Source organism: Dermacentor variabilis, chromosome 10 (assembly GCF_050947875.1).
Source record: "Dermacentor variabilis isolate Ectoservices chromosome 10, ASM5094787v1, whole genome shotgun sequence".
NCBI classification, from domain to species: domain Eukaryota; kingdom Metazoa; phylum Arthropoda; class Arachnida; order Ixodida; family Ixodidae; genus Dermacentor; species Dermacentor variabilis.
Window position 1 is genome coordinate 113,374,582 of NC_134577.1, and position 72,089 is coordinate 113,446,670.

A 72,089-nucleotide genomic window follows, 5' to 3' on the forward strand; every position below is an offset into this window, starting at 1 on the left:
CTCATTGGGCTTTTGAACGCGGATTTCAAGGAGACGCTGTGCGTTTTCCCTCCTGTCGATGCTTGAAAAGGTATCCAGCAGCTGTGCGCGGAAGTCGTCCCACGTGGCAAAGCTCCTCTCCCGGTTTACGTACCACGTACGAGCATTGTCTTTCAAATAGAAATAGACACTCGAGAGTTCGTCCGCCAAGCTGGTCTTATGGTTATACTGGGTGACGCGCTCGAACTGGTCTAACCAATCTTGGACGTCTTCAAAGGCATCTCCATGAAAGCTCTCCGGGACCATAGGATTCTGTAGTGTTACTTGCGATGGAGCTGCGGTGCTCATGTTATTTGTAGGAGGCAAACGATTTCTCGAAGTTTCTTGCAGGGGACTGGACTCGGGCACTAAGCCTAGCAGGCGACGACTGAACCGGTGGACCGGTGTTTCGATGCGCGATGGTGATTCCGGGCTCGATCATCGGCTCCGCGAAGGCGTGCCAAGCATGAAGAATACCCCGCACCTCCACCAGTGTAACGACGTGGGATCGACGAGTATGCGTAGCAGCACCGCCAGAAATGCACTTTATCAGTCGTCCAAGGGAAAAACAACAACGTCTTCTTCGTTTTCCCCGCTTCACCTAAAAACCTGCGCTACTTCAGCGTCGTCCCCACAGGCGCATACCCGCTGCATTATGGTTCTGCCAAATATAGTTGTGTCAATATATATATATATATATATATATAATTGATAATCGTCCCCAGAGCACAACTGGTAGTGCAACACTTGCATAACGCGGCGGTTGTAGGTTCGGATCCCATCAGCAGCATGTTACCTGTTCACCTACATTCATTTCCCTTCCTCTGTTCCTTTCTAGATTTCAATTTCAACCACAGCAGCTGATTTAATCTATGCTTTTCTTGGCTTCATTGTCTGCTGGACTTTTTTTGCGTGGTTAACAAGATTCAAGCCCCTCAGTTTCTCTTCTTCTCGTGCATATATATATATATATATATATATATATATATATATATATATATATATATATATATATATATATATATATATATATATATATATACACACACACATACACGCACCACATCATGAGAAGCCAACAAACAAAGACACCAGGGCCAACACAGGAGAAATTACTTGTACTTAATAACTGAATTAAAGAAATGATAAATTAATGGCAATGAGAGTGGATGAAAAAACAACTTGGTGCAGGTGGGGAACAATCCCACGTCTTCGCATTACGCTTGCAGTGCTCTAACTGAGCTACTGCGGCACCGTTTTCCCATCTGCTTTCTTGGGTATTTATGTTTTACTACTGGAACTAACATTAAAAGTGTTAGCCAGTGCCACCACTCTGACGTTTCGGCCGGAACGCCGGTAAAAGCATATGTCGTAACCTTCATCTTTTTTTCTTTTTTGAATGTTATATCTTCAGGTCTGGTGCGAAACCCTTCGTCTTGTATGTATGTATGTATGTATGTATGTATGTATGTATGTATGTATGTATGTATGTATGTATGTATGTACGTACGTATGTATGTATTTATGTATGTATGTATGTACGTATGTATGTATGTATTTATGTATGTATGTATGTACGTATGTATGTATGTAAGTCAAAGAATAGAAGTACATAGCAAAAATACCAAGATGTTACTGACATGTCTGCCGGCAGCTGGTTTTCGTTGGAGTGAAGGCTGGTCCCCGGCCAAAATGTCAGTAAAATCATGGTATTTTTCCTGCATGCTTATATTCTTTGACTTGTTTCACTGCCAGATCTTGGGATTCAACACTTCACCGACATACACATATATGAGCGTCTGTGACTGCACATGTGTGGGCCCCCCTTCCACTGAAGGGAGACTTTAAGCCCTGCTGTTAGGTGATATTTTCGTTGAGAACCCAATTTGCTTGTTTTTTAAAAAGTGCTGAACATTTCAGTTTCAAAGAAAGAGAAGACAAAGTTTACAAATATATAAGTCTGCACAAACACCAGACACTATCATCGTTCCGTAAATTGCATCTGTTAGCAGAGCATCTGAAGTGAACAAAGTTCAACAGCTTACACAAAAATTATTTTTTTGGTTGGAGCCACTTCAGTCATCACTAATACAATGTTTACGAGAATATTTATTGCCGAGTTAGAGCTGTAAACTTCATGTTTTCTTCTAAAGGTTCACTATAGTGCTCAATTTTGCGAAAAACTTATGGCTAAAATGAAATATCTGCTCCTGCAGTCTAGATATTGACCTTTTTTTTTTTTTGAAACGCAACAACCCTCTCTGACTTTGGTGCAGCCTATACTGAGCAATACAATTTACCTGTTCCTATGCATTCACATGGGAACTCCCAGAGTAAAGCACCATCTTACTGCAATTCGAGAGCTACTGTTCAGTATGCACATACACCTAGGTAAACATTTTACAGGGTTGCCTACTTGTAGAATTTTGTTGTGTACTAAACAGGTACGAGATTTCAATAGCCATGCATTCGTTATATACTGATGTAATTCAAAGAAACAAACAACATCACTGTCTCTGAGTGCCCCAAATTTTGCACTGATACCAGATGTACACAGTTTTCTTCCTTTCTTTTTTTCATATCATGCAAAGCAATTCAGCGAAATACAACCACTAGAACCTAAAAAAGGTTAAATCCATTTGTGGACTTATTATTAGCTCAATATCACAACTCATTGCCCTCATCACCGATATGATGGTGAAAATAAATATATATAAATAAGAGCAGCCATTACACCTGTGCGTTTACAAAAGACAACAGCTCTGCAACAATGCGGAAAAATTTAAGTGGCAGGCAAGTATTGGTACATGTGCCTGTCCACAAAACCACTTGGTGTTGGCCATGCCACAATGACGACCACATCAATATCCTGAAGATGACAATAAAATCATCACAAAGGCAACTTGACCTACAGAAGCATTAGCCTGAAGGTAATCGCTCATGCATGACTTGCTGGTGATGTGAATGCAGCGCAAAGGACAAAGATGCGCGAGAAAGTGCAATCGGTTGTTGGAAAGTGGCACAGAAAGCGAGAGTCGGGCCTTGGACCAAACATTTGGAAAAGCCTTCCATATTCAAGGAATGGTGCTGAATACCTGTACTACATACATGCAGTATGTATTACGTATGTATTACGTATGCAACACACACACATATATATATATTAGATTGTGAAGTTCAAAATCGAGAAAGTGTTCTTATAAAGCTTATCTTCAAACTCTCGCAACTCTTGTTTTAGGGTAGGCAGAGCAATAAAGTTGCTCTTAACGGCATTCCTTGAATCATTCAGAAGATGCCCTGTTTAGTGAAATCTGAGAAACTGATAATTTGCAAATATTTGCAGAAAAATTAAATAAACTTGCATAAAATTATATAACCACAAAAAGATAAAGAAAAATGACCCCATATTCAAATTAAGTACATGGCATTAAGAATATGTAGCCTAAGTTTTCAGCAGCATATCTCAAAGAGTAAAGATGTTAAAAAAATGTTTGGTCCAAGGCCTCACTTTTCCTGTAAGCACCTGTTTTACCACATATTCCTTCTCTCTTTTGACTTTTATGCCACAGCAATGTTTCCAGCGAGATAAACCAACTCACTCAGATCCCCCCCCCCCCTTTTTTTCGTGTCGCATATCCAAATTTTGCAAAATGCAATCGATTTCCTTGTTCTTTTCCAACGTGCAGCTTTCATTGTGGTGGCTTTTTTTTTTAAGCAGTTTTCCTGAGGAATGCGGGCGAGAATTTTCCCCTGCTAACAGCGGCGTCAGTCATCAACAGCACCCGTTGAGCTGCCCACAAGAGCTTGCCTCTTGCCTCCACTTCTCAATGAGCTGCCACCTCTGGCCAGGTAGCGTGTTGAAGTATTCCTGCTGCTTTGCAGAGTAGCGCTCCTCGACATTGATGATGTCACGATAGCGTCCATCACGCCACGAGAAGTTGAAGAGGCGCACAAGGTTTGTCCGCTGGTCGTCGGAACAAACAACGTCCACCGGCTGCCTCCGTTGGAGCTCGGGTGCGGTGACATTGCGGAAAATGAACACGGCCCGGAATGCAAACCACCCGCCGTACCGTGGGTGAATGCTGACCCCAAGGAGCCTCTGAAACAGGAATATCAAGCACAGGCACATTAGTGCTTTGCAACAAGGAGCAATCAATTTCACATGCATCAATTTTTCAATGCATCCTAGTTCCCCCACTTTGGTGTCGATATCTTTTTATATAAACTCACTGCGAGTGCCTTCCACAAGCGCATGTCTGAGAGATAAAAGTGAGAATGCGCACTCTTGTAGCCAACAATAAAACAAACTTTTACACCTAAAACAGATGTCTATGCAATCGGGCCATAGCTTATTCGAAATCAGATATGCTCAACCCCAACTACCAGCAGGACAAAAGAGGCTTCATTCAGTTAAGCCTTTCTTTTTCTTGTAGCGACCACAGTGTGGTCCGAGGCAGAACTGTGGCACATGAGCCCTTTAATGTGATTAGGTTGTTCTTTGTTAGTGCACTATATATAGCGCGAACTAATGGGTACAACTTGATCTCCTTTGTGACAGTCTGTTTTGCTTCCCCATCAGTGTTCCTCTTGTACCTGTTAGTTTGTGCCGTACATATCACAAGAGCAATTATTGCACACCGACCAGCCCGGATTCTTAGCCTACTTTCTTCAATACAGACTGTAAATAAAGGTGTCTTAAGCAGCACAGTATGTTGCTCGAATTGCTCGAATAACAATCACATTAATGCTGACAGTCATCACAAGATGGGTTCTGCTGGAATTTCTTTTTGCACCTGGACCCAAAGCAAACACGCTAATACCACAAGAACTTCTTTCTTTTGGGACAGCTCATCGCCAAGGATTCTTTGCATACATTCCATTATAACGAGAAGTGGATCCACAGGGCCTAATTTTTTGTTGATTACAACCAGATGAAAAAAAAAGAGACAATGAAGCCAAACAAAGCACAAGGGAAGTGAATTATGTTTATTTAAAACAAATAAAAAGTGCTGCTCAAATCTACATCCTAGCGATGGCTCTCTCCGAGTAACACAAACCAATCTTGACGGCTGTGCTTTTAATCATGGCATGCGCTGAAAGCTATTGCAGGAGCCGGAAACATGTGGCTGCCATTTCTTAGAGGGTCCCTTACCAGGCCCCATAGCAAATTTGGTTATATGCCGGAAGTTGGTACATGTCCCCTAGGGAGCATTTTGCCACAAAAATTTTTCAGATCGGCTCATTAATAGTCGAGATAGAAATATTTCAGTACCACGAACCCATGATTTCAGGAGGAAAGCTCCACTGCCCAGCAAGGCACTCTCTCCACTCGCATTGTCTAGCCTTCGCAAGCGAAATACTTTCCGTACGTTTTCCCATACCGGACCTCGAGGATCGCGTGACACATACATCCCAGCTTCTGCCTTCATTTTTTTTCTCCTCACTTTTTTTTTGGTGGCCCTGCGCATTTCCGCTGATGGCGTCGCGCACGAGCTGTTCCGATTGTCTGGTTTCGCACAGCGCATGATTTTGCGTACTGTGCACAAGGACGCATGACTAGCGGTATAATTGAGTGCTACACAAATACTGAGGCAGAACAAGCGGATCGCAGAGCATGGTCACGCGCTGGAACATAGCAGAAAATGGCACAGTTTTGGTACCTGTGTACGTGACTGCACGACCGCGGGAACAAGCAGACGAAGCGGAAGTACATTTCTCTTGCTTCGGTGCGAAGTAAAAGAAAAAACACGCAGACATTCCCTTTGTGCGTTTTATTATTTCTCTAAACTTCAATTCGTCAATTCAAGCAACAGATCACACAAATAACAGATGCTGCCTTGAATAATTCTCTAAGTCACATGTCACCACGAGCGATGTCACACTGCGGACACAAGTACGTAGGCACAGGGACACGAGTATGTCACCGTCTGGCTTGGAGTGCGGTCGCCATGAGGGAAAGGGAAAACGGTGTTCAGATTGAAATTTCAGACTTTTCCGCGGTGCGTAGCGATGTAATTCTTTGCAAACACGATTGTTAGCGCGCATTGTATGCTTTGCACTTTTCGGCTCAAAATGGCCAGACCTGATGAGGCCCTCTAGAGGGGTCCTGAACCAGCTCTCATGCTTGGTGAAAAAGAACTGCCCAAAGATAACATAAACTGCAGTCACCATTTCAGCCAAATTTTGCACTTGTGTGAAAAATACTTTTAACAATAATTAATGAAAGCTTAAATGAAGGGGATCTACCCTAATGACTGGAAAGTGGCCAAAGAAATCCCAGTCAACAAAAAGGAGACAAGCTTAACGTGTAATACTACAGACCTATATCTCTGTTCCATACCTTTTGTAAGGTAATGGAACACTTCGTTTTAAGCACATAAGTACCTTTTTAGAAAACAATTACTTCTCTAGTTAGAGCCAGCTTAGATTCAGGCGGGGCTTTTCGACCAAAATGCAGTTAATTCACATGACTAAAGAAATACTGGCAATTCTGGACCGAGGTGAGCAGGAATACATGCGTTTTTCAGATTTTGGTAAAGCCTTCGATAAGGTTTCATAAAAAAAAAAATATGATAGTTAAAAGGTATCCTATGCAACAAACAAATTTTGCATTGGCTTGATTTGTACTTAACACATCGAAGACAGTTGGTCAACATAGACCAACATCGCGTTCCACTCTTGAAGGCGAAGCTTAAGCGTCCTCCAATTTATTTGATCTGGGCTTCTCAACAGCTCCTCCCATGTCTGTTGTGAGGGAGCTGGCAGGAGTGCCCTGGGAGGGGGTAAACCCTCGCACCCCAAGAATGTGATTTTGGATAGCTAATGTTTTATTTGTACAGTTTTGACACATTGGGTTCCATTGCCCGTTGACAATTACGGCCTGCCAATGTGGGCTGGGGAAAGAATTAGTTTGGATTGGACACAGGATCGAGGCTTGTGTTCGCTAAAGGCTTGCGTTTGGAGGCGGACAGATTCGCCTTTTGTGCTTGCAGTAGTTTGTTATTTCGCTGGTGCCTCATCCATGGGATCTGAATCTGAGGGGCACACCTCCCGGTTGATTAGACCTCGGGCTACCCAGTGCACCTCCTCATTCCCTTGATTCCCCAAATGGGCAGGGACCCATACAAGTTCAATAGTATTTTCATTTCTGGAGTCCTGTAAGACTCGCAGCACGCAGATGCCTATGCTGCCTCTCGAAAAGTTGACGACTGCCCCTTTGGAGTCGCTTATGACAGTCTGCACAGAGGGATTTGTGATCGCCAAAGCAATGGAAGTCTCTTCCGCTTCTACGGTGGACAGTGTATTTCCGGTCGCGGTGTTGAGGATACTTGCCTCTCTGGCCACGATGCTCACCATGTAACTTTGGTGATTTTGCTTTGCTGCATCAACATACGCGGTGTGCTGGTTGCTTTGGTACCTTTCTTGAAAGGCCTTGGCTCTGGCAGACCGCCTCTTGTTGTGTCTCCCAGGAAGCATGTTCTTGGGCAACGGTTTTATAACCAAACGGCAACCAAACAGTGTTTGACCGCACCGAGTAGTGCGGTTCGTCCTGCTGAATTCATAACAGGATTCAGCCCGAGTTTACTCAGAATGACCTTGCCAGTTGCAGTGCTGGAGAGTCACTCATGTTGTACTGTTTCATGGGCCTGCATGAGTTTGTCTATGGTATTGTATATACCTAGCTCAAGTAATCGTTCAGTGCTCGCATATCTCGGGAAACCAAGGGGTGCTTATGAGCTGTGCGAATGACACTGTTAACCTCTTCCTTGTCAGAAAGCCGCAGTATGGGAAGGAGTACACGATGCGACTGACCAAGAAAGCCTGCGTCAGACGACAGAGATCAGCCTCCTTCATAGCACGGTGTCGTGTGGCTACTCGTCTGAGCAGGCCACACATTTGGCGAGCTGTCATCTGTAATCGGACAATTGGCTCACAATTATGGGTGTTATGCTGAATTAGCATGCCCAGGACTCTTATGGTCAGTACGGGCGGAACTGGGCCGTCTTCCATACTGACTCGTGTAGGCGAGGTGGTGTCCCTTTCGGTGGCAGGTTTGGTCGATTTATCTCAGATGACGAGAAGCTCGGATTTTGTCGGGGAGCACACGAGACCATTTTGTCGCATAAAATTTTGTACTGTGTCCACAGCCACTTGTAATGCTTCCGTGATTTCTCCATCGGAACATCTATTGGTCCAGATGGTGATATTGACATGTGGACTTTTTTTTACAAGTGAGCGCTTTTCCCTGTCTAACAAATGTTATCACTCAGCACGGGACACACCCGCATGTATCGGAAGTTTCTGGAATGTTATCGATGGTTCCATCCACTGTCTGGGACCGAACCTTGTGTAATCCTATTGCATGTATGCGCGATGCGAATTGTGTAGAACTTTCTGGAAGACACGCGGGCACCAGCGATTATTCTGGAACGGTCGATGGCTCGTGTATAAAAGCAGACACACTTGACTGGTTGACTGTGTTCGCCGCTATCGTTGTGCTTTAAGTGTAGCCTGTTTTTGTGGGCACAAGTTCGCCCAATAAAAGTTAGTTTCGTCTTTCACAGTATTGCTACTGTGTTCTTTATCGTCACTACCACGTGACAATATCATCAGCATAGATGGAGTGCTTGACATGTGGGATCCTTTCCAGTAATGGGGGCAGGTTTTGCATGGTCACATTGAAAAGGAAGAGGGAAGGACCGCACCATGAGGGGTACCCCTTGTACCTAATTGAATTTATCTGCTCTTAATGTCCCCAAAATGTTTTTTCACGCTGCGATCCTAGAGCAAGTTTGTAATACAGATATAAGTGCGGTTCCCGACATTCATTTGGGCTAGATGTGCAAGTAATAATGTGTGTGACACATGTTAAACGCTTTACTCATGTCTCGCCCTAGAATTGTAAGGGTGGCTCTTAGAGTGCCCGGGTGTAGGATATCTTGTTGAATTTGCCACATAAGGTCTTCAGTGGACAGATTTGGTCTGAAGCCAATCACCATATGGGGCAGTAGCCCATTGCTTTCAGTGTACTCGTTTAGCCTGTTAAGAATGAAATGTTCCATAACGTTTCCCAGACAAGAGGTTAAGGAGATGGGGCGAAAATTCTCCAGCTCCCGCCTCTTGCCTGGTTTGGGTATGGAAATCACACTTACATGTTTGCAGCTGGTGGGTATAGTTCCCTCTTTCCAGTGGATGTTGAAAAAGTTGGTGATTTCGGTAACCGATTGATCGTCTAGGTTTCATAGCATTTTATTGGTTATGCGGTCTTTGCGAACTGCCGCTTTAATTTTGATTTGTTTAGGACAGCACATACTTCAGATTTCATAATTTCGCTATCTAGTTCCCCATTTTCCTTTCCGGTATAAGCCACGGCAGCCTGTCGGCTTAAGAAATCCAGAATAAATGCTGAGGCAAGATCGCCACAAGCATCTTGCCGGGTACTTCCCACTGGCTTGCATGGAAAACCTTGTTCGTGTGCCTTGCATGCTTTGCGCGAAGCTTGTCGACATCCTTCTCCAAGGCATCCAGGTGCTCCAAGTAGTGCAGCTGAAGGTTCCTCACGAAAACGAAGCCCCAGAGGGACAGAATCATTTGCTGGGCCTCCTGTGTGGACAATGTTGAGGCAGCCTGCCCTACCGCATCATCGCTGCCGTCATCGCCATATCGCTTAGAAGCACTTTGTTTTCAAACCTATAGCCTTGCGCTTTCTATTCATTGGCAACGTTGTGCATTGCAGATGATCAGCGGGCGGATCAGCTATCTTCCGTTTCAGCGGCTAGTCAAAAGAGGCTGAGAAACCGCGTAGCCAGGAGCAATTTTGACGGAACCAACAAAGACGAACGCGAGTGATTAAGCTGTTTGCAGAACTACGCTGAATGAGGAGGCCGCGAGCAACATGCAAGCAATCTGCAAGCAGTGCAGTTTGCACGGTCTATTTGTGTTTCATTGGGTGGGACAGCATAGAGATATGGGCGCAGCCCGTTCGCGTTCGGAGGGATGGAAGGGCACCGGGAGAGAGGTGCGCGGAGAAGGCTGGAAATTTAGTGCGCGACAGCTGTTGGAGCAGCGGCCCATCGTGCAGCGGCTCGAATTTTTCTTTTCTTTTTTTTTTTCAAGGATTTCGCTTTTTAATACCTTTTGGCTCGGATGCTCAGCAGCCAGACTTCATCGTTATAACCAATAATGCGGCATTGGGGCATTATAGTAAGTGGGTTATTTCACCATGGAAAAGATACAAAAGTTGACAGTGCAGCAGCTTCTCACTGCTATAATGGATATATTGTTAAAACCAGTATCGTTATAAGTGGGTTCGACTGTAGTATTCTGCACAGGATTACTTCTCCTGAAGTTCAAGAAAATAGGAGTGTAGATGTGTCTCCGGCACGCGCTTTGATAATTCTACAAAAGACATGTCGCATTCAGTGGTCTGCTATTCCCAAGGTGGGGGCAGGCGAGTGGAAGCCATTAGGGCATTCTCTGGAAGTAGGACGCTTGTATCTTCTGCCAATGCTTCCAAACCAAGGCTCAGTGGAGCCCTAATAGCTGGGCGGTTATGAAACAGCCTGACAATGGACATGCCATGAAACGTTGAGTGACATCGAAGCTCCCCATCTCCACATCCACTTCAGAACATAGAAAAAAACTTCAATATGTCCTTTGGAGATGTAGACACCATTCATAAGGGTTGACATACAGGCTCTCTATGAGACTACTCATGAAAGAGCCTGTAGCAAGGTGTATACCCAAGTGGTGAACAGGATCTAGCATCTTCAAAGCATTAGGCGCAGCAGCGTTATAGACTATGGCTCCGTAGTCGAGGCGGGACCATATAAGGCTTTTGTAGAACCTCAAAAAGGCATCTCCAGTCACTTCTCCAATATGTCCGGTACATGAGCATCAGTAAATTCATTGTCTTTAGGCACTTACGTCTCAGATGCCTGACGTGAGGAACAAAAGTTAGTTTGGAGTCTAAGAATATAGCTAACCTAAAGATTTATGTTTGTGGCTGACAGATAGCCTGCTGTCCATTAAGGTCAATAGCGGGGTCAGGCATTATACTTCTCTTGTTCGAGAAGAGAATGTACATGCTTTTTTGAGGGTTTAATTTAAATCCATTCTGGTCAGCCCACTTAGTTTGTTTAAGCCAAGTTGTACATGTTGCTGAGAGATAGAAATATTACATGATTTAAAACCTATTTGTACGTCCCCCCCGTACACAGAATAAGACATTGTGCATGGTATGACACTACATGGCGCATTCATTTTTACAATGAATACAATACAGCTGAGCACATCACCTTGTGGTACGCCTATTTCCTCTGTAAATAGATAAGACGCTTCCAACCCTAACAAGAAACCTGCGATCAGAGAGATAGTTTTGAATCACACTCAAAACGTTGCCCAGGACTACCATTAAAGCCAGATCACGGAGAATTCCAAAAGGCCAAGTTGTGTCATATGCCGTCTCCATATCTAAAAATACTGATAATAAAAACTGTTTGTGTACAAAGGCATCGTGGATTCGCCTTGATGCAGACAAGGTGGTTTGTTGTGGACCTACCCTTCCTTAAACTGCACTGCAAGGGGTCTAGTAATTTGTCGATTTCAGGATAACAGATCAGGAGCCGGTTTACCATTTTCTCAAACAGTTGCCATAGGCAGCTTGTCAGGGCTATAGGCCTATAACTGCTGGTCAAATACGGGTCCTTGCCCTCTTTGAGAATAGGTATTACAAGTGCTTCCTTCCAGTCGGATGATACATAGATGGCAGAGAATATGGCATTAAAAAATTATAGGAGTATTTTATGTGCTTTGGGGTATAAGTGTTCGATCATATTGTAAACTATATTATCTTTTATAGGGGCTGATTTATTACTACAATTTAGTGCAGCCTGAAATTCCACTGTGTTAAATGGACAGTTGTAAGTACCTTTCTACTTCCTTTCTGATGCAGAGGCAGTCACTCCGCTTGTCACTGATATCTTAGGAATGTATCTGAGTAATGAGATGAACTAGAAATGCACTCAAGAGTGTCTCCTTCTATAGTTAATGATGGTAGAGGACGAGTTTCCCTGCTTTTTTATTTTGTTTACCGTGTTCCAGGCTTATCTTTCATCTGTATCATCTGTATAAGAATTTATGCTAGAGATGTATTTTTGCTACCTTTCCCTTTTGGCACGGCTTTTTGGCTACCTTCCGGCTTTATTTCCTTGAAGCTGATCAAGTTCTTGGAAGTTGGGGAATCGCGAAGGTGACTCCAGGCCTCATTTTGATTTCTGCGAGCTTCCTCACACTCCTCATTCTACCAAGGAACACATCATTTGGAGGGCGATTCATTTGTTTCTGGGATAGATATTGACACCGTATCAACAGTAAAGCCTGTAAAATATGACACTGCATCATCGATGGGAAGAGTGGAGACGTCTTCCCAGGTCAGGTGTGTGAGTTCTTTATACCACTTCCAGTCGGCTGACTCGAATTTTCAATGAGGGAGAGTACTCATCACCTTTTGTTAATTTAATGACAAATGGGAAATGGCCACTCCCATAGGGATTCTTGATAGTTCCATTCTACATACTGTACTAGATGCAATGCTTAAATCTATAGATGAGACTGTTCTTTTGCCATGCTGTAAAAAACTACATTTTGATCTTGCCATCCCTCGAGTAGCTCACTTTCAATAAGATCAAGTAGGTCATCTTGAGAGATGACACTGTGAACAGTGTTTAAGGATCTGTGTGGGCCCACTGAAACAGGAATGTCTCCAACAGCAATGACTTTGGACAATCTGTTGCACTGAATGTTGTCACAAACTTCACGAAGGTCGCCACTTCCCATCTTAGATACTTTGTAGCCTGGGCCGATTGATTCTGTCAAAGATTTTGCCACAACAAAAGGAGATATTGTACAAACTCTCTTGTTTTTCTGCTGATTGTGAATAACATGGTACTTTGGAAAAGTTTCTTTCGGCTGCATGAAGAAATTAAAGGTTTCATCGGTGCACCCCCTCTTGAGGGAGCGGTCAGGAAGTGGAGGGAAATTGTATGTCACAAATAATATTACTATATTTGGCAGGGATGGCTGTCACATACCTGGAGCCCAACCAGGGAATGACACTGGACGGAAACTATTCAGTTATGTGATCGCCAATGGTACATCCCCACTACAACCAAATACATATACCCAAGGCTGGATATAATGCACAAGTTTCAGACCTTGGGGTGCAGAACAACAAAAACACTGATTTCTTCCCAGTTTTCCTGTTTAAAAGTAACATCAGATTTTTACTCCCTGAATTTAAAAACGACAACAAAACCCAGAAATGAAGGATGGCGTCGTCACGAAATGTCACCTTTTTTGGTGGTAGTTCCTCGTCAAACTGCATGCCCCTACAGCCGTAGTAGTGGACAGCACCAGCAACATGACCGGCAGTCTGCATGATGACCTTTGGTCGCCGGTTGAGGTGCAGTTCAAAGTCTTGAATCACCTCCACCACATCACCAGGAAAAGCCTGCGGTTAGAGCCAAATGAATACTTACAACAACAACAATAAAAAAAACAACAAATTCATTCATCACACGTTAAAGTTAGGGTTGTGCAAATATTCAAAATTTTAAATACGAATAAATAGTTCACGCTATTCGATTCATATTCAATTCGAGAGTTCACTATTCAAAGTTACCGAATATGCGTTTTGTTCAAACATTCAGATACAGGAAGAGTTTTTGAATGTGCAGGAGATAAGACTGATTGATGCAAGTGGAGAGCCTTCTGAATGATTCTGCTGCAGGAGAATCGGGGTTGTCGTGCAGATACACAACTTTGTGAGCGAATGCATGAAAGAAATAATTTACGCACAATAGTTTTCAGTTGTTAAACATTCATCCTATGAATTTTCTCTCCAGATTTAGGCAAATCTATTTGGGCAATGTCACTATGCTTGCATGTCTTTAAAATGATGTGTGGTTACTGTATGGTAACGTGCTTTGCTTCTTCAACGTGCAGTACAGTTCTAGGTGCGTATACTGACATACTTTTTGTTTGTTGAATTACTGTGACTGTCATAGTGCCCCAGATAGCGTCACACTTAGTTGTTCTCATTAACAAGTTTTTCAAATGAGCTAAGTTGCAGTTGATAACGTTGAATATATTAAATTTATCATAAATGTATAAAAAATGTCAAGCACGCTACACAGGAGCTTTCATGTTTTAGTTTGTTTAGAAGTGATCAAATATTCTACATTCCATTCAATATTTGAAGCATGTTTTTCTAGAATATTCGTATTTAACTGAATTAGAAAATTTTGCTACTCCCACAGCCCTAGTTAAAATACATGATGCTGTAGGACAGCAAAGAAAGCAGTCAGATGAACAGCTTGACAAAGGTACTGGACTGTGCACTGGCAACATCCCAGTGCTCAAAGATGGCAAAGATTTACACACTCACATGCACACGCACACGCACACACACACACGTGCGCGCGTGATCAAGTTGCTTCCACAAACAGTGGTTCAATTCACATGTGCAACAATCTACGTAAACATTTAAAAGGAAAAAAGATAACATCCTTACAAATCACTCAATGACAAGACAACAATGAAACCCCAAGCTTCAGTTAGGATGTGCACACATAAATGTGCAGCTCACTGAAAATGCATCTGGGCTCAGTGTCATTAACACTTGGCATGTGACATGATCGACCCATTCACCCTACAACGAGGTTCCAGGAAAGCATCAAAAGGCCTGTCTATCCCTGGTTCACACTATTGCCAACTCGTCCCCAGCACTTTTAAGAAAGAAATAGGTAGGAGAATCATTCTACTCAATTTACTTGGACAGATTACCAATTTTACCTGGACAAATTACCATACGAGTGGTGACCAGAAAAAATTCAGTGGCGATGTAGAGGTAAAGCAAGAGAAATGCATTAGCATTATGCGGCAGCTTTACGAGGTCCCATATCCATGACTTAAACCGCATTCATCACATTGCAAAATGTCGTTCAGAAGCTCACCTGACACTTGTCCTGTCTCTTCGAGGAGTGAAGTGCAACTAACGGTCGCTAGGGGAGCATATGGGTCGCGTAAAAAAGGAACCACTTCCATCGACGGCGTCTAAGAAGATGTCGAGCTCGGCTCAATAAAGTTGTTTCTCTCTCTCTCTCTCTATATATATATATATATATATAGTCACATCGTAGTGACCGTCAAGAACACAGCAGCAAAACTGTGAATGACGTAACTAACTTTTATTGGGCGAACTTGTGCCCACAAAACAGGTGACACTCGAAGCATAACAATAGCGGTGAACACAGCCAGCGATCATCAAAATCTGATCACCAGGTCAAGCACTGATCAGATCACTTTCATACAGCTCACATCGAAGGTTCCAGTGTTATCACTGGTGCCCACCTGGTTTCGAGAAACTACTACACAATTTGTGTCGCATGTGCAATCTGATTACACAAGGTTCAGCGACAACATACACAATAGACAGAATCAACGATAACATTCCTGTAAGTTCTAAATCATGCAGACACAACTTGCGCTGAGCGATAACATTAGTTGTTAGGTGAAATGCAGTCCCTGCGAAAAGGATAAGTAAGTGCCTATGTCAATACATACACACATACATTTAGTTGTGCCTCTCATCTTTCTAAATACACTTGGCCCATTGAAAAATCCAGTCACCACAAACAAGCACACACACAAACATGCACACACACTCACTCCCTTCTAAGCTCTCCCATCTCCTCTCTATGTCTACCACGTGACCGGCTCCCCCCCCACACACACACACTTTTTTCCAGTTTTCCACTCCTAATGCTAATGCATAAGTACCATCAGAGCACATGTCTATCACCATTTGCCATGTGTGTTTAGCATTGTAGTCGCTCACAGAGATAATGAATTATCTTTGAGAGCATGACAAGCACAGCCAACCAGCTTCTTGTCCCGGTCCTCACATTTTGTCCCATCTACATTAGCCCAACTTCTTGCTTAGCCCAACTTCTTGCATTAGCCCAACAAGAAGCTTCACTGCAGAAACGGACAAAATTGTTTTTTTTTGTATCCGCTGCAGACAATTCGATGAGATTTGCTGCATTGAAAGGAGAAAAAGACAAAATCTACCAACTGCACATCAATTCTTTTTTCTTTCTTTACAGATTCTTCAAAATTCAATTAAAAGAAAGAATAATTTCAAGAATTGAACTTTACAACTCGATAATAAAATTTATATCCCAATTCTCAAAGTTGTCTTCTGCCTTGCAATAGCTATTAAATAAGCCTTTGCAAATCTCTCTCATACATTGCAACTATTTCCCTTAAGCTGTCAACTCAAGTCAAAATTCTCCACTTCAGATGCTCTAACAGATGCAGCTAACAAAGCACCTTTATCTTTTTGGCATAGAGTTAGGGATTTGTAAGTGTGATAGCGTGAGTGCAACACATGCCTGACTTTCACTTTCATCATCTGTACATATCATCATCCATTGTACATCTTCCTCAACTATGTCAACTGCTGCATCATCTTCGTGGTGAGAGCTTGATCTTTGTGGTGGCAGCACATGCTGGGCTGGAATAAAATGGTTTCTTACAAGTGGTGGAAGGTGCTTTTCATTCCCCAAGAACTCTCGCACATACTCACTGGAGCTCCGCTCAGGTCGCCTTGGTCACCGAGTGCTTCGCCTACAGGACTACGATTTCAATGTCACCTACAGGACCGCTACTCTATCTCGCTACCCTCTGGTGAACCATGATGACTCACCACCGTGTCTTCATACTAGCATACATCCCAAGTCCTCTTCATCGGCTTTACCCATTGCAATGCTCGATTGGCTAAGACCCGACATCCCATCTGTCCTTGTGTTCCATCAACATGTCGACCCATACTGCCGAACTATTCTCAAATGCATGGAAGATTTTTTTTCATCTCCGAACACCCAACTTCATTGACAACTTAATCAATTCAAGCTGCCCCCCCCCCCCCCACAGTGGGGCTTTACATTGCTCTATATTTATCACATTGATGGCAACAAATGAAATTATGAAACATTTTTAATATTCACTTTGGGGCCAAGCGTGTGTCGTTACGTTGTAGAGGGGATTCAGAAACAACCAATCCAATTTTTAGTCGTAATGTACATGCTGAGTGTTGATTTTTTTCGGTGCTTAAAAAAAGCTCACAAAATATGAAATAAAACCATGTGACTGCACTCATGCGCTATCGTATTGCAGCACTCTCAACCGTGCTTCGAGCCCATCAATTATCAGGGACGACGGCACTTCCTTTCTGTGTGCTACCGTAAAAGATGACAACGCACCGTGAAGCCGATGCCTAGAGCCATGGTCGCTCACTTCACCATGGTTCGTGCACACGGTTCTGTCACTCGGTTGTTTCTGAACCCCTATACAACGTAACAAAATGCACTTGGCCATAAAGTGAATATTAAAAATTGTTCAGAATTGATTTTAGATAATCAACTAATTAAGTTGAATATAGAATATACTCTAAGGAGTGACACATGATGGCAAACCATGTGTCATTATTTATTTATTTATTCACATTACTTTAAAAGCGTAAGTTGAGTAAGGGGGGCAACCGTAATTACATGACAAAAATAGCAAAGTGCAACATTGTTATACAATATTAATACGCAACAAATTAAGGTTATCATGGAATGTTTCACGATTGGAGATGAATGCAATGTGATCCGGGAGACTGTTCCAATGAGATGAATGCAATGTGATCCGGGAGACTGTTCCAATGTGCAATAGCTCTTGGTACTGGTGATAAGTTAAATGCCTGCGTTTGACCAAGAACAGACATGAAACTAAGTGTGTTGTGAATGCAACGAGATGTGCGCACAGGAGCATGAAGTGGTAAACAGCAAAAGTTATTACTATAGAGGTACCTGAGAAACAGACATAAAAAAAGCAATTATGCGGCGATCTTCTAATGACTGAAATGCAAGGTCTTCTTTTATTCGGGTAATGCTCGAATGATAGTCGTAGTTGCCAGAGATGAATCTGGCTGCCCTATTCAGAACGGCTTCCAACATACGGATTAGATAATCTTGATATGGTGACCATGTGGATGAAGCGTATTCTAGTTGTGGGTGAACGTAAGTAAGATATGCTAGCTTTGAACATTAGAAGGTGCATTACGCCAGTTTCTACGCAGGTAGCCGAGAGATTGAGAAGCTTTGGATGAGACAGTTGCTATATGCGTTGTCCAGGATAAGTCCGATGAAAGATAAACGCCAAGATATTTGTACGATGGAGCAGCAGAAACTACGGTATTATTAATCGAATAGTGGAACACTGAGTTAGTGCACTTTAGACTAAATGAGATTAACTTGCATTTGGAGGCATTAAGGGGCATCACCATGACGACCATTACTTTACTGACCATTAGTTTCATTCAGCTGCAGATAACCACTTTTTTTTTAATTCTTGGTTCAAGTTACGAGAAACAACCTGTACATGAAGATTATGTATTAGACTGGGAAAGCTTAGAAGCGACGATCAATGGCGAATTTCTCAACAACCTTCGGTTTGCAGATGACGTCCTGCTCAGTAGCACTGGGCTTAAATTGCAACAACTGATTGAGGATCTTGAAAGAGAAACTAACAGTGGGGTTGAAGATTATTATGTGGAAGACAAAGGTTACGCTCAATAGCCTGGCAAGGAAACAAGAATTCATGATCACCAGTCAGCCTCTAGAGTCTATGCAGGAGTGTTTATTTAGGCCAATTGTTCACACAAAGACTGATCATGAGAAGGAAATTTACAGAAGAATAAAAATAGGTTGGAGTGCACATGGCAGGCATTAACAAATCCTGACTGGAATCTCCCCACTGTCATCGAAAGGAAAAGTGTACAATCATTGCATTTTACTTGTGCTAGCATATGGGGCAGAAACTTGGAGGTTGACAAAGAAGCTCAAGAACAAGTTAAGGACCATACAAAGACCAATGGAATGAAAAATTTTACGTGTAACATAAAGAAACAGGAAGAGAGCGGTGTGGATAAGAGAGCAAACAGGGATAGCCAATATTCTAATTGACATTAAGAGAAAGAAATGGAGTTGGGCAGGCCATTTCAAGAATGTGTAGGGTAGATAACCGGTGGAATGGGTGCCAAGAGAAGGGAAGCGCAGTTGAGGATGGCAGAAAATTAGGTGGAGTGACGAAATTAGGAAATTTGCAAGCGCATGTTGGAATGAACTAGTGCAAGGCAGGGGTAATTGAAGATCGCTGGGAGAGGCCTTTGTCACGCCAGCGGACATAAAAGTAGGCTAATGATGATAATATGAACATTAATTCAGGCATGTGCAATGACATTTGCAAGACTGTGTGTGTGTGTGTGCGTGTGTGTGTACTGTGGCGTATGGCATATTCTTGTGATGTCCACTGCAGATAGCATTGCACTTGTTCTAGCTTACGAAATTAGATTACGAGATTAGAAAAACCAGTAGTTTTTTAAGTCACAACTTGTGAATTACTCGCGGGATCTCGTTTTTGAGTGCTTTTGCATTGACATGGTTTTCGTATTCCGAGAATGTTCGTCTTTTTATTGCACGTCAGAGCAGAGGAGTAGCCGGCGCCTTGCAGAGGCGCAAGGATCTCCTTACATAGATTTAAAATATAAAAGGGGAGAGTATGGCTGTACCATGCCACGAACTTCCCAACAGGTGGGTGTCCTAAGTATCCTAGAACTCCCGTAGTTGCCAAGCACCCGGCAGGAAGCGTGCTTGTACCTTCTTTACCAGCAGGCACCCGGTGGCACCATTTGCCTGCCTGAAAGGGATGCTCGACTATTTCCCCAAAACTGTGATGAGAGAAGGGGAACTCGGAGACCACGAATCTCTACAGGGCCCCCGTTCGAGACAAAAACCCACATAAACAACCGAGCACCTGGCACCTGGGGTGATGGTGGGAGAGTGTGAGGAAGACGGCAGCTAGATAAACGAACGGCGCTACCTTGAAAGTTGTCTAAGGGGGACATGCGACAGGTGCTAGCTGGTTAGTTGTCAAGGAACTGTGGCAACAATGGAACATTTGTTTTTCAGCCACAAGATGACAGCACAGTAGAAAAGAGCAGCATTAAAATAGTTCCTTTTCTTTTATTGTAAAGCTACTTTTTGTGCAATGACATTTGCCAAGCTAATGGCAGCTTAGCAGGCTTTGCAATCGGTGTATGAAAAGGTAAAGTTATCATCCACCCAACAGCATGAAGCTACACAGGAAACACACACCCTTTTCTTTGGTAGCTTTGTGCTAGTCGGGTGAATGACAATTTTTCCCTTTCCTGAACTTTCCTCCATTTTACGGGGTTCCGCAGAACTGATATGCCATAGCCAGAGTATAAGTGCACAGTTTATGTGATTTATAAGCTGGGAAATGTAAACACAAATGTTGCAATGGATCAGTGTGCAACAGACAAGCACCAGTGTCCAGATTTCACACCTGATTTCAATGATGACTTACAGCAGCTGCCACCTTGCAGGCAAAAAATTAGTGTCATCTTGAAGTCACTTGATGAATAATTTCTGCGCAGATCGTAAACCTCACACCAACCCACCAGCTTGACTGCCAGTCTTGTAATTAAAAAGGGAAGTAACTAAATGAACAGCTTCATTGTAAGATCAGCTGCACAATACCTTGGAACAAAGTGAGGCTATCGTTTTATGGAGGCTTTAGCACCTGTATCTTTCCACTTATTTTTGTTTTGGTTGCACGCAAGACATCTTATAATAACCATGCATTTCAGTTTATTACTGCTTTTCATCCATAGTAGACAACGCTACAGAAATTACACAACTAGTGTGATCAGAGAAGTATCTCTCCACGCACAGTGCAGTTGTTTTTGATCTGCAAATGCTTTCATCGGAATAACTACTTCGTATATTGCAACTATAACTTGTGAACGTAAGATTAGGCCAAATCACATATTATTTATACACTTTTGCGATTCTTGCATGCGGTGTACCGTATTTTGGTCACAAGCGCAAGCAATGCATTGTGGCCACTGGTCACAGAAAAGCGTCCTACCACTTTTTCGGTAGTTACCGTGGTATATTGGTTCAGGCCTACGATGCCTTTCCTGTAGTAATTGTCATATTTTCCAACATAAAAGCATGAGACGATGTTACATTGAATTCTACGGTACATACCTATGTCTTTCTTTCATATGTGATCCAATGTTATTTGGTTGCATACATAATTAATTTATTTATTAATGGATTTTATTGGTGCCAGGGCCATGGTAATGGGTTGTCAATGGTGCATGAACTGTGAATGCGACAAGGCTGTAAAAGCGCCTTAAAAGTGTTGGCGGCTGTGGAGTGCCTAAAAGATGTATTTATTTAAACTAGGAATATGGGGATATGATGAAGTACAATGTAATCATACACCATTCTGGCTCACGAATACAGTCCTTCTAGTCTTTGTGCATTGCCCGCTATGTATGAAAATGACTACAGGAAGCAGATACAGATGTGTGCATTCAATCCAGAAGCAACTTTCCCCATAACAGTCCAGGATCAATTGTGTCGACAACATATGGAAAAAGAATGAGGCCATGTGATGTTCAAACATAACGAAGCCTACTTTCCTGGCAAACAAAAAGAGAGAATGGTGGCCAATGCCATGATGTACTTTTATATTGTATGTCTGAAATTTGTACCACGCTCTTTGAATGTGCAGCGAGCCTCAAAGTGCGACAAGAATCACAATATTCACAGCTTTAGACAACACAAATGCAGTTGGCAAAGATCAGTAAGCACAAGTATAACAGAAATGAGCATTGTAAATATTGAGACAATGTTGTTACTTCTTTTAGACATCTCATGCATGGGCCTAGACATATATATACATTTTTAATAACCCAAGTGCCCATGGGGCATCACCTAGGGGGAAGAAAGGATAAAATGGCTGGAGTAATAGCAAAATATGCCATAAATACAATGAAAATGAAATAACATGATACAAACTAGCATGTATTATACAATGTACAATGGCAGTAGACAACAGTTAGCACATACCTAAATCATATAATACAGAGAACTAAAAAAGAAATGAAAAAAGGAACACAGACTATAAAGCAATTTATACAAGCAAGGAAAACAGAAAAAGCCATAGGCAAAGCAGCAGCTGGCTGTGTTGCAGTCTGGGCATTATGAGAAGCAATGCACTAAGCGCATTCTCAAATGAATTAATGTTGACTCTACGAAGACAATGCCTTGAGGATGCTCATTCCATTCATCCACATGTAACGCAAATGAACGGAAGGTCTTGGAAAATATTACACATACCCTACAGGGACAAATAATGGGAAACCTGAAAGAAGTTTAGACTGATGAAGTAGTTTTTGAAAACTCCCTTTTCGTCAATTATCTGGTAATAGGTTGATTATCAGAAGAGCTAATGAAGGCCAAACATTCATTTCTAGATTTCGTGTCGAAAACTCAGAATCGGTATGTTAGTGTTATGTCACGGATTTCAACATGTTTTATGTATTTAGGCAGTTGTTGACCAGTATTACCTCTCGAGATTACTGATTTCAGTCTTTGGCTCCTATAGATTGCAATGCAGTTCACCTTAACAATGAAAAATTGACTGGGGCTGAGTAAATACCGTTAAAATGCATGTCATCATGGTGAGTTGGCATGTGCACGAATTTCAACCCGGCGTCGCCATCTGCATTTTGCTTTTCACATCTTTTCTGGCTTACCAAGCCTCAACTCACAGTAAGAGTGGCTTTTTTAGCATTGCAGAAGAGTAATTTAATAATAGAGCTCTCAACTCATGATGCTTTAAGAGTACATTTTCCAATGCCACATTGGACATATATATTAAAAGGACTTTCACAGAGCCTACGCATACTTGGCATAATTAAAAGCGCAAAGAATAAGCACACTGTGAAAGGAAAGGAGTGGACAAGGGACAACCGCTGCCGTCAACTCTTTATTCCATAGTGTCACCTTGAATTGTACATACATGATTTGCACTTGCGCAGATGCGTTAATGTAAACAGAAAAAAGATAGGTTTGACTATGTGATACACACCTCAAAGAAACAAAGAAACAGAAGGCTCACGATGCAGCCCTCCTCCCTCTTTTCTTACGTGAAATATTTTCAGTAGCAAGCGAGTTTGCTCACTAACTTTTGAGGGCAATTTTCACTTCCCAAAACAATGCCAGACCACCACAAGAGTTTATGTGCTCTGCCAAGTATGTGCGTTCATTATTTCTTTTGTTCAAGGCAAAACAGCTCCCCTGTGGCCACTCCTTTTCTTTCGTAGTGTGTGTGTTTTTCGCACTCTTTAATGATGTCTAATTGATATAGATACGTCATGAGCACTAAGCTGCAGCGAACCATTCAGAAGCTTTTAGGAACAAGTGGCCTTGGAGCCGATATGCTCCGACGTGTTTCACACGATGAGATGCACAAAATGGGATGGTGCTGCGAGTTATATGGCTGTCTCACGGTTGACTTCCGGATCGCGATCAAACCCGATCCGGACCACATTTCTCGGTCATGATTGGCTCCTCTGTGCAAGCTGTGCGAGGGGGCCAATTGCAATGGAGAATTTTGGTCTGGATCAGGCTTGATCGCAATGAAAAGTGCGCGTGTGACACTGGTGTTACACAATGTTAGTGGCAAGAAAACGATAGTCGACGATATGGAAATCGGCACCCATATCCTGGAACCAATTCACAGAAGCCTCCTTATGTTTGATAATTGCAAACAATATTTTACTCTCGTGACGGCAGAAGTGCTTTCATTTGAAGAGTTTGTACTTGCTGGAGCTTAGCACACAGGACACCAACACTGACCATTCTACACACACTATTCACGTGTCATAGCACACGTGATGCAGAGAAAAGAGCATCAAGTTCACTCTACAAGCTGCCCAAACTGGCCGGCTGTAAATCGGTTAAGCCCTTCTTTACCTAAGTAACCCTCATCTCTGCATTTAGGCAGACGTGTCATCCTCTGGAGAATAAACACTATTTATTCATGTTATGCGACTAAATTGTGCCAATTTACGCTGCAGCGCGCCCAACCACGGCGCGCGAGTTTCAGAAACAATTACGCACGAGGCGGCGCTATTTGTGTCGAATTTTGCAGAGAACTCTCATGGAACATGAAAACGATGCCTTGTTCCAGGCGGCGGCTGAGCACATGCAAGCGCCAACAGCTGCTCACCTGCTTGACTCTGGCGAAGCATGCACTCATGCACTGATCGTACGGGTCCTTCAGCGAAGAGTTCCGGTTGTCCAGGATGAAAGGCAAGAACGCCTTCTCAAACGTCGACGGTGTACTGATCGCCACGAAACACACGGTGTCCGGGTGGTGCGGGAACTTGAACACGTCCGGCACGCACTCGTTGTACCACGAAATCTGGAAGCACCGGCGACACGTACAGGTGAATGACTACCGCGAGCTCCAACTCGGCATATCTCTAGCCCACATGTAATCTTACGGAGACGGAAAGAAAGCTGCACGTTATCAGGAGTCGTCAAAACACGACGTGGCCTTGAACCGCTCCATACTGTGTAGTACAGGCGACTGACTTATTTCCTCCAAGAGCTGTAATTCAGAGCAGGCGCTTGCTGTTGCTGGTTGAAGGTTGGCCTGCCGTGCTAATAATCGGCTAATAATCGTTTTTTTTCTATCTTTTTCGTACTGCGCGAGTTACCCGGCTTTGACCTCGCTCAAACTGTTACTGAATATCGCCTTACCTTGAAAGGGTACGTTTCGATGCCCACGGGTGACAGAAGCTGCTCCAGTACAGCAGCTATGCTGTCGATCTGCATCGCAACAGGAGCTCTGCGATGCCCCGTTATTAAACGCGCTGGTGCTTCGCAGCGTTCTCGCAAGGATGCCGGTCAATGGAGAAATGCGCTTCAATAAACCGCCGCGCCACATGCGCACACCTCACACGACGACACGCGAGACACGCGCTGCGGATATGCCGGGTGCATAAAATACGGTACGGCCTCCGAGATTGAGCACTAGTACTATGCGCAATCTCGGAGGAAATACATAGCAAAAGGAGCTTAGAAATGTACTCACTAGATGGCCGTACTAACGCAACTTCTTTCTTGCCTAAATCTTACCACCAATCTTACCACCATTGCTACACAGAGCTCTCGTTATGCAACTTCGTAATAGATTGTTTTCTCACTACACGGCTTTAAAATGTCACTATAGTGCCACATGGTGTCGCCACGCTTTCTAACGAGGCGAATGGGTTGTAAATACTAGCGCAACTATATCTTAAACCGCTTAATTTATGAAATCAAGAGTTTGACGAAACCTCGTCTGGTCAGGATTGCTCATAGTCAGCGTAGAATAAAGAATAGTCAAGGCCTGGTAAAACGGACGCCGACCAAAAACATTAAAAGAAGGAAAATAAACATTTACGCTGAACTTATTTTGAAAGGGTCTTCGTGCACACTGGGAGAAGTAACCACACAACACCCGAGCGCCCCTTCCAACCTCAACGAGAAGGCCCACCGAGCCGCGCCAGAACTAGCCCACCGCGGCCCGGGCAGTGACGGCCCAACACCCCGCAACCCCCAGGGAAGTGGGGAGGACATGCGCGGTGGCGATGGAGAACACGGAGGAGGCGACGACGACGATTGAAGTAGCAATACAAGACGATTGGTTATGTACCACGACATAGTGACACACTATTCAAAACAAAGAGAAGCATACAGTGATATCCACTTGACGTTGTGCTTGTGTTGTGAGACGTCCTTGTCGAACGCAACATATAAGCCAAAGAAGGAAGAAGCCACAGCCCCGAAAAATAGGTGGCGGATAATATATGAAAAAAAAAAAAATGGGAGAAGAAAGAGGAGAGCGTGCGCTGCGGGGCTGGGAAGCGCAGATCAGCCGCAGGGAGAACGCGGCCGTTTCGCCAGGGCTCTGACGGTTCGATTAATCCACGGCCAGGCTTCCAATTGTGATCTTGTCTCGTATCCGAAAGGGGATTGGCCACACTAACTGCTTGTAGTACTTGTTTTCTTCCATAGGTGCGCTTTCTTTTTTCTTTTTTTCAGGGAACGTGAATGCGCGCGGTTTCCTGTCCTGGCCAGGGCTCGCCCTGCAGCTTTGCCTGCACACTGGTGTCGGTGCCCCTGGAGTGTTTTTTTTTTTTTCGCAATGGTGTCAACACCTTGCCCGTGGCGATCGTTCCCACAGATGGTGGATTCATTCGGTTGACCGCATCAGAAATTTTCCAGGAGGAGCTGCGCAATAACCGAACATCAATTGTCAAACCAATTGTGAAATCCCATTTTTATTTCTCTTCATTACCGAAATGAGCCGACACCGCAAGTTGCAGCCTTGAAGTACTTAGGGATAACTTATGATGGTAAGATAAACTGGCAGCAACAAATCGAATCAAATGCTAGAAAAGCGGAACATATCGTTGCGCGGGTTCAGACTAATGAAAACACAGGGATGCGTAGAGCTGCGTTGCTTATGATTTATAAACTTTGCGTACGCCCCATTCTCGAATTTGCATGGCTGTGTCCTTTTTCTTTAGGATGTGCAGCATACCAAACTAAAAGACCTTTAATATTACTAGAAAGGCAGGCGCTGCGCCTTTGCCTTGGACTGCCAAGTTTCATGGCTAACACTGTACTTTATTAGGAGTCTGGAATCATTCCGCTTGAATCCAGATTTAAGCAATTTACTGTCCTGACGTTGAAGTGTTATGATCCATCACTCTTCCATTTGCAACCCGTTCTGACGTCTTATTTTTCATAACAGGTTGGCGGCATTACCAACAGCCACAAGTTCTTTTTGTTCAGGAAACTTCAAGTTGGTCTGCCGAACCTGATTTCTCCAAAATCTAATTCGTTCAAGGTAAAATTCATCTTTGGTGATATTTTTCCAAAACATGCAAAACTTCTTCCGGCGCGCACATTTCAAGGTCTCCTTCAAGATCATCTTAATCAATTTCCGCACGTCTCACGTAATAATTTCAACGGATGTATCACAAAATTTAGAGAAGGCCAGTGTTGAGATCTTTTCAATTCATCTTAACTTGTCTTTTGCTCTCCGTCTCGCCGATTACACTCCAGTATTCCTTGCTGAATTCCTGGCGATAATTCTGCGAAAATTGGGTCCGCAGATATGTGATAGTGGCTACAGACGCGCTTTCGGTCTGTACACATTTAACTTCCACTAAACGGTCACACCTGTTGAGTATATTTTCGACTCTTGTCCAAGACAATTTGTCGGAAGTCCGCTTTGTCTGGCTCCCCGGACACAGTGGAATCTTTTTGAATGTACCAGCCGATTCACTCGCATCGTCATCGCTAAATGGCCCGGTCTTAAATGTTCTTCCTGATTCCTCTTTTATAACAGGAGCCAAATTCAAATGCCTTTTATTGTTGACTTGTAATGAATCATCCACACTTTCTGCACATGATTTTCAATATCTTAAGTTTCAGTCGAACACGAGCGAATGCCTTTCACGCCAATGCAAGATGACGTCAGCAAGTTTCCGCTGTCGAGTTCCCCACCTAAATGTTTACCTTCATAGATCTGGTCTACCCATAACTAACCTCCGCTCTTTTTGTAATAAACCGGAAACTATATATTGACCATTTCTTCCTTTCTTGCCGCCGCTTCTCCTGCTTTCGCTGAATGTTCCCCATTTTTCAAGCTAGAAAATTAGGTTTAGCAGTTACACCAAACATATTGTCTTTCGGTGTCTGTCAATTAGGCACAAGCCATGGTGCGATGATTAGTGCTCTGCGCAAATTCATCGAAGCATCCGGAAAGTTACGCTGCTAGGGTACCGACCAATATATGGGAGATTTCATTTTATAGTGTTTGTATTTCCTTAGCTTCTCAGTTTAATTTCTTTTTTAAAATTTTTCTGATGTATAGGTACTCAGAAAATCGGTGTTATCAGCTAATTGCCAATTGATTCGTTCCAAATGTTCGCCCTTAGTCCTTTTGGTATGTTGTTGGGTGTTCGTTTCATTCTATACAGTGTGGCCAATCCCCACCGTGGGTACGAGCCATGTCTCGAGGCAACAAGAGCCGGCGCCGGTTCGTGGAGCGGGGAAAAGAAAAGCGTGCCCGGAGGCAGCCCTGCTATTCCAAAGGACCTAACTGTTCCGGTGAATGTCCGCGGGCGACGGTACACCCGGTCGAACCGAGCCTGGTGGATGGAGCCGACTGACCGGTCAGACGAAAGGACCCGGGCCTAGCCGGGGCCCGCTGGCCGTTGCTGAGTGCTGCTCCCGCGCCCCATCCCAACCGACGCTTCCCGAAGAGTGCGGGTATGACCCGTGCACCAACCGTTCATAAGCGCCGGTTCAGCACCGGGCCCTAGCTACTCACGTCTCCCGGAGAACGCAGCTGGGACCCGCTCATCGACCGGGCTGCAGTCGCGACTGCCAAGCGTCGCGTTCAGGCCAGCGTCGACAAGGGACCCTGCGGTTCGATGTGGGCTTGTTGGTCGCTCATCACTGAAAGGTATCTGTATAGCGCAACAAAACAAAGACACAAGAAGAAACGCAGACGAAGACAGGCGATAACTATCAACGACTAAAATTTTACTTCCGGGATCGGTCATATATACTTATACTGCCAAATTACCACGTGCACACTATGGTATCAATCATGAGGATGCACTTACGTACCATGACGGTGTGAAAAAAATCTAAAACTGATACAACACGAAAACATAAGAAAATCAAAATGACATATGGAAAATGCAGTTCAGCCTTTAGGCCATGCGCAAACAATCCAACTCTCTCGCGATTTGCTGATGTGCGATCTGCGATCAGTGGCCGAGAGGATCTGCTTCGTTTCTATTCTTCTATTCTCCGTTTGTATTCTAGTCTTGCACATTCGCGCTTATCCCTATCTATGATATAGTGGTATCTTCTAGAAGTGGGCGACATGGCCGACGAACACGTTTTACAATGCATGGAAAGCCAGAAACCCGTCGCCTGATACACTGTGACATTTATTTCTGTGTTTTCGTGTTGAATCGCTTTTAGATTGTTTTCATACCGTCATGTACGTAAGTGCATCCTCATGGTTGATATCACAGTGTGCACGTGGTTGTTTGGGGGTAAAAGTATGACCAATCCCGGAAGTAAAAATTTCGTTGTTGATAGCGCTTGTCTTCGTTTCTTCTCGTGTCTTTGTTTTGTTGCGCTATGCAGATATCCTGCGGTTCGTCCAGTGCCGCATCCTCGGCAAATGAACCCGTGGTTATGACTCTATGTGTTATCACGTCGTTAACGGGCACCCTGTTTATATGTTCCTGCCAGCTATAACGGTGCTTTCTTTTCTGAGTGCCTTTGCATGTGCTGTAAATATAGCTTAATCGATCTTATGAGAGCAGTGTGAAAGGATTGCATTTTGTGTACAAACGGCTTATTATTCGCACCAAGGTTAACCTTGCGTGCACGATATTTTCCCAAGAACCTGACATAACACCTACGACCAGTGGCGTAGCAACAGGGGGGCCGGGGGGCCGTGGGCCCCGGGTGCAAGCGGCTAGCAGGGGGGGGGGTTGTAATATACGTCTGAAGGCACCCCACTTTCCGCCGGCTACACCCGGGGGAGGTGTGACAGAAGACCTATGGGCCCCGGGTGCCAGACGACCTAGCTACGCCACTGCCTACGACCCCACAAACAACTCGACAGGTCTCAGAAACAGATCGGAGAAGGTTGCAAACCAGAACGTTCCGAAAACCAGCACATTTAAACAGAGTAAATTCCAGACAATACTCAGACGCGAGCTGCAAGCACAAACACGTAGATATGGCACACATCTTATGGAAATGCACAGAGATCAGATCAATATATGTAGAGGAGAACACGTACAGAACCGAACCTTCTCGAGGAGCGATGACTAAGCGCTCTGACTAGCTCGGAACTGCACGACTGCAGCTATGGGCAATCCAGCGGGCCCGGGCAGCGGTGGAAAGGCTATGCCTCACCGCACATAATGCCCGGGTGGCCTGAGCCCTGGCTGGCAACCTCGCAGGTCCTTTCCTCATTAAAGCTTTCACCGTCCGTCCGTTCACGTCGGCTGCAAGTGAAATTAAAATTCCCGCCAGGACGCCAACATGAATACGGCTGGAGCAAAAAAAAAAAAGCTTTTTTAAACACCATAGTTGAAAGTGCCAGATGCAGACCAACAAGTGCTCTATTCTTACCCTGCACATATTTAAATATAATTTGCTGATTGTGAATTTAATTGTGAAACAAATACTTTCATTTCTGCGCGGTTTGATACAACTTGTGCGGATGAGTGGTGCAGTTTACAACCTACTAATGTCACGTCACGCGACGCGTGCTTTTGCCCGCCGGCGAAACCGCGTGTAGTGCGCTCCGAACAAGTGATGCCATGCGATACCGTCATTTATCGTCGAGGGTCGTAGCAGTTGGCGTCCACGCGCATCGCTCACTGTTAAGTCAAGCCCAACAGTTATTTTGAATTTTTTTTGCGATGACGCACAACGAAGAACGGACGCACTGGTTCAAGGAAGGAGCTATCGGCTTGGGCGGTGAGTCTTTCCTTATTTAAAGCACAGGGATTCTTGCGCAACGATTCTGTTGCTCCGTGGCCGGCGCTTTTCCGAGGCGTGACGTGACATTCTGTACAATTAACTTGTAATGTTACACACAACTACATTATTGGGCACACTTGTTCCAAACGGGGGCGTCGATATACCACTCCGGAGAGCCACCGTGTCCGTTCGTCCGGGCACCGGGGTGTTCGTGTAACGTAGTACGTTTGTTCCGTTGCAGTCGGCGTGCTCTATGGAGTCACCAACGTGTGCGTCGGGCATCCGTTCGACACGATTAAGACAAAAATGCAGGCTCAAGCCGGCTTCGAGAGCTGCAGCATGTACCAGTCCTTCCGGAAAACGCTCAGGACCGGCGGCGTCGTCGGGCTCTACAGGTGTAGCTTAAGTTAATTTACTTCTTTTTAGTGCGTGTTGTCTTTTCTTGCATATCTGTTCACGCTGCAACGGAGGCATAACAGTAAGCTGAATGCGAAAAAAAAAAAAAAGGCGAATATCCGAAAAATCACGCTGCGTAAAGTCGGTTGTGGTTGTGTCAAGGTCAACAGCTGACCGCACTCTTTCGCGCGCGGCATATTAGTCGCTGCATAAGTGTCGTCTCGATAACTCACTAGCGTTAAAAAGTTACGCCATAGGGCAAGTGGCCCGTGGTAATGCTATCAACAACGCCATGTAAAAGAGACGGAGAGAAAAATCACCAGTTTCGGTTTTGCTTTTACAGGGGCTGCGTCCCGCCACTCCTGGGATCTGGGATCTACCGTTCCGTTCAGTTCGCCGTTTTTGAAGCTGCGTAAGTGGCTCTACGAATACAGCATTTTCTGTTATTTTTTCTTGGTAATTTCCCAATTTACAGTCACTCGCCAGACTGAGGTCACGCAGCCTTGAGTGATCGATGTCTTTTATCTGTAGTGCTCATGTGTACCGCTCATCAACGACCGATAAGTTGTTCATAATGTGACCGTTCATCTCCTGCCAAGGGTGTTTCGTAACAAGTTTAGCAGCCCCGGTTTTGTTTTCTTTGGTGACTTAAAAGCCTTCTAGTACGGAGAACGGCAATAGCACAGAAAACAGAATAAGAGAAACCCTACAAGAGACGTAATTTAGATTTTTTTTAAGGGGGGGGGGGGGAATGTGCAAACATTGTTGAATGCTTAGCTTCCATATAGGGACAGCTGAAGCATGTGTCGTATGTACAGTACTTGGAATCCTCGAGCATCTCTCACTTTTCTTTAAACTTCTTCTTTTTACCGTGGACCCCCTTATTTGATATGCCTGATTACTCTTGAGGTTATCTTATTCATTTTTAGCAGAAACTGGTAATTGTCAGTATAGCATGTTGTATGAAGTTTGAGGCCTTTTGTAGGAGCAGATATGCATGGAAGTGTACTTAGAACTAATTGCAGTGTCTGCCATGCAGTTTCTACATTTGGCACAAATGAAATCCAGGGTTTGATGGAATCCAATCTGGTCGGGAAGAGGCATGATGAGAATAGGGGAACACTGAGCAAGTAAAAATACTTGGTGAAAAAATTTGTGTGGCTCTAACAAGGGAGACAAAAGGTGTAGCGCGTCAGAAACAGGGCAAAGGAGAACGCAGATGACACACATTTGGTGCTAAAAAGCCAGAAGATTGGACTGTGCACACTGCCAGGGCAATGAAGGCAACTGTACTGCAGGGATCCCTGAACACATGTAAGGAAGGGCCCACTGAACTAGAAATGAAGTTGACTAAAGTTGCACGTTGGGCTCGTTGGTGTATCATGATATACCAACAAGCCCAACTTTAACTAACACGGGAGCCACACGGCTCCCATGTGAGCTCCCATGTGGGAGATTAAACACCTTTTAAATTTTCACTAAATATTTTTCCTTGATTGGTGTTCCCTTTCTTTTCCATCATACCTTTGAACAGTTGTTCAGGTAAAATCTTTCTAATCCAAACATCAGAAAGATGGGACTAGAAGTATAGTTTAATTAAAAAACTTCAAATAACTTCTTGTGTTGATACTTGGGTAAGTAACGTAGCCTTCTCAAGGTTTCTCTTGGGATGGCTACAATTGATGCACACTGCATGGCTTTCAAGCTTGATCTGTATCTTGTCAAATTCTTGGTCAAAGCAGTGGAATTACTGTGGTGTTCTTTGCCATGATGGGCTTGTATGCTTTGGCAATATATTTTGTATATATTTTTTTTCTAGTCTTCTAGGGACTGTAATAGTCGAGTGTAGCTAGCACATGTGCTGTCCTCGTGTCTGTTCTCTGCGACTGTCTTATTTGTGCTACAAGGGCTCCTCCACAACTTGATTTTTTTCATAAATTGCTGTCAACTCTGTAAATGCTTTGGCTGTGGAAGCCAGCCCAGTCCTAAACTTCAACATTTTCATTGTGGCAACAATTTCTGTAGTCCCAATTCCTGTGCATGATGGTGCACTATTGGGTCACTTGTCGTATTCCTTTAGTGCGTTGTGACCCACCAAGGAATTGTCACCAAGGGGTTGTACTTCTTTGAAACTTCCTTAGGAGAAAGCTTTAGCTCGGGCCCAACTCCGACGTGGCCATTTCAGATACATGTAAAATGCAAAAACGATTTTCTGAGATAACCACTGGACCGATTTTAATGAAGTTTATTGCATTTGAGAGAGAAAATTAAGTTCTAGTGACTGTTGGAAGTAGAATTTGGATTTAGGGCTGGAAAAATAATTTCTTCTGGAAAAAGAATTTTAAGGATTTTTGCAAGTTCAAAAAATATAGAAGCACGAAGTTTATAAATTAATAGCTCTCCGTCAAAAACAGATATCGCAGCTCTGTAAATGGCATCCATTAGATCATTCAAAGCGGATAAATTTTATATGTCCATTGATATCTTATCCCTTAACCCTTAAGGGATAAGATATCAATGGACATATAAAATTATAAAACAGTCCCTAATATAAAACAGTCCCTTAAGGGATAAGAAAAGAGCAGATTCGGTGAGGGAACAAACGCGAGTTAATGACATCTTAGTTGAAATCAAGAAAAAGAAATGGGCATGGGCAGGACATGTAATGAGGAGGGAAGATAACCGATGGTCATTAAGGGTTACGGACTGGATCCCAAGGGAAGGGAAGCGTAGCAGGGGGCGGCAGAAAGTTAGGTGGGCGGATGAGATTAAGAAGTTTGCAGGGACGGCATGGCCACAATTAGTACATGACCGGGGTTGTTGGAGAAGCATGGGAGAGGCCTTTGCCCTGCAGTGGGCGCAACCAGGCTGATGATGATGATGATGATATCTTATGTGAATTTATATTGTGTACACGGGTTCTGGAAAAACTGTATTTCCACATTACTGATTTTTTTTTTAAGTTCATGTGTAACATATCAATTTTGTCTGCTTCAGATGTACTTTTAGATGCAATTATAGAATTGTATTAGCGCAAGCTCTTGGGCCAGTTGGTGCATGAAGTTGAAAGTCCAGCGTCCGTCCGTGTCTAACGCTTCGCTGGTACCCCCTTTTTCATGTTATAGAATTGTCATATAATTTTATATTGTTGGTGCAAATTGATGCAAATTTGGTGCAGTGGTTGCCGAGAAAAACGAATTTCCTTTTTACATGTATTTAGATAGGAGCACCAGGGCTAAAGCTTCCTCTTAAGGTGTGGAGGGATGGTGCCATGACACGTGAAATAGGAAGCAACAAGAATTTTCCCTCTCCATTGATTTCTAGCATAAACTCTGCTTACACACTGCAAGAAAGTCATAGCTACACATGAGATAACTGCCGTGACTCACGTCACAGTGAACATGTTAAGGGACTATAAAGAGCAGTACTTGATAAGCTTAGACTGGCAAGATATCTTTTAATTTTTTCCATTTCACTCATTTGATGAATAAGGATTATTAGTGAAGCAAATGAAGGTCTAAGTTGTAGCCATTGAATTTCGCACTGACACTTGAGCACCACTACGTCAACATGACATCGCAGGTTTCAATCTTTTCTGATACATTTAAAATGTTTTGGCACAGGAAACATTCTTCAAGCATAATATATTAATCCTTTGTTCTCTCTGTAGTGCAATACGTTATCCTTCTTTACTGATAAACAGCTAAGCAGGCCCCAATCGACAATGTTAAAAATCCATGATGGTCGCAGCAAGCTGTTCAGAAAACTTAAGGTGGTGTCATGATTTGCCTTGTGTTCACCTTTTGTGTTTTGCCAAACGTCACCTCATGGTAAGAAGGGCTGTTTTGCTACTGCAGAGGTGAAGTTAACTACTACAGCTTAATGTAATAGTATTTCTCTTTAGTGTTTGATTAAAGAAAAAAAAACATCATTTGGTTTCTAATTTTCTTGCTGTCCTTAAGAGTTGCATGTCCTGCACTTATGCTGTCATTGATCCTTGTGTTTTCTTCCTTGTTCCAGGTACACATACCTTGACAACACTGTGTGCACGAGCCAAATTCCACTCACAGCAGGACTGCAGACGTAAGCTCTTAGGACTTAAATTTTATTTATGTTTGTTTATTTAGCTAATACTGCCGGCCCAAAACATCGAAGCAGGAGGGACAAAATTACCTGAATATAGAAAAAGGAAAAAAAAAAAGCAGTACAACATTTACAAACATAAGCAATTAACTAGGTCAAAGAAATGGCAAATAAAGCATACAAGTAAGCAAAAAATGTGAGACAATGATAGAAAAAAGAAAAACATAATGTAACTTAATAAATACAATTTGTGCTGCCTAGCACGAGGCCGTGGGATTGAATCCCGGCCACGGCTGCTGCATTTCAATGGTGGTGAAATGCGAAAACACCCGTGTACTTAGATTTAGGTGCACGTTAAGGAATTCCGGGTGGTCGAAATTTCAGGAGTCCACTACACTACGGTGTGCCTCATAATCAGAAAGTGGTTTGGCACGTAAAACCCCATAATTTAATTTAATGAACTTTATAAATAGGACAGGCAGCATTGAAACCACGAAAAAATAACAAGCAGTGTGCATCATATTGCACGCGCCGTATACCTAATCTCACAGAAAAAGAAAAAAAAAAGCATGAAGTGGCAGAAAATCGCTGTTTGCTTTATAAAACTATCTTTGCCAAGTTTAAATTGTGCTTTTGCAGGAGGGTCGTAATCGGAGGCGTCATTGCGTCTACAGCCCGAGCCATCATCGAGTGCCCCTTAGAGTATGCTAAGGTTTGACCAAGCTTTTAAGAAGAAAAAAATATGTATATGATTTATAGTAGTAGTGGCACACTGTGATATGTCTAATTATTTCAGATAAGCCGCCAGATTGGGCAGACATGGACATTACGCAAAGTTTACACGGTAAGGATTATGATTTCACTTTACCATAACAAACCTACCCAAAGGGAAAGTACAGATATAGTGCTAATGAAGTTTGAAGGAACACTCAAGGGAAGAATAATTTTAGCCAGGGATGCAGTCTGGGATGATCACTTTCAGCGATACTATCGCCTCGACGATAGGCCTGTTGAATAATGCAAGTGACTGCTTACTCATGTTGTCAGCACGTATTGCCAACGCAAGTGCAGAGCGGTTTGGTTGTGTTGTTTTCGAGTTAATTGGCCACATTACGGCTTCTGCACACTGACAAGGGTTAACTATGGCCGCTCTACATAAACTAAATTGAAAAGAAAGTGTGAAATGTTTTATTTTATTACTAAATTGTGCTACAACTCACTTGGTTGTGAAATACGTTTTTGGCGATGTTATAAAGCGACACCAAAAGTGCCGCCAAAAAGCTTCTCCCTGTCACGGCTCTGGGACGGGCATGTCGTTCCTGCCGGCATGCGAGGAACTACGTGAGCAACGCATCGTTCATGGTGCCACTGTCAGCTGCGCCAAGACACTGTCACTGAAACTTATCTCTTGCACAGTGCAATCCATTGCACTAGGCTATCAACACTCAACAGATATCGCGGAAACATGTGTGAGCCACCGTCAAGAAAAGTAGTATAAACTACCATCTCTCTTGTCTCTACTACACTTCACCAACAATTGAACCGGAAAAGGCATGTTTGTTTATTCAGTATATGTTCGGCAGCACCCAATGACACCGTGACGTAAAACTGATGTAGGCTGGAACTACTAGACGGCGCTATTTATTTTCCAGTTTTGCCAGAACGGCCAAACAGTATGTGCAGATGGTGAAGGTATGGCCAAGGCGATAGTATAGCTGAAAGTGATCTTCAGATTGCATCCTTGTATTAACAGATCGCCCTTCTGCGATACCAACAAGCTGCTCTTATCGCTAAGAGAGTCCCAGTAAGCTAGAAAAGACGCAACTGCGGAAGACACGAGGTGATGCCATCTTGATGTCCCCGCACCTGCTCTGGCCTAGCAAATTTTTTATTTATAGACATGAATTACATTTATTCTTGATCAATCCGCCACGGTGGCTTAGCCGCTAGGGTGTTGCGCTGCTAAGTACGACGTCGCGAGATCAAATCCCGGCTGCGGTGGCCACATCTCAATGGGGATTACATGCGAAAACGCTCGTGTCCCGTGCATAGAGGGAACCTTAGATACCTTGGGGGTCAAAATTAATCTGGAGTTCCCCGCTATGGCAGGCTTTATAATCAAATCGTGGTTTTGCCTTGTAGGACCCCAGAATTCAATTCAATGTGTACTCTCAAGGAGCCGTGGAATGAACTTACCTGATAACAAGAATTCCTGCTCTGCCAATGTGACCCCAAAACAAGGAAATACATTGACATTTGTGACATCACACTGTCGTTTTGGTGTAAAATTCTTGAGATGGAATTTTTCCCTTTACTTTATCTTCTGGTAATTAACCTCTCATCATGAAGTAGGGTGCAAGCTTGGTCTAGTTCATTGGACATAATTAAACACTCTTAGGGGTCTATTTTTTTTAGAACAACATAAATCTGAGCTAGCTGGTAAGGATTCATAATGCAAAAAAGGGTAAGGCGTGCAGCACGGACACAAGAGAGAAGTGGATACTGTCTTGCAAGCGTGTTTTCATTTGCTCAGAAAGCAGTCAGGTAGGCAGCTTTTTTCTTGCGTGCTTGTTTGCTCGCTAACACCATACAAGTGCTTGGTCATCACCTGTCTGTTCAGGAAGTTACACTTTTGCTTGCGTAGCTGCCCATTTGACATTGTAACAGAACATCACATCTTTTTCTCACCATCTTCGCTGCTGTTTTTCTCACCATCTTGGCTGCTGAAAGGCCCACCTGGCTGTCACTGTGTTCATCCAGGAGTACAGCATACTGTCACCTTGTTGTGACAATGAAGAAGGAAGAACACTTCTGAAACTGTGCTTTACATGAGGGCCTGATGAAAAGTCATCTGCAGAGGGAAGGTCATTGTAGAAAGTGTACACCTACCAATTCAAATACTATATTGACGTTTCTTTCTGCGCCAGCAGGGGTGCCTTGATCACCAAATGAAATTCACAGCAACAGTGATTATATATGCACTTGACATAAGTTGAGATGACTGCTCAGTTCACTGACTGCACTGCAGGACTGTTATCTGCTGAGATAAGCGATGATCTGCCTGTATTTCGTTTTCATTCCTTGCGCACACAAATGAGGGGAAGGAGGGACAAGAACACCGACTCGCACTTTTCACGCAAGAGCATTAGGAAATTTCCGTTCCCTGATCCTATCAACAGACTGGTCATGTGTATTTGAAAAACAAGATCTGAACATGGCACTCAAGTAGTTTTTTGATAAAATGATTATGTGTTACGACCAAGCATTTCTGTTGAAATTGTGCAGTCAGAGAAGCAGGAAAATACAAAAACCTTGGATAAATGCGGCTTTGCTAAAAGTTATAAGAAAAACAAGACGTATCACTAGTTTGTAAAATGCAGGAGTGCGCAACTGTTTACTGATTTCAGAAAATACAGAATTAAGGTAACAGCTGAATTAAAGCATGCAAAAATGAAGTTGGGAATGAAGTTGGAGTCCTAACTTGCACGAAAAAACACAACACAGAGATAAACATAAAGACAGCCGTTGGCGTTTTCACAGGCAGAGAAGCAGCAGCTGCCTGGAATGGATATTTCATTTCCAGTGACCAGCATCCTGACAGGGAGATGTTGGGTACTGGAAAGTTTCTTTAAAATTCAAACCTTTCAAAATTCAGTTCATGCCTCATTGATAGCTAATTAGAATTGCCTTGGCGTTCTTTGGCCACACGTGGCCCTTGTGCCAAAAACATCCAATAATCATCATCATTGGGCTTTTATGGGAGAAAAGCCTACTGTCTTGCAATTACAGTAGATTTGTTGCATTATAAACCTGTTGCATTGTTTGCTTGGTGACGCTTTGTGAGAAGTTTCTGACCCACCCAGACAGACTCTGCTTCTGCAATGCTGGTTGCTCTATTTTTATTCCATAGCCCAGCTCGTTTGCAACCTTGTTGTTTTCTGCTTCCTCTCGCTTACTTTGCAATTAGTAACAAAACCATGTGTAAATAAGCTCTATTAATAGAACATTTTCGTGAAATAACTGGAATTATTTTTTTATTTATCGAAGTTTACTGTAACCTTGTTTGGTATTTATTGATTGTGAAGACAAGAGCATTGTCATTTTTGTCGGCACCAAGAATGAGACCCAGCCACCAAAAAATATTTTGCGAAAATACAGGTTAAAAACCATCGTACATATATGCTTTGAGAACCTCTTCTAGCCTACACATAGGCCCAGCATACTTCTTAAAGTATGTCTGCATATGTTTCCTTGCAATGCTATAAAGATGCACTGTATACGCAATGTCAAGTATTCTTTGTTTACAGCATTCTTTTATAAAATTTACACAAAAGTAAGCTTCCAGAAGCAAATACCAAGCAAGATAAAAATAAGTTGCATGCACAATGCTATGTTCAGCCCTTCTCCAAGTTCGGTGAAGAATAGTTCGAACGCATCATGCAGCTGAGAAAAAAGTACAGCGTGGCTGTGTTGGCGGAACCCTTCTTAGCAAAATGGCATACTAAGGAAAACAGTATGATTCTTCAAATATTTACAAGTGAAAGTGGTGCTGTACTTTGAAAGCTATGCTGGTTCCTAATGGGTTAATGATGGAAAAGCAGAAAATATGTCCACTTAGGCTACAGGCCAATCTTTTTTGATTGTAAAGACCTATTTATTCATTAATTGCAACATCTAAAGAAAAAAAGAAAAAGATGTTGCAATATTTACCGAGGATGGGGGTGTTCGAGATCCAGAGTGAGGTGAAAGATGGTATAACGATCACTACTACACACTAGTGTGTGCAGCCACTTGCACATTTGGAAACATTTGCCAATTCCCTCCAGCTCGGTTGGTGTTCCTCTGCTAAATGAGGCGGAAGACACGTGCTGCAAAGGACTTTCTCCTCGTTATTTTTTGTTAAGATCAAGGGAGGAAGAAGTGATCTAAAGTCTCCTTCAGTGCATGTCTGAAGGCAAGGCAAGAGTGAGACTAGGTGAGGGAGTATGACAACCCAGTATAGATACGCAGGCACGTCTGTGCGCAGATTCATCCTGGTTAAGTGGGAGAAACTGCTCTGCGAGTTAAGTAATCGCCAGCGAGCCTTGTTCACTCAGTGAGGCACCACTGTACATAATGTGCAGAGGCAATCAGTCTCTACGCACATGCATAATCATTGCATACTGTTGCATTTGTAATGCAGTGTTTTAGTGGAAATGATTGATTTGCCAGGTCAAAAAGCCATTTTGAAGCTAAAGGGCCAAAGTTTAGGGAAATTCATATAGTTCCCATCCATCCCATGTTATACCATTACCAAGGTTTGCTGCTGGGCTGGTTCATTTAGGGTGTATGTAGCAAAGTTAAAGGAGTGCAAAAAGTACATGAACAAGACTTGTCTGGTCTGTCTCTTTTTTTGCGCTCCTAATTTTACAATGTACCATTACTTGCAGCTTCCATAATGCCAGTTCCCTGTGCTGGCTTTTGTAGATCTTGCTAGAAAGGGGTGCCTGTCCTGCTGTCTGCTTCTCTTTGTTGCCCTCATTTCTACCAAGCCTAACCTGTACCAACCATGCGAACATTAAGCCCTACTCGAGCATGTTTAGTAGGAAGCTTTGTGGACGTATTTGTTTTACAGTAATTGAAGTAGTTACTTAGCTCTATAAAAACCAGTTTTATAGTGTGTTGTTGATTCATGTGACCCGATTACTATTTGCCCATGCAGGGATTTGGTGTGACATGGATGCGTACAGTGGGTCTCATGACGTCCTACTTCATCTTCCTCGACTCGGGGCGGCGCAACTTCAACGAGTACTTCCAGCGACCCCTGCTGGGACCCTTTCTCATCTCGGGCCTGGCAGCAACGGCGGCCTGGTGGATTGTCTGGCCACTCGAGTACATGAAGTCACAAGTACAGGGCCACTATGGACAGTGCGTTTCAAGTTTAATTTCGATGTACATTCATTGACATATATAGTTGTGCTCAATATGAACTGCAATACTGGTAAACTTGGTTGAAGGGGGCTGCAAGACTGCAAATGCCGACATACAAAAAATGGTGGAACTAAACATGGTTCTAATTACGAGTATTTATTAAACCAACTCTTACGTCAGAGCTGCCGTGCAGTCTTGGAGCCCCTTCAACCACGGGCACTGGTGTGGCAGCTAATATTGAGCACCACTGTACATTTTCCAAAGCCAGGACAAAGTAAAACTATTCCAATACACTTTTATTCCAAAGCTGCCATTAGCCCTTTGTGATGGGTCAAAGTGGCTCAGGCCCTGCCTATATGGCGAGGCAACCGCGCATGTGAGGTTGGCCCGAGCCATTTTGACCAATTATGGAGGGCTTAACTCTTTCCCTACCATGGGGAAAATAGGTGTTTTTTTGTAGCTTACGTCAATTTCTTTTTTCTGAAAGAACTACTGCACTCAATATTTTATTCAATACATCAACAAAAAAGCAGAATGATTGCACTTTTCACGCATAAAAATTTTATATGTATGTCATGAAAAAGATATAAAATTGCCAGAATCCAGATTGTGGGGTGAAATTGAGCAAAGTTTATAAAAACACGCTTGTATCTACTAGGAACGAAATGTACCAAAAAATTATGATATACAAGATGTATTGCTGTCCAATAGGCACTATGTCCAGAAAAACCAAAATTTTTCATTGTACAGGTAATTCACTGCAAAACTTTAGCTGCAAGCACTACAGTTGCGTATGCCAGGCTGGTTTGCATCGTCATTGCTCTCAGAGTCAAAGTTCAACGAAAAGGCAGCATCCTCAGACTCGCTGCTGCTCGATACATTGATAAAATCAGCTGCTGACGCAGTGGAATTGCGAGATCTGCAATCTTTTGAAGCGCACGCACCTTTCCTGAAGCCAGCCATTGTTGCTTTCTACTTCGATGGTCATGAAACTTCAGAACACGTTAAAAAAAAATTACCACCTGCTGAGAAGAAAGCAAATTGTTCAGAAAACAACCACAATAGTTCTCGTCCTTTAAGTCCGATGGCGCACTTTGTCTGTGAGCGGCGAGGAAGGTCTCGGACGCGGCGTCTTAAACCATGAATAGTGGGCTCACGATGCCCAATGGGTACGGTTGGGACAGCAGATTTGGAATGAAAACAGATTGGAATAATTTTACTTTATCCTGGCCTAGGACAGAACAATGCTGTATAAAGTTCCCAGACCAAAATAACTAACTAATAGCTAATAAGTTCTGCATTGTTTTTCCTGCAATTCCATTCTTAACCAGCGAACCAGCGAGTTTCCAATTGTGGCTTGCCTTTTTCAACACTGCATTCTGGTTGTGTCAATTTTGTTGTTGTTTAACCCTGTATGGCTAGACATGTCTACTTCAAGGAAAACTATAACAACTCATTTGCCTTTATTTTTGGCTACGGAGAGTACATTTGTGCCTGAAACAACACCTAAATGGTATTGAAGTAAGAACCTCATTAGTACAGTAATTTATTTCCTGAACAATTTACAACTGAAAACTTGCTCCAGCATGTAAAAAATGCCACTGTAGTCTATGCATGAAGTCTTGCGCATTGAAATCGTAATTTTGAACGATGAAACTCAGCGTAGCAGAAGTTCTGTTATCAGTCACTCATGACTGTACTACTGCAACACAGAGCAGCGCAAAATAAACACAATTACCGTATGTTCCAGTGTATAAGACGCAGTTTTTCCCAAAATTTTTGGTGGTGCGTCTTATATGTATATGTTCTTTCTTTTAGACGAACTCTAAAGGAACTCGTGTTGATGCTGATTAAGCTTTTTTTTAACCGATTATGACAGCTCAGTGCAAGTAATGAGTCATAAATGCAATAACGAATAGTCAGCCTCCCAAAACTAGTTTCATAACAAAAAAAATAAAATAAAGTCAAGAAAATGAAAAGAAAAAAGAAAACACATAGCTTTGCGAGTTCACAAATCAGAGGTTGTGCGAGTCTCGTACGTGAAGGAGCACGGGAACCGGGCAGCAGGCCGTCATTTCGGTGTCAATGAAAAGATGATTCGCGCGTGGTGGCAGTCTACAGACAAGTTCCAGGCCATGAAGACCGGCAAAAAGCCTGACCTGGGCAAGAAGGCGTTATGGCCAGAACTTGAAGGAGGCCTACACACATGGATTTTGCAGCAACGTGCCCAAGGTAGGGCATTATCAACGCCCTACCTTGCCGCGTTTGGCCAGCGTCTGCGCTTTCCGGTGCAGATGCTGGCCAAACAAATCGGCGCCGTCGGTTTTTTGGTGGGCCGTCGTGGTGCTCGAGGTTTATGCGCCACAAAGCGTTGGCGATTAGAGCCTGCACAAGCATGTGCCAGAAGCTGCCGGAGGATTTCAAAGAGAAATTAGAGCAATTTCAGTCTTTCGTAAAGAAATTTAAGATTGTGGCATCACAGACAGCGATGTTATAAATATTGTTACGGAGATGTTGAGAGTATAGAAGATTATATTTACAGTATATATACAAAATAAGTCTGAGTAGTTAGGATGGCTGACCACCAACAACCCGCAGCAGCCAGCATCTCTCGACATCCTCCTCTCTGTCTTCTTTCATCCTTCCGTAACACGACCTTTGCGCGGGGAAGTGCCGTCTCGGCACATGGTAGACAAAGAACTGCGAGCGAAGTATGGTTTCAGCCGTGAAAAGTGCATGGCGTCAAACTGTAACGGTGTGATCTCATAATTGATGTCGTTAACTTCACGTAGGACTTCATAGGGCCCTGTGTAGCGAGAGAGAAGCTTCTGGGAGAGGCCGACCCGACGGCATGGTGACCAAAGCAGCACCCAAGCTTCTGGGGCGAACTGAACATTGCGATGGCACCGGTCGTAACGCTCTCTTTGCAGATGCTGCGAGGCTAATAATCGATCGGGCGATTAGACGTGCCATGTGAGCGCGAGCGATGACTTCGCAAGCATACTCAGTGGCAACACAGGGCACAGAAGGTAGGATGGTTTCAAGAGCAGTGTGGGGTCGCGACCATACAAAAGATAGAAGGGTGAATATCCTGCGGTGTCATGTTGGGAAGAGTTATTACGCGAATGTCACGTAGGCCAGCATGACGTCCCAGTCGTGATTGTTGGCAACGTACATTGACAGCATCTCTGCGAGTGTTCGGTTGAGACGTTCCGTAGGACCGTTCATTTGTGGGTGGTAGGTGGTGAACAGCTTGTGCTCAGTGGCACAAGAGCGGAGGAGGTCGTCCACAACTCGAGACAAGAACGAGTGGCCGCAGTCTGTAAGTAACTGTCAAGGTGCACCATGCTGGAGAATGACGTCGTGAAGGAGAAAATTGGCAACGTCTGTTGCGCAACTAGTCGGGAATGCCTTTGTTATTGCATAGCGTTTTGCGAAATCAGTAGCGACTGCGATCCACTTATTTCCTCTAGTCGTCGTCGGAAAAGGGCCAGGCAGGTCAAGGCTGATACGAAAGAACGGTTCAGAGGGAACTTCAATTGGATAGAGTCGTCTGACAGGTGGCAGGGGAGGTTTCTTACAGTGCTGACGCAATTCGAAAGTTGTGACATAACGACGCACAGAGCGGTAGAGACCCGGCCTGAAGAACCGGCGTCGGACGCGGTCGGTGTACCACCATCGGTGCATCGTGAAGTCGTTTGAGAACGACGGATCGCAGATGACGAGGGAGGACAAGGAGCAACTCGGGGCCGTCCGGTTTGCTATTGCAGCGGTAGAGGATGCTGTCATGCAGCACGAACATGCGGCATGTGCCGTCGGTGCTGCCAGATTGCACTCCGACATGATGGACTGTAAAGATGCGTCGCGTTGTTGTTCAGCGCGCATGTCTGTCATGTCAGTCAAAGCCGTCACGCAGGTCACTGGATCATGCACAACACGATCAGGGTCATCCACGGGGTGACCCGAGAGGCAGTCAGCGTCCTTGTGCAGACGTCCACACTTATAGTTGACAACAAATGAAAATTCCTGGAGCTGCAAAGCCCAGTGATCAAGCCGTCCTGTGGGGTCCTGGAGGGAAGACAGCCAGTAGAGGGCGTGGTGGTCTGTAACAACCAAAAACGTGTGGCTGTACAAATATGGCCAGAACTTGGCGGCAGCCCAAATTAATGCCAAGCACTCCTGCTCGGCGATGGAGTAATTTCTCTCGGCAGGTGACAGCAGGCGGCTGGTGTAAGCTATCACGCAATCGGCACCATTCTGCTGTTGGGTGAGAACAATGCCGATGCCGTGGCCGCTTGCGTCAGTGTGGACTTCAGTCGGAGCAGAGAGATCAAAGTGGGAAAGTATGGGAGGGGTGGCCAGAAACCCGATAAGAGCGGCGAACGCGTGAGCCTGCTCCGGATCCCATGAGAATGGTGTGTTTTTCTTTAGAAGATCTGTCAAAGGCCTATCAACATCGGCGTAATTTTTGCTCGAAACGGCGAAAGTAAGAACACAGGCCGACGAAGCAGCACATATCAGAAGCAGACCGTGGCACAGAGAAACTGCGAACGGCGCAAACTTTTTCCCAATCTGGTTGCACACCGGATGTGTCAACGAGGTGTCCCAACGGCGCCCTAAGTGACCTTTCGTGGAGTTCATTTGGAGGCCTGCTTTTCGGAAGACTGCAAGAATTGCAGCGAGTCGGGTAAGGTGGCTGCCGAATGTGGGAGAAAAAACGTCGTAAAGATAACTAAGACAGGTGGTCCATTTGTAGCCTCGCAGAACAGAGTCCATCATACGTTCAAATGTCACAAGAGCATTGCATAGGCCAAAGGGCATGACATTGAACTGATATAAGCCATCCGGTGTGATGAAGGCAGTCTTCTCGCGGTCCATTTCATCAACTGAAATGTGCCAGTAGCCGGATTGAAGATCGATGGACGAGAAGTATTTAGGTCCGTGCAAGCAGTCGAAGGCGTCATCGATGCATGGTAGTGGGTAGACGTCTTTGCGCATGATCTTGTTTAAGTGGTGATAATCGACGCAAAAATGCCAGGTACCATCTTTTTTTCACAACAACGACAGGCAAAGCCCAAGGGCTGGCTGATGGCTTGATGACCCCTTTGCAGAGCATTTTTTCCACTTCTGATTGGATGACTCGACGTTCAGCATGCACTACCCAATAGGGGCGCCAACGAATAGGATTCGTGTCTCCAGTGTTTATATGGTGGTGAACGACAGATGTTTGGCCTAAAGGCCTGTTGCCGAAATCAAAGATGTCACTGTACGATTCAAGCAGGTGACATATATTCGTGGCCTGTGCAGAGGTGAAGGCAGGTGCAATCATTTTCACGAAGTCATCCGTTAAGGAACCAGACCTGTGAGCTTCAATTGGCGCTAATAAACCACTGTCGGCATTCAGACTCTCAATGTCAAATTCGGAACCACCAGAAACGCTGGCCAAGAACATGCCGGCCGGAATCGCTTGAGGGCACAGGCTGAAATTCAGAAGCGGTAGAATGACGTCGTTGTTAGTAACCGTGACCAATGTATGCGGAACAGCAACGTTCCGGATCAAAAACATGTCGACGATGCGGCGAAGCACATCTTCACTGTCGGGAACCTGTGGCTGGGTGGTCAACGTGATGTAAGTAACTGCCTCGGGTGACAGACACACATCGTGAAGCGAGCACAGGTGCGGTGGGGCGGTGCTCGGAGCATCGGCGAGTTGAAGCAGTACCAACTGAAGATTGCCGGTCACGCAGTCGATGAGAGCAGAATGAGTGGATAAAAAGTCCAATCCAAGGATAACGTCGTGAGGGCAGTTGTCTATCACCGCAAAGAGAACAGAAGTAGGGCGGCCGGCTATAATTAAACGCTCAGCACACATTCCAAGAACAATCAGCATGCCGCCGTTGGCCACATGAAGCACTCGGGCAGCTGCTGAGGTGAGGACCTTCTTTAAGCATCTACATAGGTTAGCACTCATCACAGATATGTGTGCTCCAGTGTCGACGAGTGCTTGGACAGGTACGCCGTCTATTTTGACATCAGTGACACTTCTCCTTGTGGGAGAAGTGTCATTGAGAAGTGTCAATGCAGCACCACCTCTGAGGGCTGCATTTCTTAGTTTTCCGAAAGGGCGCGGCCAAACGTCATAGGGGACGAACGGCGACATGTTTGTGGTGAACGAGACTGGTGTCCGCGCGGTGATGGTGAGCGGCTGTACCACGTGTTCGTAGCAGAGTTGTCAGGGTTGTTAGACTTGGCGGTGGGCGAAACATTGCAGGCATTTCCATCAAAACAGCTCAGGTTGGTTGGCGTGCAAGGTGTTGAGGGCCACGAGTTGCGACAGTATCGGGCGACATGACCAATGCGGTGACAGGTGAAACATATCGGCTGGTCTTCCGCAGTTCTCGACTCAGTCGGGTTGCGATAACGCGGAGTGAAGCATTGGGATGGAGCGAAAATAGTAGAAGGGCGTTCGTTAGCTTTGGGATGGGCGACAACACACACAGAATGTAAACCAATGTTTTCAAGTTCCTGGCGAACTATGGCTTGTATGAGAGGAACTGAAGATGTGGTAGCATCAGGGCTATGCGAACAGAAAGCTGCGGGCGCCATCGCATCCAGTTCACGTCTAATGATTTGCACCATGCCCTCTGATGATGACGCATGCTGCTGTGCGGGTTGATCTTCACACGTTGACATTGCGGCAGTATTGTGAAGTTTGGCGAATGGTTGCAAGACGCGTCGGTTTTTTGCCTGCTCAAACTGTCGGCACTCTTTAATGATTGCATCAACTGTAGAGCAGCTCTTGCACATGAGCAGATTAAACGCGTCGTCAGCAATGCCCTTAAGCATGTGCCCAACCTTCTCAGTTTGTCATGTCGTGATCGGCCTTACGACAAAGTGTCAGCATGTCCTGGATGTACGAGGCATCATAGGGGATTGGGCACGAGAGGCCAGTTCCTGCTTTGCAGCATTTTTACGGTAGGTTGGTTTGCCACACAACTCTGTCAAATTCTCTTTGCATTGGTTCCAGCTGGTTAGCTCCTCTTCGTGGTGTTCGTACCACACCTTTGCCGTGCCTCTTAGGTAGAACAACAGGTTAGCTAGCACAAGCGTAGGGTCCCATCTGTTGATTCCACTCACGCGTTCGTACATGGCCACCCACTTTTCAACGTCGGCGTCATCGGTCCTGCAGAAAGTTACAGGATCCTTGGGTTGCACAATGACAACCGAAGGTGGCAGCGACGTAGCATGCGACGGTGTCACAGTAAGTGGAAAAGACGTTGATCCCGAGTGCTTACCATCATTCATGGTGCGGACGGTCATGCGACGTCCACTGCGGAGCTCCATTTCCAGCCGTGGTACCCCGCACCTCCACCAATATGTTACGGGGATGTTGAGAGTATAGATTATATTTACAATAGATATACAAAATGAGTTTGAGTAGTTAGGATGACTGACCACCAACGACCCGCAGCAGCCAGCGTCTTGCAATCTTCTGCTTCCTCTCTCTTCTTTCATGCTTTCGTAACAATATGGATGGAGTGCCACTGACATTCGATATTCCTATGGAAAGGAGTGTGGCACTGAAGGGTGCTAAGGTCATCACGATTAAAACTACAGGCCACAAAAAAGTGCATTTCATGGTTGTGCTTCTGTGCTGTGCTGACGGAGGAAGCTTCCATCCATGATAATTTTTAAAAGGAAGACCATGCCAAAAGAAGCCTTCCTGCCCAGCATTGTCATGGAGACAAATGTGAAGGGCTGGATGGGCAGGTGGCTTAAAAAGGGATTTTTGGAGTGGCCAGATGGCCTTTTTAATGTTAAGAGGGGCCTTCTGTTCGTGAATAGCATGCGAGCACACATAACTGGCCTGACGCTCAAGTGTGTAAAAGCAAAAGAAACTGCATCCCTGCAGTAATCCCAGGCAACATGACTAAAATACTGCAGCCTCTGGATATTGCAGTGAACTGCAGTTTTAAAACCGTTTTGTGGCGCCTGCGGGAGGCATGGGTGACTGAACGAGAGCACAGGCACACAGCAACAGGGTGCATGCGGCACGCTTCATTCAGCAAAGTGGGTCTGCGATGCCTGAAGTGCGATTTTGGACACGGGTCCAGTGACTCCCAGATGGTACCAGTACCAGGAGTGCAGTGCCAGTGACTGCAGGGTTCCATAAGGCAGGCCTACTAGCTTTGTCAGCACCCGAGCTCGACAAAAAGCAGCGACAGCAGCGATTCAGAAGAGGACGCCTCAGCGATGCTATCGCTACAACTCGCCGAACTTTTTGAGAGTGCATTGGAAGAAGACATTGAAGGCTTCAAGTGGTTGTGCATTTTTTTCCCCCGCAGATTTGGCACTTCATAAGTGTTCTTACAGAGACTAGTACTCGGAGATGTTAATTGATAAGTGCGGCACATCACAATATTTGTGCAACCACACTTTGTGAAGTTTCTTCGCAACAAGTGCGGGAATATAAGTGTGTCTTACACACAGGTGCATTTATATGCTGTATTTACTCGAATAATGATCATACTTTCTTGTAAAAAAAATTGACGCAAATTCAGGGGTGCGGTCATTACGTGAGGTAAGTTTTCTGCGAAACGAAAAAAATAAATTTTCATCCCGCATTTGCTACGGGATGACAACAGGTCAACAAGCAGGCGGCTGCCGCTGAACAGTGCGGGACACCAAAAAAAAAATGGCGGCCGGCGGAGTAAGACGCGCTGAACGCTATTTTTTTCCTTCTCGTGAGTACATTATGCGCATTGAAACAGGTTCTTCCCTATCAGTAATGAATATGGTAAATATCGGCAAGCTTTCAACAATAACATAGCCATGTCCACTTTGAGGGGACAGAAACAGAGGTGGGCACGCTTAGCTGCCAGTGACATAGAAACACATGGCGGGCATGCTGCGAAAACTGCATTTGTCTTCACTACTATCCTAATATGGCACGTTTCCGCTAAAAGCGGGCGAATATCTCAGCTGTGTTACAAGCATTGGCATATGAATAGGGTACAGCACTGCTAACGTATCAGTGTAAATGTGGCCACTATCGTTGTCGCTCGCAATTTGTTGCGTGCCCACGAGTGCAGACGAGAAGAATCGAAAGGCGCCTTTCTTTTGTTGTTCTTGACCAAAACCATTGTGAAGCCAAGGTAGGTTTGGTTGTAGCTTTTTTTTTTTTCATGTAAGTGCGGAAAGTGATGAAAGGAATGTAATGGAGCATTTGCTTAAGAATGTTTGGTGCGTGCAGACCGCTTGGTATGTCTTCAAGAGTTGTTTGCATGGTGTTCGACAGATGGTAAGCGCGATCATCGTTAGCTAGACTTGGCACACAACATATCACTGTGACAAGTTCGGGGTGCGATTATTACATGGGGAAAAAAAAAAAAGATTTTTGACGACAAAATTCAGGGGTGCGATCATTATGCGAGTAAATACGGTACTAATTTTTACTTAAAAACTCACGAACGGTGGGGGGTGCGTCTTTATAACGATGCATCTTGTATACCAGAAAATACGGTACAAGGGAGGGTATGAAAGACGAGCGCTACGGAGGAAGGAAAAAGCTTAGTTTAACTGACCAATTTAACACATGCACTTTCGGTTCCCAATTTTGTGAGATAAAGGTTCTTGGTCCTTATAATCATAGAGAAGGGCCTCATAATTACAGATATAGAGAGCATAATTTCTTAACACAATGTTTCTGACACTTCAGAAAACCAGCGAAAAAATTGAGATGCAAACACGACAGAAAGAAGACACCACAATGCTGGACTAGCAACTGACATATTTGAAAACACAGATCAACCCTCGAACATCAAACCGCCGACGCCTGCGCAACGCTCTTAACAAGGCACAAATTCTTTAAATTGATGAACACACCATTTTGCCCTAACTATGTACCACATCTTTAAATTCAGCTTCTATAAAAGCTATCTCTTTATCACAGAGTGAGGTAGAAGGAACACTTATGCATTTTCCTTCCTCTTAAATACTGATATGAAACTCCTCAAGTACTGCATTTCTCTTTTGGTTTTCGTCCTGCCCCTGCCAAGAATGGTCACATATTCAAAAAGTGGTGCACAGTCACGCTGACAACAGTGATGACAATGAAAATCCAGGTGACCAGCTCCTTGGGAATTGGTCAACGCACAATGCTCACGCACCTGGTCACTGACGCATTGGCCTGTTTGGTCAATACAGACCTTACCACATTTCAATGGGATTTTGTAAATAACAAGTGTCGTACACTTAACATATTTGTTCACATGCTTGGTTTTCAATTTTTTCGCTGGCTTTCTCAAGTGTCATCATGAACCAACTGGCCCAGCAAGCAGCACTTCTACAATGTTTCTTCTCTGCTCAGTGGTGCCATTAGTCTATTCTCTGCCTATTGTGCCCTTCTTACTCTTTTCTCGATACATGTTTGTGGTAGCCTTTCAAGGTTGGTGTCTGACAAAAGGTGCAGTGACTGGATGAAAGAGATGTGTTGTTAACAACCACTGCTTTCCTGTTAGCTGCAGAAGGTTGGCAGAGGTGCCTGTGCCTTTGCAAGCTTTTGCTTGGGAGCAATTCATGGTCATGAACCTCATAGTTCATATATGCCAGCCATTGGGCTGGCATGTGTGAGCTTTTACACTGGCTATGACGTCACTGAAAGTGGCAAAAGAGCCGCAGGAGAGAGCGACAATCATTTCTTTGCGAGGTTGTGAGCTCCCTGCTGCATGCAGCAAAATGTTTGGCTTGCATGTTCATGGCAGCACTGTCTACATATTGTGAACATTATCTTACTGTGTTCAAAAAGTGTTGCGACGCTTCTTGAACCATGTAATGCCCAAATACAGTTTCACATCAAGGAAAATTAGTACTCGTTCACCATAAAGAGTATGTTTGTGCAAAAAAGAGACAATACCCACCATTGTTGCTTAATGGCTTTGGCATTGCACTGCTAAGCATGAGGTCGTGTGATCAAATTGCGGCCACGGCAGCCACATTTTCATCATCTTCGTCATCAGCCTGGTTACGCCCACTGCAGGGCAAAGGCCTCTCTCATACTTGTCCAACTGCCCCGGTCATGTACTAATCGTGGCCATGTTATCCCTGCAAACTTCATCTTATCCGCCCACCTAACTTTCTGCCACCTCCTGCTACGCTCCCCTTCCTTTGGAATCCAGTTCGTAACCCTTAATGACCATCGGTTATCTTCCCTCCTCATTACATGTCCTGCCCGTGCCCATTTCTTTTTCTTGATTTCAATTAAGATGTCATTAACTCGCGTTTGTTCCCTCACCCAATCTGCTCTTTTCTTATCCTTAACGTTACACCCATCATTCTTCTTTCCATAGCTCATTGCGTCGTCCTCAACTTAAGTAGGACCCTTTTCGTAAGCATCCAGGTTTCTGCCCCGTACATGCGTACTGGTACGACACAGCTGTTATACACTTTTTTCTTGAGGGATAATGGCAACCTGCTGTTCATGATCTGAGAATGGAATATATATATAGCTGCTCCACAGCCACCGTAGTCCTCCAGAAAGAAAGCAACAAAATCCCAATAAAGAAAGGTGTCAGGCAGCGAGATACGATCTCTCCAATGCTATTCGCAGCGTGTTTACAGCAGGTATTCAGAGACCTGGATTGGGAAGAATTGGGGTAAGAGTTAATGGAGAATACCTTAGTAACTTGCGATTCGCTGATGATATTGCCTTGCTTAGTAGCTCAGGGGACCAATTGCAATGCATGCTAACTGACCTATAGAGCCAAAGCAGAAGGGTAGGTCTAAAAATTAATCTGCAGAAAACTGAAGTAATATTTAAGTCTCGGAAGAGAACAGCAGTTTACAATAGGTAGCGAGGCACTGGAAATGGTAAGGGAATACATCTACTTAGGGCAGGTAGTGACCACGGATCCGGATCATGAGACTGAAATTATCAGAAGAATAAGAATGGGCTGGGGTGCGTTTGGCCACATTTTGATGGGGGTGAAATGCAAAAACGCCCATATACCATGCATTGGGTGCACAGTAAACAACCCCAGGTGGTCTGCATCCCCCACTACGGTGTGCCTCATAATCAAATTGTGGTTTTGGCACATAAGACCCCAAAATTTAAGTTAATTAAATAAAACAATTACATATTTTTTGTGCGATAAACCCCACAATTTAGAACTTGGCATGCAATGAAATCCACTCCATTTCCATTTTATTTACCCTAAAGGCTCATTGGGCATTACATAGGGGAGGGTGGAGACATGTTTAGTACAATGAACTCTAAAATTTACATACATACTACAAAGAATATAGTGGTGCTAATAACACTTGCATAAGCACTCTTGCATAAAGAAGTATAATACAGTTCATCCACAAATGTGGGAATACGAAAAAGAAAAACATTATTTAGAGAAAGCAATACAGCAATTTCGACATGCAGATACTGAAGCATGGGATGATTTATTTGACACATAATAAAGAAAAAAAACTGAAGAACACCGTAATGAAATTTAGAAGACGTGCCATTTGCATGTGTCAAAACTACCGAACATCCTTAAGGTTATGTCTATGGCTTTTGGTAAGCAATAAGAATTGATTTAGTGCTTCTGAAAATTTATCAGCATTTCTTTCTTTGGGCTACTGATCTTGGCAACTAGTTCCACTCCTGGATTACCAAATGCAGAAATGAAAAATGAAGTAGGTCTGTGGGGGCCAATGGTTGACGAACTTTAAAGGAGAGTGGTCCAAGCATGGGAACGTTGCAGCTGGTGTCATTATTGATGTAGTGCAAGGTGTAAGGTTGTGATAATCTTCTGAAAAAATACTGAATGAGACGCCTTCCTTCTTTCCAGTGTTGCAAGGTCAAGGCTGTGTTTAATTTTAGGTACACTTGAATAGCGAGACTAATCGGACACAATGCACTTAGCAGCTTTGTTTTGTAATGATTCAAGCCTCTTGATGAGGTTTCCAAATAACGGAACAGTATTCAAGTTTGGATCGAACTATTGAGTTGTAGGCAAGAAGTTTTGTGTCCTCGCTAGCTTGGCAAAATGAGCGTCGGAGGAAGCCAAAAGTCCGATTTGATTTTCCCAATAGCCAGTCAATGTGTATGTTCCAAGTCAGGTTAGAAGTTATATGAACACCTAAATATTTAAATGACTCAACTGTTTCAATTACCTCTTTATTGGTTGTGACATGGTTGTGCTGGAACGAAATCTGTGCAGAAATGTGTCCCTCCTCCAGCGAATGAAGTCCATCTACAGGCAGAAAGGTGGCTTCACAGCCATGTACCGTGGTCTTGCTCCTGGCTCCATCCGAAGCTTCGTCGCCAATGGGACCAGCATGATTGTGATGAGCTACGCGCAGCGGAAGGTCACCGAACTGGGCCTCCGGGATTGACACATTTGCAAACTGCTATACCAGACTGCATTTGCGCAGTGTGCTTCACTGCAAATCCTCACAGCATTTTACACTTTTAAGTGTCGGGTCATTTTTGGGTATGCTTTTTGACGAGAGCTGTGCCTTTTTTGTGTCTGGACTCTCCTGTTCAGCTTGGAGCAGTGACGTTTTCTGCATTTTACTCATGTGCACAATCTATGGACCAATTTTTTCAAGGGTGCTTTGGTATTTTTTCTTGCATATCTGTTTGGCAGATTCTGCCGAGAGGTACCTTGTTTTCTATGCTTTCTCTGTAGCTGTGCACTTTTTGGCAGCTGTTGTTTACCATGCGTTTTATGCATACATGTCTAAGGGAGCCCACAGTGCCTGGCCAGACTGAAAGGCCATTCTTTTACAGATGGGCAATGCTTTGCAAAGCTAGGGATTGACATTTTCTGGTCATCCTGTATGTTTCCAAGTGTTTCTGCTCGGTGTGTCTTAAACATTGAGAACAGTGGTGCTATTGTGTTGCTCTTATGTTCGCATGGGCGGTTAACGCTGACATGGTCAAAGTAAGGCAAGCGCTTGCCTGAGTATAAGGGTGAAAAGAAAATGCATGTATAGCTGATGTTTGTTATGCACAATCTTCCAAAAACTGGTTGAGTAGGGGTCGCAAGTTTTCGAAATAAAGCGAGCGCTTGCCTAAATACAGTGGTACCTCAGTTCATGAACACTTCACAAAAATTTCATTCATGAACAGTAGCATTGGCAAAATTTCACCCCAGTTCACAAACCGCTCCTAGGATGATGAACAGGAACCCGCAAGTATGATCACTAGAAAATTGATTAATCTGCCACTACTGCCTTGCGGCACCATCCCTGTTGTATTTAGTTCAATTCAGTTTCACAGTGTAGACCGCTTATAATGCCAGTCGTGGCAGTTGTAAAAATCCGCGCTATAAGCAGTACCGCGTTATAACCAAAGCATGCTTTTTTCGGCTTTTGTTATGCCAAACGGACCACCCACCTTTCAGACACAATTTATTACATATTTCACTCACACGCACATGCAACACAATCACAACACAGCACAGAAACCAAGTTCTTCTGACAAATGTGGTGTTATTCTCGTCTGGAGATTTTTTTTAAGTGCTTCGAACAATTTCGCCCTGCACAAGGCTTAACCCATTCGCGTCAAAAGACGGCGATTCGCCGTCCGGTGGAGAAAGGGCCGAAGTAGCAAAAGACGGCGAAACGCCGTCCGACTGAAAACCGCTAGTTAGCGGAATAAATAAGAGATGGCGCCACATGAAAGTGTTTCCTGGTTTTTGTTTACTACTTTTTACACCAGGTAGAGATAGTTGTCTGCAAGATTCTCAAATATTTACAAGGAGAAAAGCATTTTCCAAGCCCGCGTTTCTGAATCGAACATGGCGACGCGGCGTGGCAAGCCTCTCACGCAGGCAGAGATTGAATCGGTTTTATTTGCCAGTGATGATGACAGCGACGACACTGTAGTTGCAGATGACCTGCAAAGCAGCGATTCTGAAAGTGACTCGTCCGACGAGGATGTAGGCTCTGACGCCGAGTCAAACTCATCAGATGTGGATTGCGCACCGCCTGCAAAAGCACCGAAGTTAGAAGACTGGAAGTGGAATCCGACTGACAGCGACAAGAAAGTGCAAAAGCGTTTGTTCAGTGGGAATTCAGGAATGAAGAGAACTGTTCAGTTAGCCCTCTCTGCAAATCCGACAGCTTTGACGTCGTTCAACTGCTTGATCGGCGAAGACTTCTGGCAGATGATCGCTGATGAAACGAACGCATTTGCTGTTCTGAAACAGGCTTCAGCGCCCGATCGGTCTTGGTTTCCCACAACACCAGGTGAGATGAAGGTTTTCTTCGCCGTATGTGTGCTTATGGGCCAAGTCAAGAAAAACACGATTCAGTCATATTGGGCACACAGATCGGTAATTAGCACACCGTTCTTCCCATCCCTGATGCCAAGGCAGCGTTATCAAGCCCTTTGTAAATACCTGCATTTCTCGGACAGTAGCGGCCAAGCACAAGGGGATAGGCTGTGGAAGCTGCGCTCAGTGTTAGAGTATGTCTTGGAATCTTTCTCCAGTTCCTACTATCCAGAAGAGCAGTTGGCAGTGGATGAGAGTCTCATGAAGTTTCGAGGCAGACTCTGCTTTGTGCAGTTCAACCCGTCGAAGAGAGCACGCTTCGGCATAAAATTTTACAAGATCTGCGAATCTACCAGTGGATACTGCCTCAAATTTGAGATATACACCGGAAAGAGTGACAAGTCGCCTGCGACGGCTGGAATGTTGTGCAGCGAGGCCGTTGTTATTGAACTTGCAAGCGAGTACCTACCCAATGGCCATACCATTTTTGTGGACAATTGGTATAGTTCTCCGTCCCTGTTTCTACGTGTCAAAGATTCAGGATCCAATGCTGTTGGTACAGCGAGATTGCACCGAAAAAACATGCCGAAAGATTTCAAGAAATTGAACTTGCAGCGGGGTGAGTGCTCTACTGTGTTTTCCCATGGCATCATGGCTTCAAAATGGCAGGACAAAAAATCAGTGACAATGCTTTCCACTGTCCACGCTGCTGCAGACTTCACTGACTCGTGCAAAAAAACAAGAGATGGTCAACCGATCCGGAAACCTCGTGTTGTGCTTGACTACAATAAAGGCATGGGAGGCGTCGACCGTCATGATCAGCAGCTGGCGTCCTTCCCTATAATGCGCAGATACGCCAAAGGATACAGAAAAATTTTTTTTTATGTTATGGATTTGGCTGTTTATAACAGCTATATCTTGTTCCAAAAAGCAACCGGGAAAAAAATGTCCTACGCGGATTGGAAGGTGGACCTTGTCGAACAGATCGTCGAAGAGACTGTTTTGCCAGGATATCAACGCAGAGGGAAACCAGCTGTGGCTTCATCACCGATGCGGCTAGAAGCTTCTGAATGGGCGCATTTTCCTCGCCAAATACTCCCCAATGCTGTGAAAGAAAATCCGTCTCGAAGATGTGTGGTCTGCAAAGCACAGGGGAAGAGAAGTGAAAGCCGTTGGGAGTGTGAAAAATGTAACGTCGCACTTCACATGCCAGAGTGTTTTAAGATGTATCATACGCGAAAGAATTTCTAATTCCGAAAATGTGTGCATGCTTTGAGAGCAAAATAAAACCATTTTTTTTACGCCATGACTATTCTAGCGCAAGTTATCGCGGTTTGTTTGCAGCGACATCGGTCGCGCCGCGCGCTCAGAAAATGTCGCGGATGGCAGCGCGCGGAACGCGGATGAAGCGGCGGAAGCGAATGGGTTAAGCACTGAAGCACTTTATCACTCAAAGTGTTCTTTGTGCAGTTCATCTTCACTTTGCTGAGGTATTCCAAAGAGTCTTTGCACAGGTTATCTGGGTCTAGCGTCAGGTCGACATCGTCGTCCGACTCGTCTTGGGTTGCAAGCTCTGCGCTACCGCGCACCGCTGCGACGGTCGCATCATCCTTGCTCGCTTCCTCGCAGACAGGAAGCTCCGACTCACTGGCATCAACATATTCTTGGAAGGTGTCTGTGGCGGAAACTTGCTTTCAACGAGGCCGGACCACATGTCGTCGGTGTTGACAGTCTCATCGGCAACATTGTTACTTGGCCCATCGGCATCAAGAGCCTCTGCATTGCACACAAAGCCTGCTTTGTTGAAGCACTTGCTTATTGTATTGGCTTTTACCTGCCACTACGAAGCGGCAGCCATATCAATCGCGCCCCTTAAATTCACTTTAAGAGGCTGCGGTTGCTGCATGCTCAGCAAAACTCTTTTGCAGATGCGTTTTTTGTAAAGTGCCTTTACGGTTGCGATGACACCCTGGTTGAGCGGCTGACATTTTGCAGTCATGTTGGCAGGCAGGAACTTTAACTTGACTGCAGTCAACTTTGGCTTGTCGGCTGTGATTGAAATAATCAGAATAAGAATGGGCTGGGGTACATTTGGCAGGCATTCTCGGATCATAAACAGCTGGTTGCCATTATCCCTCAAGAGAAAAGGCATGGACAGGGCATGTAATGAGGAGGGAAGATAACTGATGGTCGTTAAGGGTTATGGACTAGACTCCAAGGGAAGGGAAGCATAGCAGGGGGCGGCAGAAAGTTAGGGGGGCGGATGAGATGAAGTTTGCAGGGGACAACATGGCCACAATTAGCACTTGACCGGAGTAGTTGAAGTATGGGAGAGGCCTTTGGCCTGCAGTGGGCATAGCCAGGCTGATGATGGTGATGATGATGATGTGGGCTATGAAATTGTCGAGAATGAGCACGGCCTGTCACTTCTGTGCCACCATGCCTTCATAGAACTTGTAAAGCCAGCTTGTGAACATGTCTTGCGTCATTTACGCCTTTTTGTTGGATTTGTATGTCACTGGCAGGCACTCTCGCTTTTTAAAGCAACGTGGCCTCACTGATTTTCCAATAATAAACAGGCAGTGCTTGTTGCTTCCATCCGAGATAGTGCAGAACAACACAGTTATGCGCCCTTTTGAGGCCTTGTGGCCAGAGCAGGCTTCGCCTCTCAGTGCAAGAGTGCGGTTGGGCAGAAGGTTATAAAATACGCCAGCTTCGTCAGCATTGTATAAGTCTCTGTCCGTATACGTGGACAGCATGGTTTCCAAATTTAAGCGAAGCCAGACTTCGATGGACTCTTTGTTGACATCACCGCTTTCACAGCGCACCACTTTGCAGCTGATGCCATAGCGATCCTTGAATCGCTGGATCCATCCATTAAGTGGGTTGAAGTCGTCGTGGCCTAAAAGAGCGCCAAGGGACTTGGGTTTTTGTTGGAGCATGGGGCCACTCACTGGTACACTATGAGCCCTAACTTCACGAAACCATCTGAAGAGCGCTGCGTCCATGTCTTCGTACTTCGACGTATGTATTCTCTTCCGTGACAGGGAAGACAAATCTTGCTGCAGTTGTTGCCGCAATTTGTTCTTGTATATGGTCGACGCGGTTGTGCCGGAAACGCCGTATTTGGCCGCCACCGACGCCTTCTTCAGCCCACTTTCTATGTCCCTTACAATGCATTTCTTCGTCTCCAGCGATAAGGCATGCCTCTTTCTCACACTGCTTGAAGATGCCGCCGACGCCACAGTGTGAAAAGCCTGACAATACAAGTGCACAGAGGACAACTACGACACGACGAGATCACGACGTGCACACACGAAGTGCAACAAAGAGACTGAAAAAAAAAAAAAAGAGGAGTGCGCTGTCGCTGCTATCGCTTCTACCCCACGCTCCGTGCAGTGCGCACCCTGATTGACCGCTGCTATAGTGGCGAGAACACTCGCCACCTTTCCTCTAAAGTCTCCCGCCCTTCTCCTTTTTGTTTCGCTTTTCGCCAATGGTCTCCACGCGGGCTCCCACGCTCCCCCTTCTCCACGTTTGCGCGCCCGGCAACCGTGAGGCCTTGCGGGCTGTGCTCAATGCCTCCGAGAAAAGGCTGTGCTCCGTGTGCCAATTTCATGGTCGCATGCTTAAAGGAACTGCAATATAACCGGTATTCTGCTTTGGACGCCTATGCAATAAATGGTCCACCTATACATTGAGTTCTATGGGAGATATATCAGTGGTAAAAAAACCCACGCTATAACCGGTCCCGGCTAAATGCGGTTACATTAAAAGTGGTCTGCATTGTATTTAGCACAGCATAGTTGGGTAGCTTAGGCATGCCACATCGTGTCAGGTTCACACAGCTTGCTTCTGCAATGCATAGTTTGTGATTTATTTATTGGTCACCATAAACACATTTACTATGAATAACTTTGAACAATACAGTGCTTTACTGTACAGTATACATGGTTCCAGATTTCCAGCTCAAAACAATTTTTTTTCCATAGGGTCTGAACAGATTAACCATATCTACTTTGTTTTGCATGGGCAACTCTACTTCAGTTCACAAAAAATTAGTTTGCGGCCAGAGTTATGGAATGGACTAAGCTTGTGAGCCAATATACCTCCGTACCAATTTTGTGTGCATTTGTGAACGAGTCATAGTGGGTCCAAAACATCAGTGCAATCGACTTTCGTTAATTCGACCCTGACCGGAGCGGTGAAATTGATTGAATTATGTAGTGGGTGGAATTAAAAGACTGAGAAAAACACACCAAACACACCGTTGATTTCATTCGGCAGTCTTTGCACGACTCTAACATGCCCCCGAATCAAACGCATGCCCACTTCCTATGTGTCTAAAGTAGAAAACTAATGTAGAGATAACATTGAAGCTCCTGAACAAATAGAAATCTAACGTGCAGCCAATTTTTAGCAAGAAAAATGGGCAAGGGTCTAACAGTGTTGCACAGTGGGGGCTTATTTCCTAAAGTCAGCTTTGCCGCACGATTATTAAAGTTAGCTTCGCCGCAGTACAGCCGTGTTACGCGACAAGGCATACAAACTCCGGGAACACGCTTTTTGGCTCGATTTTCTTTGAAAGAAGGGGCATGTGTTAGAATCGGGTAAATACTATACTCGGACATTGTGAGCTACCATTTTTGCTTGAAAATTTTCCTAGGGCAGTCCGAATATAGTTGCTTTTAAAGGGAGGTGTTTCACACTTGTGTTGAACACATTAGCTGTCCCGTAAGCTCTGCCGAGACAGATGCTGCCAGTAAAAGGGTCACTATTGTGGTCAGCTAAGAGTAAGGCATGCTGACTGGTCAAGATCAAATTATCCAGCCAAGGCCAATTTTAGGATCGTAATAATGGAAATTAGGGGTCCATAGAAGTGCATTGGCATTGACCAGGACCGGAATAATAGTCGAATTAATGCAAGTATACTGTGTTTTTTTGTTTTGTTCTAGTACTTAGATGAGTTGTCCTTGCATGTCGATCATGTCCTACCATTGCCTGATGAATGCACATGCTTCAACTGAAGGACATGTGATTCCAAGTACATTGTTCACATGCACAATGTTCATGTGACTAGTTTCCGTGTAACATAACCATTGTTAGGTTACATGTAAGGCGAATCGTCCACGGTGATGGGTGAAAGTGAATCATCCCTGTGATGCTTTTAAACTTGTGAAACACTTGGCAACCAGAGAGATGTTTTCCACTGCTGATACTATTACATCACATTCTGGAATTTTAATATCTTGTACATTTCTTTTTCATATAGTATGTATGTAATGTTGCAGCATGTGAACACTGCTCAATTTTGAAACCTTCCTTACAGTACAAGCTTTTTAATACTTATTTGTTGTGTTCTGAGCGCTCAATTTGTTAAATTCATGATGACTCACGTACAAGTGAGAGTGTCTTAATGTTCTGTACAGCTTGTTATTTTCATTTTGCATGGCATTTAAAGATTTTTTGGCTAACTGTGATGTTGAAAGGTTGCATTGTCAAGCTTACTGAGGTTACCTTGAACTTGTTACATGTTATTTTTATGCTGTACGCCAATTTGTGCAATTTCATTCTCTAGAGAAGTTGTAAATGAAGATTTAATAATTGAACAGTTATAACTTGTTGCGTGTGTGTGTGTGTGTGTGTGCGGGGGGGGGGGGGGGAGGAGAGGAAGTGACCACACAAACTGAGGCATCCTGCCTTCAAAATATGTGATGCATGTTTATAAATATGCATGACATTTTTTTTCTTTTGGTTAGAGAATTTGAATGCCTCTAAACTCCAATGGAAAAGTGCTAAACTGCATGAAACCGTTGACTGGCAGCAGTAATCCAAAGCTTGTTGCATAACTAAACATTATGGAAATGTCGTATTTGCCTGATGCTGTCTATGAGTGTATGGTGTACATGCTTAAAAATGCAGGCATGTAAAGCACTCTGGTTGTCGTAAACCTCTGCACACCGTATTTGCATGAACCTTGTTTCTGAAAAATATGGGACCTAGAATTGCCTGCCCGTGACAACCTGATACGAAACCAAAACCTCGTTCGTGGCCTTGGCAACAGCCTGCCTCCAGAGCCATGAGACGCAGTGGCAGAGCATGTTTTCTTGAAGTAATACTGGAAGGTTGCTGTGGGTTCATTTTTGTGATCGACTACAACCATTTTCAGAGGTACTATCACTATCGCGAGATTTTCTGGCTCTGTGCCAGGCTCGCGATGTGTGCAGAGTGCCAGGAATGCTCCCGGCTGCATATTTCGACAAGTCCAATGCAGAGTTGATGCAAAGTGGCTATCCTCAATAGGTGAGGCATAAACTTGTAAAGGCTCATGGAACGTGGCGTCTGCTTGGCATTTTCGCTTCAACAGATTCCGTCGCATGTTTCTCCATTCGTGGGGGCAGGTCGTGCTTGCTGTCTGTGCACCTCCATCGCCCACACTGCTAATTTCTAAGCCTGTGATGGTCACATCATTGACTGACCACGAAATCTGAGCATAGGCAGTCTTTCAAAATAATGTTTTAGCCAAATCAGTCGAACACATGAATTGAATGACGAGTCGCACTTTCTTGTTCTCAAGTGAATTCTGTTCATGCCAATGACAATAATTTCTTTTTTATTTATTTCATCTCAATTTCACTTAGCTGATTCTAACATGCATGGTTTAGTAGTGGATACACTATATATATAGGCGGGCAAGCGGTTCCAGTCGAAGCTTCTTGGCATGAATGTCTTGGAGCACTATTTAGGCGAGCACCTTGTGTGGTATAGCAACATTAATTTGATGTTCAATGTAAGGTGAGCTAAGTGAACTGGGAGGATTGAAAATATGTAGACTGCAATTTTTCTTTTATATTTTGTGAAAGGAGCACGAGGATTTAAGGGGATGGGGTTTTGTGACCTTTAACAGCGTCTGCTTGGAGCTCGAACCAGGTTAGCTATCGGAGAGGGTTCGGCAGAAAAGACAAGGTGATGTAGAAAAAGGTAACAGACGTTTAATACATCATTATGGGTGAGCGGTGCGCTCCAAGACGAAGAAATATAGAAACATTCAGCGTATGCGCACCTGCACGCAAGGGCAGAGAAGATACGACTACATGTGGTAGTTCGCTGGCATTCTTATACCCTCCACGATCTGGGCAACCTCCTTCTCTTGCTCCCTAGTAAAAGGGCCTTGCTGAAATGCATCAGGTCAACCCACACAGAGGGTCATGGGAGGGAAACCAGTCCTTGTCCGAGAGGGATTGAATGTTGGACAGAGGGGAGCGAGATTTGCACATTCCGTGCATAGTCCCATCGCGCACACCCGATGGACAAGTCTTTTCATGTTGACGAGCGTGATGATTAGGCACACAGTGTCCCAGGCGTTTGGCATCTGTTCCATTCATTGCCACACAAAGTGAACCGTAACAGAGGTGAGAAACACTAGCCTAACGATTGCGAACCTGCAGCGTATTCCTTATAAAGAGATGTCAAAAGCATATTAAGACAGACTCAAGTGTGTGGGGAAGCCAACTGCTGTCTGTGAACACTTCTAGCATATGCATCGCGTTCCGTATCTCACACAAATGTTGCCAATCCCAGGAAAACGGGGAAGGCGGGAGGTGGAAAGTCAAGACGAGCAAAATGAGAACAAGGTGAAAATGGGAGCCAACGTTTCGACAAGTGGATTTGCCTTTTTAAAGGCGACATATTTCATTTCATTTCACTTATTATATCCTCAAGGCCTGTGAAGACTTTACAGAGGGGAGTGGATTACAAGTGAATTCAAACAGTAAGTCTTCCAAAAGAAAAATATACAATATAAAAATACAATTTGACAAATAATTCAGTAGGAATACAATGAGCAATTACAAAAGGTATTACAAAAAAGGACAAGATATGCAAGCACATTAAATGGCATTCTAGCAAGTAGCGTTGGTTAAGGCATCACGAAACAAAAGATTATCATTGATGGACACAGTGTTTGCGGGAAGGTGGTTCCACTCTAGTGATGTCTGAGGTACGAATGACTGGGAAAATGTATTTGTGCTACAAGAAGGGACGTGAACCTTGTAAGAATGACCGATGCAACGAGATACGTAGTGTGGAGTATGGATGAATAAGCATGTAGTGTTGTATGGTGAAAAATTTTGTGAAATAATGATAAACGGGAGACTTTACGTTGAGCTGCAAGAGATGGAAGAGAAAGGCTAGTTTTCATGGCTGTTACGCTGGCAGTTCTGCTATAATTCGAAAGAATAAAACGAGCAGCATTATTCTGAACTAATTCTAATGCGTTAAGTTTAGGTTATTAGTCCCAGACTGATGTAGCGTATTCTAATTTCGTGCGTATTAGTGTTTTATAAAGCAATAATTTCAAAGAGTGTGGAGACTTAAAAAGGTTTCCCTTAAGTAACCAAGAGCGCGGTTAGCATTGTTCACTATATTAGTAATGTGAGTTGCCCAGGTAAGGTCGTATGTAATATGAATTCCCAAGTACTTGTATGAAGTTACCTGTTCTAAAGGAAGACAATTAGTACACGTGAGAGACGTTGGGTGTCCTAGATACATGCATAGCTTTACACTTGTTAACATTTAATTCCATTAGCCATAAACTGCACCAGTTAGGTATTATATCAAGGTCTGATTGAAGACGGTTAGTATCACAATCCGTAGTTATTTCTTTAAAGATAACACAATCATCCGCGAAGAGATGAATGTTAGAAGTTACTTGTGAAGGAAGGTCGTTAATATATATTAAGAACAACAAAGGACCGAGAACCGATCCTTGGGGCACTCCAGAAGCAACAGAGCACACCGGTGAATTGCAGCCGTTCGCACTAACGTATTGTGAGCGATGAACCAGAAAACATTCGATATTCAAATGGGTTAGTTTGTGGACTAGAAGTTTGTGACGGACTTTATCAAATGCTTTGAGAAGTCTAGAAATATGCAGTCGGCGCATGATGAACGATGAATTCGATGCAACTGATGAGTGAAGGATGAGTCGAGTCTCGCATGAGTATGATTTCCTAAAGCCATGCTGTGCAGGTGAAAAAAATGTGTTATCTTCGAGAAAGTCGACGAGGTTTGTGAACACAATGTGTTCTAGAAGTTTGCAGCATGTGCTGGTGAGATGGGGCGATAGTTGGTTGCTATGTTTCTGTTATCAGATTTATGGAGCGGAACTACCTTCCCGACCTTCCACTGATAAGGTAAAGTAGTGGTGTTCAGCGACTGTTGAAAAATTTTTTTTAGTATTATAGAACTGTCTACGGAAGTGTTTTTTAGGAACTTAGTATTGAGTCAAAGCCAGGTGAAGAATTGTAGTCGAGCTTGTCAATAAGTTTAGCAACACCAGATATATGAACTATTACTAGAAACATGACTGGATAATCATAGCTACGTAACTCTGGAAGTTGTTTATTTAGAGCTCCCGAAAAATTCTTGAGAAAGGCTTCGTAAGGTGAGTTGCAGCACCATTTTTGGGAACAGGCTGCCCAGTAGAGTTGTTTAATAAGATTAAGTTATCAGAAACAGGTTTAATTATTTTCCACAATTTTTTAATGCTAGTTTTAAGAATAGATGGTAGAGTAACAGCAAGAAAAGTATGTTTAGCGAGTTTTAAAGCTTGAATATGTTCGTTAGAAGCCACCTTGTATGGTGTCCAACAAGAAGCACTCGAGGACAACTTTGCCGAGCGCTACATACGCTTTTTACGGTTAGAAAGTTATACCAGGGGGCTTGTGGGTTAGAAGTTAAGATACGGCTGGGAACATATTTGTTCATTAGTTCATTTACTTTATGAGCAAACAGGTCCCAATTAGTTTGCACAGAACGGTCATCAAAGTTGATTAGGAATGTGTCAAGATACGTATGTAACTCGTTATTGATGGCCCCGAAGTTTGCTCTACTATAGTCTAGTATTGTTTTCTTTTTTTTGATATTTTTTGGATGGTTGGCACTAATGGTAAAATGCATTGCAGAATGGTCGCTTAAAGGCGGAAGGAAGGTAATGTTGGAAGTTAGTTTGGGTTCAGTAGTAAGTACTAGGTCGAGAGTGTTTGATATAGTAGCAGTATTCAGAGTTCGTTCAGTGACCACTTGCGAAAAGGAAAAAGTGGAACACAAATCTAAAAAATTCCTTCACCTGAGACAAAAAAGGGAGTAATGAAGGAGGCTGAGAGTTCTATTTAATGTTTGGGAAGTTAGTCTCCTAACAAGTAAAGGGGCAATGATGGAGAGTGTGATGATACATTATTAATTACATCATGTAATTCACTAAGGAGTGTGGGCGAGGAAGGAGGAGACCGGTAGCATACGCCTATAATTGCCTTCTGGTGATGAATGTTAAATGAAGCCCAGAGGATTTCGAGGTCAGTAGCAACAGAAATTTGTGAAGAAGGAATGTCATTAGAAATGGCAAGTAGGACGCCGCCTCCACGACTCGTAGTACGATCCTCCCTATTGAAGCGATGGGCGTCCTCGAAGATTTCAGAATCATTAATGTTGTTCGAAAGCCACGTTTCTGTTAAGGCAACAATGTGTGGAGAACAAGTGTCAGTCGCTGAGGACAATGAAAAATATTTGTTCAGTACACTCCTAATGTTAGTAAAAAAGATGGACACATGGTGTTGTGAAGACTGTCCACTTCCCCTCTCGCTCCGCTAGGTTAAATTGCCTGCAGGAAGTATGTTCCTTGCGCGTTGGCCCTGCGACAGTTTTTTCTGTCACGCATTTCGTTTCGGCGTCAAAAATGTAGCACCTGTCATTCATAAGTAGTTTGTCGTATCTGAGTTTAAACGCAGGTGCACCGGGCTGATTTTTTCCAAACTCGATAAGATTTCCCCGAGGGAGACCGGTTGTGCGGGAGTAACCTTCACTAAGAGTGATATTGCTTGTTTTGAGCTGATTACATAGTGAAAGAACATTTTCTTTTATGTTGAAACTCGAGAAGTTAACAATTATGGTCTGCATTTTCCCGGTAAAAAAAACGCCTAAGCGATGGGTTCGTTCAATTCAGTCTGATGAAAAAGATGGAAGTACGGATTTCAAATCAGATATAACCTTTGTTACCATGTTTCTTTAGCGTCTGGAATGTTGTGAATGATAAGGTTATTTCACCGAGATCGGTCTTTCAGGTCATTGGCGCGAGCCCGCAGAATTGCATTTTCTTCTTTTAGGGCCCCGACAGCTCTTCATAGTAGACGATACTACACCCTGTGCCTCGAAATTATTGCATTTTTCTTTCATACCGTCCATCCGTTTGCCCAATACTGTGAAGCTTTCCATCATCGCCCCAATATGCTTTCCTCGGCACAGTATATATAGGTAGGGTTCTTGTAAAGGGAGATGGGGTAAGGCGACGAGCGAAGGTGTGTTAGCGGCGAAGGTGTAGAATTGAGAATAAAGGAGTGCTGTGCACAAGGCCAGTGACATGGTCCCTGTCAGCCACGTTTCAACGGCATTCACAGCACTCCTCTATTGTCTCTTTCACTGGTGGTCATGGGCTATCATGTCTATGAAAGATAATAGAAGAAGCGGCAAAAACCAGTGCTCCTGGGAAAAAAAATTATATATATATATATATATATATATATATATATATATATATATATATATATATATATATATATATATATATATATATATATATATATTGTAATGAAGAAGAAGAGCACAGGAACAAGGCCAGCCAGAATGTCTCTTCCATGCCTGCTGTGCAACCAGTGGGCCAGCCGGATCGCCAGTGCTTGGCACGAGTGTGAGCCGTTCGAGCTACCAGCTGTTCCTGCTCTGCGTCACCTGCCTCCTCGGTTACGAAGAGACGTTACCATCGGAACTGTTCAGTGCACCCATTACAATATATATATATATATATATATATATATATATATATATAATCATTTCGACCTGGTTGGTCGAAATGCTCGGCGATGGCTTTGGGAAGCTTTTTAGCTGTGTCTGTGTGATGTCCGTTTAATGTGACGTTCATTGATTGTCCCGTTCCACCGATATATTGTTTCTTACCCAAAGAACATTCAAGCATATAAATCACATCCGAACTTGTACAAGTAAAGCTAGTTTTGGCTGCGTGTGTATAACTATTTGCAGTCCTTTTAATTTTAATGTCACTTTAAAGGTGCCTGCAGGTATTGCACCTGGGGCAACAGCATGCTTTTATTATGGGGGAATGATGACTACATCTGCAGGCTTGGAGTGACGCCTGGCACGGCAAAAGATGCCGAGAGCGAGTAGGGCTATACTAATCCAGGTACCACCAAATTAGGAAGGCTCACAAAGCTTCAACAGACACTCGCTCACCAGAGCAAGAATGGGCCTCCCTGGTGCAATATTCGGCCACTCCCTCACTCATGATTTCTACAATTAACCCATGGCCCTCATCCCACAGCAGCTGCATATCACCTAGCACAAGGTGATGTGCAGTCCTGTAACACAGCAGAAAGTGCTAAGAATCTTTGGGTCCGGACAGGTCGCCAATAGAAACACACTGGCAACCTTTAACAGCCGAACTCTGTTGTGAGGCTAGCTTAGCAGGACTCTTTGAGGAACTATCAGATATTGTTTGGAATATCATTGACCTTAGCGATATTAGAACGGGTGAGCCTTATACAGTGCTGAGTAACAGCAATGTCCTCTGCTCTAGAGGTCTCCCAGATAAGAAGCAATATGGGGTAGGTTTCCTTATCCATAAGGACATAGCAGGAAACATAGACACATTCTACAGCATTAATGAGAGGTTAGCCGTAGTCGTAATCAAACTTAATTAGAGGTACAGATTAAAGGTAGTGCAAGCCTTTGCTCCACCATCCAGTCATGATGATGATGAGGTAGATCAGTTTTATAGAGATGTTGAATTAACAATGAGGAAACTGCAGACTCGGTGTACTGTAGTAATGGGTGAATTCAATGCCGAAGTGGGGAAAAGCGAGCTGGTAAACAAGCAATTGGCAACTATGGCATCTATTTTAGGAATGCTGGAGGAGAGAGATGCTGGCAGAATTCACAGAAAGGAATAAGTTGCGCATAATGAACACCTTTTTCATTAAGCGTAGCAGCAGAAAGTGGACCTGGAAAAGCCATAATGATGGAACAAGAAATTGATTTCATGCTCTCTGCCCATCCCAGCATATTGCAGGATGTAGAAGTGACAGGTAGGGTAAAGTGCAGTGATCATTGGTTAGTGAGGGCTAGGCTTCACCTCAATTTGGAGAGAATCAAATTGGTCAAGAAGAAGTAGGTCAACCTAGAGGCAGTAAGGGTAAAAGCAGACAAATTCAGGCTGGTACTTGAAAACAAATGTGCAGCCTTAGAACAGAGAGATGAAGATGACATAGAGGTAATGCATGAAACCGTAACTAGGCTGGCTTCAGAGACAGCAATTGGAGTGCGAGGCAAGGCACCAAGGCAACCAGTAGGCAAGCTCTCCCAAGTAACAAAGGACCTAATAAAGAAATGACAGAGTATGAAAGTGTCCAACTCGAGATAAGATAGAATTCGCGGAACTGTCAAAACTGATCAACAAGGTGAAAATAAGTGATATTCGAATTTATAACGTGAGGAACACTGAAGAAGCCCTGAAAATGGACGCAGCCCGAAATCGGTGAGAAGGAAACTTGGCATAGGACAAACCAAGATGTACTGAAAGATAAGCCGGGTAATATCATCACCAATCTCGATCGAAGGTATAGTAAAAGCAGCGGGAGAATTTTATACTGACCTGTACAGTAGTAAGAGGACTTGAGATAACTCCATTAAAAACAGTAATGAACAGGTTACAGAAACTCCTATAACTAGTGATTAGGTTAGAAGGGCCTTGCAAGACATGAAACAGGGAAGAGCGGCAGGAGAAACCAACGATCGAACCAACCTGGGTCATTGCGTAGCTTGTGGGCGAATGAGTAGAGCATCGAGCTGCTGTGCAGATGGAACAGGGCTCGGAACCAACAATCGAACGAACTTGGGGTCACTGCGTAGCTTGTGGTCGAATGGGTAGCCTATCGCGCTGCTGTCTAGGTGGATGAGGGTTCGAAACCAACAATAGAACCAACTTCAGTCACTGCGTAGCGTGTGGCCGAATGGTTAGCGGATCGCGCTGCTTTGCAGATGGAACAGGGTTATAAACCAACAATCGAACCAACTTGGGTCACTGAGTAGCTTGTGGTCGATTGGGAAGCGCATCGTGCTGCTCTGCAGAGGGGACAGGGTTCGACACCAACCATCGAACCAACTTGGGTCACTGCGTTGCTTGTGGTCCAATGAGTGGGACATCGCGCTACTGTGCAGATGGAGCAGGGTTCGGAACCAACAATCGAACCAACTTGAATCATTGCGTAGCTTGTCGACGAAAGGGTAGCGCATCGCGCTACTGTGCAGATGGAGCAGGTTTCGAAAGCAAGTATAGAACCAACTTGGATCATTGCGTAGCTTGTGGTCGAATGGGTAGCGTATCGCGCTGCCGTGCAGAGGGATCGGGGTTCGAAACCAACAATCGAACCAACATGAGCCATTGCGTAGCCTGTGGTCGATTGAGGCGAGCATCGCGCTGCTGTGCAGATGGAACAGGGTTCGAAACCAAAAATCCAACCAGCTTGTGTCACTGCGTTGCTTGTGGCCGAATGAGTAGAGCATCGCGCTGCTGTGCAGATGGAAGAGGGTTCGAAACCAACAATCGAAACCAAATGGGTCACTGAGTAGCTTGTGGTCGATTGGGAAGCGCATCGCGCTGCTCTGCAGAGGGAACATGGTTCGAAACCAAAGATCCATCCAACTTGTGTCACTGCGTTGCTTGTGGCCGAATGAGTAGAGCATCGAGCTGCTGTGCAGATGGAACATGGCTCGGAACCAACAATCGAACCAACTTGGGTCACTGCGTAGCTTGTGGTCGAATGGGTAGAGTATCGCGCTGCTGTCTAGGTGGAGCAGGATTCGAAACCAACAATGGAACGAACTTGGGTCACTGCGTAGCTTGTGGCCGAATGAGTAGAGCAACGCGTTGCCGTGCAGATGGAACAGGGCTCGAAACCAAGAATCGAAGCAACTTGGGTCACTGAGTAGCTTTCCACGAAACACGCAAGCAGCTATTTGATATCTAAAAGATGTCTTGAACGGCTAATTCAAAAGCCTAGTAGCTGTCTTGATCAAGACATTTTGTAGCCATGGATGTCTAGAAGTACTTCAGTAAGCCCTGCTAACGTTACGCTAAAAGTTGGCTAATGGACAGCTTGACAAGTACTACTGAAGACTTTTATTAGACATTCCCTCAATTTTTTGCGGCAGCTGTTAAAGTAACCCGACGTTTGCCCACAGTTACAATTTATTTTAAACGAGGCATGGACATCAGAAAAAAATTTATATTGTCGGATTGAGTGATGCACAAGTAGTTTTTCCAGATGTGAACCATGGGAATAGTGTAGTACAGCCTCATTGGTCAATTAGGGCTTTTTAATTAGACCAATCAATTGCACGCCGCCTGTCAGAATTGTTTTGCAAATAAAAGAAGTTCTGTATTGTATGCTGATATCATTCCAATGTTCGCCCATTGACCTAAACAAGAACATCTCTGCATGAAATACGTCATTATTGACAAAACTTCGCCCTGCTGGGTCTCCGCCAAATTGAAATAGTTTCTAGCTAAGAAAAATTTTGTGAGTGATGCTGCAGTTCAGGCAAAAATTACATCGTTTTCAGCTACAGGAGGCACAACAGCCTTACACCAGTATACGAAACAGAACGCTGTGCTGCAATGAGTTAACAAATAAAGGATAGTACACATCTGGAAAAACACTCTGCGAACCACTCTAACTAGCAATATAAATATTGACGCGTGTATTCTATG

The 72,089-nt window shown here is 44.1% G+C and overlaps 2 protein-coding genes across 2 annotated transcripts; one reads left to right on the forward strand and one right to left on the reverse strand.

The window, feature by feature from the left end:
• Positions 1 to 1,070: 1,070 nt before the first annotated feature.
• Positions 1,071 to 25,039, reverse strand: LOC142560882 (cyanocobalamin reductase / alkylcobalamin dealkylase-like). Its single transcript, XM_075673294.1, has 4 exons — positions 24,771 to 25,039; positions 24,235 to 24,429; positions 13,370 to 13,528; positions 1,071 to 4,117 (listed from the first exon to the last, which is right to left on the reverse strand). Exons 1-4 carry the CDS (start codon positions 24,843 to 24,845, stop codon positions 3,791 to 3,793), a joined length of 756 nt encoding a protein of 251 aa, XP_075529409.1. The 5' UTR covers positions 24,846 to 25,039; the 3' UTR covers positions 1,071 to 3,790.
• A 5,319-nt stretch (positions 25,040 to 30,358) lies between these two features.
• On the forward strand, positions 30,359 to 55,528 carry LOC142560883 (uncharacterized). Its single transcript, XM_075673296.1, has 8 exons — positions 30,359 to 30,584; positions 30,829 to 30,982; positions 31,327 to 31,395; positions 35,004 to 35,066; positions 35,706 to 35,778; positions 35,863 to 35,910; positions 40,768 to 40,973; positions 54,191 to 55,528. Exons 1-8 carry the CDS (start codon positions 30,527 to 30,529, stop codon positions 54,363 to 54,365), a joined length of 846 nt encoding a protein of 281 aa, XP_075529411.1. The 5' UTR covers positions 30,359 to 30,526; the 3' UTR covers positions 54,366 to 55,528.
• The last annotated feature ends 16,561 nt before the right edge of the window (positions 55,529 to 72,089 follow it).

Bases quoted from the DNA above. Each gene is read 5' to 3' on its own strand.
- LOC142560882 (XM_075673294.1), bottom strand. From the start codon at position 24,845: ATGCAGATCGACAGCATAGCTGCTGTACTGGAGCAGCTTCTGTCACCC. The intron at 24,430-24,770 runs GTAAGGCGATAT...CGGTGCTTCCAG, and splicing joins TCGAAACGTACCCTTTCAAG to ATTTCGTGGTACAACGAGTG. The intron at 13,529-24,234 runs GTGAGCAGCTGT...CTCTAACCGCAG, and splicing joins GCTTCGCCAGAGTCAAGCAG to GCTTTTCCTGGTGATGTGGT.
- LOC142560883 (XM_075673296.1), top strand. From the start codon at position 30,527: ATGACGCACAACGAAGAACGGACGCACTGGTTCAAGGAAGGAGCTATC. The intron at 31,396-35,003 runs GTAAGTGGCTCT...TCCTTGTTCCAG, and splicing joins TTCGCCGTTTTTGAAGCTGC to GTACACATACCTTGACAACA. The intron at 35,911-40,767 runs GTAAGGATTATG...TTGCCCATGCAG, and splicing joins CATTACGCAAAGTTTACACG to GGATTTGGTGTGACATGGAT.